A 63,105-nucleotide genomic window follows, 5' to 3' on the forward strand; every position below is an offset into this window, starting at 1 on the left:
GAGAGAGAGAGAGAGAAAGATTCATAGGAGAGTTATTTTCGGCAAAATAATAAAGAGAATGAGATTCATGAATGTAAAGAAAAGATGGAGAGAAAGATAGTACGAAAGGAGAATGAAAGTTATAGAGAGAGCGGGATAGTGAGAATAAAGCTATTAGTTTATTATTTTCTATATTTTTTTATGTAATTTTGCGGATATGCGATAATATATTATGACTTATTATTAATTATTATTATTATGAATATTTTAATATATAATATGATTTTCACATGACGTGTACTTATGTTTTCTTCCCTGTGTTCTGTGTCCGGTTGTTTAAAAGCTATGTTTGATTTATTTAATTACGACAAAGATAAGCGAGTAAGTAAATTGAAATAACATCGCATATTACAGAATGCGTGAAAACGAAGGAAGGAAACAAAAATCAAACATGCGCGACTATTGCAACCCGACGATCCTATTTTGATATAATCATGTTTGTGATTATTACTATTATGTTCATTATTGTCTATTATTATTATTATCATTATTATTATTATTATTATTATTATTATTATTATTATTATTATTATTATTATAATTATCACTATTTTATTTTTATGATTACGATTTTATAACATATGATTACATTTATTATAACCGATATACCGATAGTATATAAATGGCATAGTGCATACCGATTATCATTATTGTCATTTGCGAATGTCTAAAGATAATGATTTATTGTTTTCGATAAGAAGCAGAAATACATATACAAACACGCGTGCTAAACGCTACACTTGCACACACACTCTACCCAACAACTTATTAAAAAATCATATTTTATCCCGTAATATATTTTTGTCGAATTATTTTTTATATTAATATATATATACATATATATATATATATACATATATATTATATTACGCAGAGCACCGTTTTTTATATTTTATATGTCTCTCTCCAAGAGTTTGAGACGAGCGGCATGGCTTTTCACGAGAATCAATGAGAACGCCGCCGTCCACCATTGTCCTACTTCCGAAACATTTATTTTTGTACCGTACGACCCTTAAGTTTTTTTTTATAAATAACTAACGGCAAGATGCCACCCTCCTTTTGTATATCGAAATCCGACTGCGAATGGCCAATTCGCGTTTCTCAAAGCGGCAAAAAATAAAAGGATAAAGAGCAAAACAAAATAGTACAGACAGATTGTGGTCTAATGTTAAGAAATCCTACAAAAATAATGGTACCAAATATTTTATTAAAAAGTGACGGAACTTAAGAGTCAAAAAAACAACACGTACACAATACATGCATCTATTACTGGATAACAAGAAATTTAATAAAATGTTACGTGATTTTTATAAATTGATTCTTAGTTTTTCTTTCGATTATATCTGGCCGTTCCTAAAGGTACTCACATTTATTGCTTTCAGTTTCGTGCAATCCTCTTTCTCTCTCTCTCTCTCTTTCTCTCTCTCTCTCTCTCTCTCTCTCTCTCTCTCTCTCTCTTTCTCTCTCTTTTTCTTCCTTATACACGTCGACGCTGGTTATCTTTCATTCTTTCTCTTAGCACTCACACGCTCTCCTTCTCGCTCTGTAAATGTGTTCTCGCGGTATTCATTTTTTCCACGCTATTCATAGTTTGCGGAATCAAATCCGCAAGGATCATCGTTTCATCGCATCAACGCCGGCTCGCCTTCGCATGTATCATTTATCTTCCATGATTAAAATGGAAAGTCAAACTGCGATTGCCACACATTCACACCTTTCTTAAATATCATACGTCATTCGTACATCTACCAATCTCTTAGCGTCTAGCCATTGACTCAAAGCCAACTGCGATGATATTAATCTCGACGAGCACCGATAAAAATCAAGAATCGAGATTTTCCTCAGAATTCTTTTTTTTTCTGTTGTCTTCAATTCTATGAAAAGATTCTTCTCTCTCGAGAATATACAAAGTCCGGATTGCGTAGGAATCGGTTTCTTGTTTCTTCTTTTGCTCACGATTGATGACCGTCATAAACAGGTTAGATGAAATTTTGATCTTTAATATAGGATTATTCGGAAATTTGGAGTTCTTTATCAATTCAATATTTTCGATGGTGTATTTCAATAATTCCCTCGTGAACTTTATTTAATAGGCAGATAAATGTGAAGATAGAAAGGAGAAGAGAGAGAGAGAGAGAGAGAGAGGCAAGAATGAAAATTAACTTTGAGGGTGATAACATTAAATATGCAGGCATCCGCAACCGGAGTTGGTGTGACATTAGCGTTAGAGCGGAAAATGGAACAAGACTTTCAGATCGAAGGGTGTAATCACGCGCGTATAATTATTCGTTATGCAAGTAGGTGGTCTTTGTCTGGTCGTACTCGGAAGGAAGAGAAAAATTAAGGCTGAAATGCGAACGGTATTCTTCCTATGACAATATACACATACACATATATATATATATATATATATATATATATATATATATATATATATACATTATCGTATATACGAACATGTGCATGCGGTTAGAGAAAAAGCTTTTCGAACACATACATATATATAATTACTATCTGTGTAATATAAATTTAGCTCTTAGAGTATATTAAAAAATGTAAAGAAAAAAGAAAGAAGAAACGAAAAGGTTTCTTAAAATTATCCAAAGAATATACATATATATGCTTCTCCGCGCGATCCAGACAAAGGAAGAAGAGAAAAAGATGTAGTAGAAAAATGTAAAAATCGTCGAGACGGGCAATGAAAGTAACGTAGACGGCCCTGTTCGTCGCATGTCCGCGTCGACCAATGACCGAGCGCAGAGAGCAGGAGCGTGCCGCGAAAATTTGTCGGTGGCTCGCAGAACGATAGCGCCTTGGTCGAGGGTTGTTGCCCGTTGGGATGGCAACGTCGCATTGCAGCGTTAGGGCTGCGGTCGATGCCGCCGTCCTCACGATGATGGCGGCTTATCGGGCTGCGAGGTTGCCGTACTGTTCGAGTTCGTGCTCGACTCCACCCTTATTTTATTCGATTCTTGTGTTTTCGAATCTTTTTAACATCCCTCTCAAATATCTTATATGTTTCACGGATGATTTGCGATCGCGTGATCGCTACCGATCGTGCTCCCTCGAATTGCCTAGTTTCTTCTAATTATCATATTTTAATCAGAAACATTTGTTTCGTATAGATCGACCATTTCGAAATTTCTCGTGAGCAATAAGGTGATTTGAAAATATTTCCCAATAAATCCTTCCAAATTTTTATTTCGCTCAGTCAGAATAATGATTAATGACTATGGTAATAGCTTTTAATGGGAAAAAAAAAGAGAACATGTGACGATCGGTAATAGATGCAGGTAAGGGAGTTTGTTTGTAGCGTAACAACTCGAATGGCCACGGCAGAACACATTCTCCTCGTTGAATATGACCGACCATCGTGTCGTTCCCTTCTCTCTCTCTCTCTCCCTCCCTCCCTCTTGTTCTCTCCTTTTCCTCTTTCTCTCTTTGTCGCTTTCAACCCTCTCTTCTCTCCCCTCGACGTTGTACTCTCGGCAGCAGCCTCCATTGCTCCGCAGTAGATCGATAGCAGCAATGGTGCTCGCTCTCGCGCTACTCGGCCTGATGTATGTATAGGCCTGGCACGCGTCGCTGGAAAATTGCAGAGAACATTCTCCGCTGTGAGGGGTTGAAAGGAGGGGAGAGAGAGAGAGAGAGAGAGAGACGGTTAGCAGGCACCCCGAGGCCGATTCCAGGGCCGTAAACCTCCACTTTTTTTTGCGACACGCTATTCTTTCACCACACTTTTACGCTCTCAATACATAAATATATTTCTTTTAATATTTCTCATAAATCGACCAAAAATATCTAACAAAGATCTTTAAATTTGCGCCTTATAACGTTATATTGTTTGTTAATTCGATCGGCTACCCAAGAAAACTATTTCCCATTTCGAACTTTATGACTCGCGTTAGAGAATAATCTCGACTTGAAGGTCAGTGCGTCACTATTGTCCCCATGCTCGACGTGGATATATTTCTGTGATTGAGAACGAAGCCTTAGATGTGCTATGCTAGAACGGCAACGTGACTTTCGCGAAGACCACTCACGGACTAACTCGATACATCTATTATTTCATTTTATAGCAATAAATTATATTTTATTCTTACGGGAATAGATAATAAGATCTTTCTTCTATTAGAGAGAAGAGAATTATTGCATATTTAAACGACCTAAGATTGCATTACGTGGTACAACAAACGTAATATATTGAAATATACGGAGAATGCCAAGCGTTCGAGATTATATTTGCCGGAGAGCTCAGAGGACGATCGATTTAATTTCGTCCCTTTTCCAAACGTTTCGCGCGTTTTCTCATTTCTTTTTTTTTTCTTTTTTTTTTTTTTTAAGGGCTCAGAGGTATTCCCTCAAGAAAGAGGAACAATAAAGGATCTTTAGCAAAAGATAGCGAATACCTTCCTATTTCGCCTCCTATCTCCTTTCTCTCTCTCTCTCTCTCTCTCCCTCCCTCCCTCTCATGATCTCTTCCCCTGACTCTTCTCCCTTCTTCGTTCGCGGTCGATAGCTCGTAAGGGTCGCAGAGACGCGACGACCATATACGTGCTCTCTACATCGTTAATGAACTGAAAAACACCATGTTACTCATTTTCTATATCATTTACAAGCCGTAAAGCCTAAATAGTATAATTAAGACCAAAAATAAAATTTGAAAAAATGTATATTCAACGGTTGATCTTGTCAATAGGAAAATAACATCGTAGGTTGCCTCAAATTAATCTTCTTTTCAATAGATGCTAGGCCAATAGAAAAAAAAAAGTGGTAAAATAGAAAACTAACTTTAGATATATTCAACTCCATCGTGCACACATTAGACCTGTCAATTACAATAGAGAAACTTATATAGAAGAATACATATATCATTTATGGACATTAAATTTTCTCAATATACAATAACCGATTCGCAATTATCGACAACATATATTTTAGAAAACTAAAAGGTCTTTCGACACATTACACAATACGATCTTCTTCCACTCGTCGTTTTCATGCCAGTAAAATTCTTTTATTTAGAGATATCAGTTATACTTTTACTTTTTCACTCGTCACTTTCGTTCATCAGCGTAATCATTTTGATAATTTTGATTTGACCTTTTTTGTTCTTACGAGCGTGTGTAATATATAGAAAGAAATGTGTCTGAGAAATGTAAAGATCAAGAAAAGGGGCGATGATGCGGTAATGCTTTATAAACTTTTGTGTTCTGCTCGAGCGTCGATTTTAGTTACGCAGTCGAGTTGTTCGACGATAACAAACAAACAAGGAGTTACGTCGTAGCGAGTTAAGCTCGGTTATGAATTCTATTCGAAGCCCGACTCGCTCGTCGTGAACAAAAAGAAAAAAAGACAATATCTCGAACGGACTTAACGCTTTAAGTACTGTTTAAATAATTACAAATCAATGAAAATCCTAGGATTATATTCTATTGCAGTTAACACGTTATGCCGATAGTTTATCTTCGGGCTCGCATACAGTGAAATTTTTACATTCATTTTTTTGTTTCTCGCGATAAACTGAAAAGGAACGTGTCACGTACGATTCGCTCGACGTTCAAAATTCATGCCGGCGCGTGCGGTCTTTGTAAAAGCTAGCCGCAACATTATTTTCCGCACAGGTGCGATCGAACGTGTCGAATGAATGGGTGCAGCTAGTCCAGCATCGGCGTACAGAAGATTAATCGACTCTGTCTAATTTATCGCAATTAATCTTCGTACTACATCCTGTCCGATTTACGTGGTGCGATTAATTCGAAGCAAAGGGTCCGCTAGATAGAACGACTCCTTTTCTCTTGCACGGCTCATTGATCGCTCTCTAATCGACCGACGAACCGATAAAGCGACGACGAACGAGCGTCAGGAGCGTGGATCCTTTAAACGGTACGAAAAAGATGTTTCGTTTTATCTACGCGAAATTTGCAATCGAACACGATCGATCAGGGATCTCAATGGCGAGAGAACGCGACACGATTGTATTACAAATATTATCATGTACATTGTCTATGCGTCTTATGTATGTGTGTCGTAATGCGCGTAACATATAGATATTTATATGTTATTAATTATTATTATTATGATTATCATTATTATTATTATTATTATTATTATTACTATTATTATTATTATTAGTAATAGAGTATAGAATAGTAATCTCGTTTAAGAATGGGATTTTTTCTATTTTACTATGATAACTATAATCTAGGTAATAGAGCATTTTGTCGATACGACGCGTTACGAAAAAAAGAAAAAAAAAAAAAGAAAAAAAAAGTTAATCCCTAGCTTTTCGGCTAGCATATTACTATTGCTGTATCCATCGAGGTAATAAACGGACACGCAAACACACACTCAGCCGCATAGAGACACGTAAATGCGTAATATAACACCCATACATAAACCACGAAGAAACGCGCGTCGTGCGTGCGTTCGAGTGAATATTGTTTGCACGTGTGAACATACCAACACGATTATACATAAAATGTATCGATCCAAATATATTCATATAAGTATGTAGATGTTTAAGGGATGAGACCGCACGGCGAGGGGATAAATCCAACTCGTTGGCCGGTTAAGGGGGAAAGAAAAAAAAAAGAAGAAATAAGCGCGATGTTTCGCGATGACGACTTAAAATTACTATAAAAAAAAGAAAAAAACAAAAAAAAAAAAAAAGGAAAAAAACAAAAACAAAAAACAGAGGCGCGCAGTGTTATAAAAAAAAAAAAAAAAAAAAAAATTAATATTTAACAGAGAATAAAGCTCGGCGGGGAGGAGGCCATAAGAAAAATATGAATGAAAAAAGAAAAAAAAAAGAGGAAGAAGTAATCGAGCGAGTATGTATGATGTATGAAACACGCTGTGTAATATGATAAAGAATAATTAATTTTATACCTTTTCGTGGAGCGTTGAGATATGCTCGGCGAAGGATAAAAGTAGAAAAAAGAAAAAAAATCTTATTTATCGTAATCGATGAACTGGCGTATGAATTCGCGATATGCTAGAACATATATATTATATATGATTTGTGTTGGCCTCAACGTGGGGGATATATGATCGTCGGCGTTAAGTGTCTCGATGAACGAACGATGCGAACTATACGCGAACGAGTTCGTGATCGGAAAAGGTTAAAATTATAAGACGTCGTCGAAGCGAAATATTGTTGAACTAGTAGAACGATGCCACGTGCTCTAAGGGCATCGCTCATGGAAGCAATATATGAATATTTGAATAATTTCATTTCTTATTAGACGCAGGCGGCTTAGACGGCAGCACGTCGAAATATTTTATTAAGATATATAAGAGAGACTGGAAAACGGGAGATGTTAAGGTATTATTAGTTTTCTTGGGGTCAAAGATGAATTTTTATCGATTCAACAACGCACAATCGAACGAATCTTCGAACGACACGAAAGGAAAATTGACGCGTTAATGCGAGAATATGCAAAAGAAAACGTTCGTTGGTCAGATCTTACGCCGAAATTTAGAAACGAAGGAAAGAGCAATGAGCAAATCAGACGGAAATGCGAGATAACGAGGAGGGTAACAAGGAGATAGGCTGAGAACGAAAGAAGATGGAGAGAATAAAAAGATTATTGATACAAAATATTAATACCTAAATGCCCGGTTTATTTTTATATTTATTTTTCGATCTATGAAACGTTATAAAAGTTTAAAAGTAATATTTAAATCTAAATACATACATATATACATATATATATATATACATACATATATATATATATGATGATAAATATTATATACTTATGCTCTGTGTATGATATATAGATATCTATATATATATATATACATATATATACGTATATGTATGTGTACATATATATATATATATATATATATATATATATATATATATATATATATACATATTATTCTAGTAATATGAGAAACGAAGTATTATCGACGATTACACCGCATTCGTCGTGATACGATACAATTACAGATTGATATTATCCACGTAAATTATACTCCGAAACCTTGTAATAATTATCCTCAGAGATTTCAATCCAACGAGTTTTACTATTCTCGAAATTCTCGACCAGCCCGAGAATGCGAATTTAGAGAACATCGACCCGTTCGTGTAATACACATTCCCGACATAAGCTATAATAAATAGTCAAAATACTATTTGACGTAAACGTACATTAAATATATATATATATATATATATACATATATATATATACATATATATATATGTATATACGTATATATATAGCATATAATTATTATCAATGTAGTGTGTTAATACTTAAGAAAGAACTGTAAGATCAGACACCATAGATTTTTAATTAGCGAAATGACTACAGTGGACGTCTTTCCTTGTGGTCGAATGGTTATACCTTTCAGCAATAAACGGATCAATCGGTGGTACATTAAACGTAGGAAAAAAAAAAGAAAAAAACATTACACGATGTTTCCTGTGACAAAAATATCACAGAATTCAACGTCCCTTTGCATCTTCCTCGCGATTATTCCTCCTTTCGCGTATATCGCGAAAATAAAAATAAAAAATATGAGTTACTTGGTGCCCTTAATGAGCAGCTATTACGTTAATCTCACACTACGTATACGCCTACCTACCTAGCACGTGCCACCTTTACCCATCTCGTTTGTAAAACATTGCAGTTGGTACCATTTTTCTTCTCTGTTTTGTAGTTTTAACGAGGTGCCGCGCTTACCGTGAGACTTTTCATAGCTATGAATTAAAGCCATATAAGGACGGTAAGGCGAAGAGAGATAAGTAAGAAAAGTAAAAAAGGAAAAAGAGAAAGAGAAACGACACATACATATGCTACTATCTACGGCCGCGTCGAGCGACGCCGAAAAACGCGACGGCACCACTCTGATAATGATTAAAAGAACAAAAAGAAGAAAGGGGAAAGAGAAGGAGAAGGGAGGGGAATGACAAAAAAAAGAAAAAGAAGGAGAATGATAGAGGGGGAAAAAAGAAAAGAGGATCCATGTACTGCCCAACGCTCCTATAGCCTATATAGTTACTTATTTAAGACTGCGTGTGTGAGGAAATTATGACGATATAAGCCAAACGAGTCTCGTCGAGAATATACAATAGCATGAAGCATTAATGAGAGGAAAGAATAGGAAAGGAAAAAATATAGAAAAGAAAATTGTGAAAAAATGTATTATATTTATGCATCGACTTATGGACGAAGGGCAGGCGCCATGAGTTTCTCACCGGCAGTCGTGTTGTGTGTTATTGTCTATTATCGTAATTGTGCGTAAACGAGCAAGGGAGGAAGGATGATGGGAAAGGAAACAGTTGTAAACAAAAAAAGAAAAAGATAAAAAAAAACAAGAAAAAGAAAAATAAAGAAGCGACGAAACGAAAGCTCATTACAGTCATCCATTAGGTTTCTAGCCTCGTAGATGTATTTTGGTCGTTTCCAAATCGTTCGCTCGCTCGCTCGCTCGCTTGCTCACTCGTATCGCATTAATTACCTAAAAAAAGTAATGGCTAAATGCAATTGATTCGTGCAAATAAGTGATATATATATTATATATTACACATACATCCATACATACATACATACATACATACATACATACATACATACATACATACGTACGTACGTACGTACGTACATACATACATACATATATATATATATATTTAACGTTATCGTGTATATATATATATTTATTTACAAACGTATATGAATATTATATGCGCATAGCTTTTCGACTGATTATCGTAACGTGAGAAAAGAGAAAATAAAAGGAAATTTCACGGCGGAAGATCGAATGATAATTATACACAAAAAGACTACACGAGGCTATATTGCAGCTGAAGGAAGAAAAGAGGAGATAAAGAAGGAGAAGGAGGAGGAGGAGAAGAAACGAAGAATAGCGGAGAGAGTAAAGCGGATCTGTTCTGTCGCGAGGACTAACCAGCGTGTTGTGTCAGTCGAGAGTCCTCGCGTACTGTGCGGGCTGATAAAATGCAAGGCGAAATTCTTGGAGACTATAAGTCCTCGATTGTGCGAAAGTACGGACGCCAATCCACGATAAAAGAACATGGAAAGCGGCAAGTGAGGAACGCGATTAAACACGAAAGAAAAGATACATAACTATAAATCGGGAACGTACAAGTAAACTATAATAAAGAAAACAAAAAGAGAAAGAAAGAAAAAAAAAAGATATACTGTCTTGCGTACGATTAAGCTCTGTTCACACTAGCTGGACAATTCGTTGGCATCGTTCTCGAATCATTTGACGCGTCCGGACCAATGTCGAGAAGTATTATTTAACGATAGGTTTTCAATAGGCAACGTGCTGAAATATATATATAAATATATATATTTTTGTAAAGACACTATAGGATACACGGCATCCGACACGATGTAATAAATAATAATAATATTAAATAATAATAATTCAGTGTATAACGGTGGTTCGTTCATGCGATTCGTTATAGTTGGAGAGAGTAAAGAGAGAGAGAGAGAGAGAGAGAGAGAGAGAGAGAGAGAGAGAGAGAGAGAAGAATAAAGAAAGAAAAAGGAAGAACGGGAAAAAGTATTTTCGCACAGTCCTCACGAAAGAAAATAAATTGAAAAGAAAAGAAAGGGAAAAGCAATACAATTTATTGCTGTTTAAAATTTGTCGCACGTAGTCGCTTGGCCATCGCGTGGATTGGTTCTCATTCGAGCAGGTCCAAATAGTCTCGCCGTTTAATCACCATCGAGAGATCTTCGTTATTAATTACCGCTATATATATAAATACCCGGGCTCCTTGATCGAATGGATAAATATATACATATATAGAAAGAAAAAGAGGAGAAAGAGAAAAAGAAAGTGAGAAGGAAAGAGGCAAATATGTACGATCAGCAGAAAAAAGAGATTGATATATTTTACGAAGTTTTCGAAAGAGAGGGAGAGGGAGAGAGGGGAGAAGAGGTTAAAGAGGGACGAGATAGCGAAAGAATTCGACTTTGTCGCTCGCGATGAAATTCGCACCGTTGTACGTTCATTTGCGAGAAAACAATCAAACAGTCTTGTTGTCTCGACTCGTGACGCTACGAAGGAGGATAAGAGATAAAGGATAGAAGGAAAGAAAATAAATAAAGAAGGTAATCTTTGGATGATTTCTTCTCGCGAGGAAAGAGGAGGCACATGAAAGACGCGAGATATGCGCGTACATACTTTCCTCCTTTTTTACTCGGTTTAAAGGGCGTTCTTTTTAAGGATTCCGAATTTCTAAAGGAAGGACTATTTCAATGGAAAAAAAGCACATTCGAAAATCTTCTTCTTGCATGCTTTCAAAGTATGCGATTAGAGTGATTAAGGCCTAAGAAAAAAGAAAAAAAAAAAAGATACGATGCGTGCATCAGCACTCGCGTAAAAGAAAATTAAACACGAACACTCCGCGACAAGGGGAAGGATACACGCGCGCATACACACACAGCTACACGCACGTACACAAACTTAAATATTTATAAAAGCACGTACACGTATAAAGAAATATACATATATATATATATATATATATATATATATATATGTGTGTATATATATATATATATACATATACATATATATATATATATATATATAAACATTAACAGTATTTAATATACTAATAATCTATCATTTTTACGTGAATTACATGGTCATTGTCTAACTATATTGTCTAACGATGTGCCCCAGATAATTATCATGTTCCCGTTGAGAATACTCTTCGAGCCCTTTTTCCCTCTTTGACAGCACATCCTTCTCCCCCTTTTCTTCCTTCCATTTCATCTACTCCTCTCATACATCATCTCTATGATATTTTTCCTCGGCTATATGAGGTAGACCGACGCGTCTTCAATACGGAATTTCAAAGCAATAAATAAATGAAACTAATTAAGGTACGCTAGCCGTGTGAATGAGACGTCTTGACGAGAGGTAAAAATTCGCATTCGTCAAAAGTGCAAGGGTGAATGGATTTGCGTATGAACTTTTGTGTTTGGTCGTTACGATGATGACGAATAATACGGCGGCGCTCGACGAATCGCGAGACATAGTCACGTCGATCTTGTATCTTTATCTACGAGAAAGAGAAAGGAGAAGAAAAAGAAAAAAGATAATCTCTAGATTCTCTTTCTCATCTCATTCCCCCTTTCTTTTTCCGTCGACGAACGTATCACTTGATTTTCTCTCTTTCCGTCTATCCGATCATCCACTTTATCTATCCTCAAATGTATTCTCTCCTATCGATTTCTCTCGCTCCTCCCCCATCTCTCTCTCTCTCTCTCTCTCTCTCTCTCTCTCTCCTTGTGAATTTCGGTGAAGCAATGGACGCGCCTCGACGTCCCCATTGAATTTACAAAAAGACTGACAAGTAGTCGAAGGCCCGTGAACCATCGGGCAATCGCTTCTTCCTTCGATTTCCTTTCGTTTACTCATACTCGAACATTTTGTTTGGTCGATCGAGTCCGACGAGTAATAAATACATATAATCGATCGATGCGATCGAAGAACGACGGGCATTCGCACTACTCCCATGGCAATACCGTTTTATTTATTGATTCGAATGTCTACTGTGATAAACTTGAGGTTACGTAGATGAGAGAAAAATATGCTGAACGTAGAGAGGAGAGGCGAGGGAAAAATAAAAAAAGAGACGAAAGAAAAATACGAAAGGGGACGTCGGTGCGCTTTCGCGCTTTTAACACTCTCACTCCGAGCACAGCTATTATTGCTTTTAACGAGCCAGTAACATCGCGACGTGTCATAAAACGAAAAAAAGATCTTTATCGCGACCACCGCATCTTTCGGCTTTTCACGCTTAACCCATCGAATTCTCTTTCCCTGTTCGATGTTTACTCGGCGATAGAAAAGTCCGACGTTTCCCGTCGAATTTCGATCTAGTTGGAGCTTTTACGTATAAGACGTTTCAAAGAACGGTCGTTCTTGAGAGAAGTAGATTCGTTGCTCGCGTACGCTCGAGTTCGCCGAGACAAAAAGAAAATGAATAAAATAGAAACAAAAAAAGAGAAAAAGGAAAAGTACATACCGAGAAAAAAAAGATCGAGAGAGAGAAGTATAAATCGGCGTGGCTATTTCGTAGTATGTCGTCAACGAAAAAAAGAAAAAAAATTAAAAAATTAAAAAAAAAAAATTTTAAAAAGCACAAAAAAAAAAAAGAAGAAAAGAGGAAAGAAAATATAAGAAAAACTCCCCTCTTCGAGTCTCAATTGGTTTAAGCTTCCTGTTTTTGAATATCGCACGTAATTCAATGGGGCGATATAGACTGGAACAGATTATAGTACATCGTCATAATATTTTTATAATTTATCGGAGATTGTATATTAGACTTATATAATGACATATTACGATATATGATGTATATTTATGGAGTATGCCGTAGAGATCGAGCGTGGCATCGGATATTTTGTAAAATTCCTTAGTGATCGGTTTCTCTCTCGCGTCATAAAAGGGTTCGCGAGAGAGACTACTCGTCATAGGTATTTCGTAAAAATTGCAGAAAATCGCATATCCTGCCTGTAATAACGTATATGTGTTAATTTGAACGATTGTGTCGTAATATCGATAATATATTTATATATTGCTTTATGTATGTAGAATACATAAAATATTGAAAGAAAATATATATTATCTTCTAAAGCACAGTGTCCATTATTTTTCTTTCTTTCGTTTCCGCTATTCTCAATTTTTTCGCGCACTCGATCGGCGCGCTCGATCTATTTCTCTCACGCAGCGCATTCCTTAATCTCGAGCGAGGAAAGAGAAAAGATCTTCGAGCATCGTCCTATTTTCTTCGATAAGCGATCGCGAGGAACCGCGCACGTGGAGAGTCGCGAGACCGTATCCAAATTTTCTGTGATCCACGAAAGACTGATAGTCTCTTTTTTAACGTCAACGATCTAAAAGCGTGGAGAGCCGCGCAAGAAAGAGGAACGAAATTTTCGTTCGAATCCTCAACAATTTTCGTCTTTGTGCACCTATATACGTATCCCAATGAAAATAAAATAGAACGAATAAAGTCGCTTTTATGGTACGCGAATTTTTCACTTTCTCACATGTCACATAGAATCTCTTTTAAACAGAGACGATCGTAAGACAGATTAAAATTGTTTTCTGTCGTTTCAAAAATAGATTAAAGAAAAGTGATAAAAAAAAATCTTAAAAGAAAAGTCTTAATCTGGTACGACTCGCGCAATGGCACTCCATAACATGTAACGAGAAATACGAAGAAACGCGCTCTGCGCGGCGGAATAAAGAGAAAGAGACGGAAAGATGAAAAGGGCGAACGGATGTAATTCCTTTTTTAATAATTACTTTTCTCCTTCGCATAAAATGATTCAATGTATCTGCGTAAACGATTATCGAAAAAAGGACGATGAAAGAAATGAAAGGAATAATATATGACGATATAATCAGTTTATAAGGACAAAATATATATATATATATATATATATATATATATATATATGTATGAATTAAAAATATTAATATACATATGATGTATTTATATATGTATATAAATACCGAAGAGATGGTATATTACGAAACGAAAAGAAGCATATAATTTTCATTAGTTTATATTATGGTAATTTATATCACAAAGCATAATTGATAGCATAATATATTATATATATATATATATATATATATATATACACACAAGATATTTATGCATATTTCGTAGTTTCGTATTCGTACGTACGCTCTAGAATTTATCGCAATATCGAAAAAAATCGAATTGAGTCGAAAGGAAGGATCGAGCATCGAACGATCATATTTAACGCGAGTTCTCTCGAGCGCTTTTTTTTTATATCGCGAAACGATATGTTCGATGCTCGATCCATTGAACGCACGCGCGCTAAAAAAGTTTTCCTTTAATAGTGCAACGACCTATCCAAATTTTGATTCGACGATTTTATTCGAACGAACAGATATTCTCGCGTACCTTTTGCGCCATTCTCTTTATCCCGCTTTATTTTCATTTTCCTCTTGCTCCTACTCTCTCTCTCTCTCCCTCTCTCTCTCTTTCTCTCTCTCCAGCTCTTTCTCTTTTCATACGAAGTACCACGTATTGATCAGATACTGCCCTTTGCGAGAACCTCGAAAGGACGTCCATTTGGAGGGGTAGAACGAGCCTTGGCAAGTACCTACGTACATAAGCCTATAGTATTAATCTCGTGAAAACCGAAATATCTCGCGAGAACCAAAATATTAGCCTCTATGAGCAATTTTACAATCGTTCGTCTTCGACGAGACAGCGTGCAGTTATTAAACGTGCGAAGAGACAGAGAGAAAAGAAACGAGCGTGTGTGCGCGCGTGCGTGAGGAAATAAGAAAAGGGGAAAGAAAATCAAGAAACGAATCTTTCGCGAGGAAGGATACGGGGAGGATGCAAGAGTTATTACATATACGTATCTATATTTCTTTAAGAATTATAGTAAAAAAAAAAAAGAAAAAAAAAATAATAATAATAAAAGGAATAAATGTAAAAGAGAGAGAAAAATGAAACTGTTCAGATATAATTAAGATGAAAATGAGAAAAAAAGTAGACAAAACAGAGGACGTTTTAAGAAGTTATTAAATAAAAAAAAAAAAAAGAGATAAATCTAATTTTGGAAAATATTTCATGGCGGGCTCGCAAAAGTACTTGAACTCCGTAAGATATGAAAGAAAAAATAAACAGCCTCAATGGAGATACTTTCGTAACGCGTCAAAGAAGATCGAGAGATCGATGAACTCAAAGAAAATCTGTCGATCTTTTATTGGCCTCGTGCGTAGAAAAAAAAAATTCCAAGTCACGATCGTGGTTGAGAATCACTCGTTTCATGCGAGCCTGCGTTTCTCCGGCCCCACCTCATCTCTACCCCAATATGTTCACCCTCTAATCGTTACTTACTCCCAATATATATACTATATGTACATATACATATATATATATATATATATATATATATATATATATATATACACACACACATATATACGTACATACGTACATACATATATTTATATTTTCTCCAATCGTCGGTTCCTAAGACTGGAAAAAGAAAATCTAATTCTCGGAGTTACCATAATCTATCTTCTTATCTTCCAATTCTTCGATTCTACAATTTTTCATCCCAATTAATCATTAATTGTTCATTGTCATTAACAAAGAGATTGTCATCCTTAAGTGTATAATCGAGGCCCTGGTATCGGTTGGGATATTCCGCTAATCACGCGTGCACGGCACGCTTTTTCGTCTATGCGAGGGACGATAGAAATATTTTTATGATTTTAGAGATAGAATACGTGGAACAAATATTTTTTTGTTCTAGATGGATCTATTAGCGGCGATATTTCTGCTTCCACTTGAAAGAATCAATGAAAGAGAAACAGTTAAGAAACAGAAAGGAAGCAATTAACGATGTCTTCTCATTTCCGAGCTCTCGCGAGTTTCTAAAAGAGGATGAAGAGAAAGAAAAGGATTTCTATCGCGTGACGCTTTACTGAACTTTTTGTGTTTCCTAATTTTCTCGGTCAAATAAATTCCTATTTTTCTTCTTTAAATAATCGACGAAGACGTGGACGAAGAATGAAAAGAAGACATATAGAATATGAAAGGAACGAATACGTAACTCGTGGACTCACGTTTGATCAACATAGTATGACGTCGGTGCCAAAAAACCTCGTTAATTTTAATGAACGAACAACATGTATCCTAGAGCGCGGCGCGCGTAAAAATTTATATAATTCTGTAAAGTGTGAGCGTATGAATGGATAATAATAAAAAAGAAAAAAAACAAAAAAAAAAAAAAAAGAAAAAGAAAAAAGAAAAAAAGGAAGTGAAAAGAAAAAGAAGTTTGCGATGCTTCGAAATATTTGGCCTGATGGAGAACGAACGGAAACGTTGAAAATCGGAAAGAGAACTTTCGAACGTGCACTCATTTTTTGAACAAAGTTAGACAAGAAAATCGCCCGTAGCCTTTAATACGTACTTGATGTTAAGCGACCGTGATAACGTAATATCTTTTTATTTTTCGAAGCGTTTCGAGAAGAACTCAAAGACAACAACGTTACATCCAATTTCATTCATATCGAATTTTTAAAAGATCATTAGCTATTCGGACAAACATGTGAATTTTAATAAATTCAATAAAATGTAGAAATATTAATATGTACCTAGATTATTCTATGTTGGACGTTTCTGTAAAATTGATGATAAATTACTATTCGTTATATCGCAGCATTCATTTAACATACTATTCCTTTTTATTGCTCGAGCGTATGCGCGATTCGAGGGCGAGACGCCAGTTGAATGAACAAAGTTCGATCGAAGTAAGCGAAGGTTTATCTGATTCAAACTATCGTCGCTTTCGTCATAGTGCCGCATCACTGTGCTTTCTTCCGACGAATCCTTGACTCGAACTCCTTGAATCATAAACATTATCCTGAGCATTATCGTGAGTCTCGCTCTTGATCTCCCCTTTCACATATACAGCGTTAAATCGATAAGCGTTGCCAACCGAAAAACTTATTTATTAATTTTAATCAAAATCCCTTGAAATTTAATATTTAATATAAAGTTATTAATACGCGCGGCATTATCGGCTTTTCATAAGAAACAGTTTTTACTGTAGTCTAGTAAAGAAGTTATTTAAATTTTCGATAATCATTAACTCAGTCTGTAAACGTTGCTCGCGTGGCAATACGTCACGGCGACCTTCGAAGGTTATGCACCTGCGAAAAGAGAGGCAGGTCGGATCCCTAGCCTGTTCCTGCTTTTTCATCCTTTTTTTAGCCCAGTACCGAATTACCGTGCGTCTTCGCGTCGCGTGCTCGCGACGATAAACATAAATGGTACGTAGGTTCACGATGGTCCGGCAATTTTCAACGCTGTAAGCCGATCCATCCCTTTCGTTTTGCAAATCTTTATCAAATAGTGTTAATAGCGGGCGCGCACATAGACACGTACGCACAGACACGCACGCGCACCCGCGCGCCCAGAGAATAACTTACCGCGCTCGAGTACGACAACGATTAGATTCTCTTCGTTAAGCGTTCTTCGTCTTGGCGCAAATTTCGTTATCTAAATTACGAGCTTTATATTAGTTTAATTATAAAATCAAACACGAACAAATGAGCGGTACAATTATACTTTTCGTTAGACTTTGTGTCGATGTCTGAAATCTTCGATGTTAACAAATCAAATAAAAAAAGAAAACAAAAGAATTCAGATAAGAGACAAAAAATGGTAAAATGCTCCCGGATTATATGTCCGTTTTACGAAAGCAAAGTGAAATGCGTAAACGATAAAACGAATTTTAATTTGTTAACGGCAACGTCTAAAGAAAGCTCGATCCGTCTAAAGAAAGACGAACATTTTTTCCATTTTTATACAAATGCATGTTTATTGGGCTGATATACATACTTATCCGGTATTTCATATCTCTGTCCGTTTGTCTGTCCGCTTATCGGTGTGTATGTATGACTGTTCTCGTTCGTTCATGAAAAACACGCAAGATCGTTCACGTTTCTCCTTAAATGAGAAGAAAATTTTCAAGATCGACCTTTGCAAGAACGTGGACGCGCAAAAGTGCTCGTAAAGTAAAAGGCTCTAAACACCTCACATCGCGCGCGAATTTACGCACCACGAGAAAATCTATTTTTGCAATATTACTACCATTCAATAACGACATTCAAAAGGTGAGAAGTAATTTTTGGAAATACTCCGATTCGCCAAATATCAAAGGCAAGTTCGGAGAAAGGATAAGCGCGCGTCCATGATTCTCGAAAACGTCGAAGAACATTCAAACGTGAATGCGACTTTTGAAACGGGCTTGGATAATGGATAATTTTATTTTCGTTTAAAGAAAGGATATATCCGATCGTTCGAAAGCGACACAAGAGCTTCATCACCGAGTCGATTAACATCGAGGCTAGCGAATAAATTCTTTGGTACGTTTTTTCCTTTTTCTCTTCTTCTCTCTTTCTTTCTCTCCCTCCGCCCCCCCCCCTCTCTCTCTCTCTCTCTCTCTCTTTCTCTTACTTTTTCTTTCTCGTGTATTGGCACGACGTGTCGAGTGTTCGGGACGTATAAAAATGACGAAATCGCACGCGAGAGGCACGCGATGATAAACGACTTTTCGTGACGCGTCGTTTGTCTTGCTGCCGCGATATCGGATCGGCTGGCTGCAAAGAGAGAAATAGACCGAGAGTGCAAAAGATCGAAAAAGGAGAAGAAAAAGAAAAGGAAAGAGAGAGAGAGAGAGAGAGAGAGAGAGAGAAACCAAAGGTTGGGGAAAAAACGAAATAGAAGAGCAAAATCCAGGGTTCGAGCAAGAATCTTCTTAATCCAGGCCTGTCTGGGAGGATACTTGGGGTAAATCGTGTGCCGGTAGTTATGGAGGCAGGTCAGGACCATCGAGCGAGAACCCTTATCGATCTGCTTTTCGAGATGAGAATAAAAACCGTAATCGCTTTCGGCTCGTTCGTTCTTTCGATCGAATAGAAATCCCACAATTTTAATAAAAGTAATAGTACGATACTTGCGTAGTTTTCAGAGAATGACAAACACCGAACCGATGAGTTCGAAATTTGCGCTATATAGATATATATTGTACGTCATTTGTGGCGAAGAGAGCATTAATGAAAAATCTAACGAGAGCGAGCGAAAGAGCCAAGAGAGAGAGAGAGAGAGAGAGAGAGGGAAAGAAAGAACGAGAGGAAAAGAAAGAGCGAGCTGTAGAGAAAGACAAAACATAATGTAGCTAATCCCAATCTATCAGGGTTTCACGTATGTTTAACGGTACGAAGAAAAGATAATATAAAAGATATAAGTAAATGAATAAATAAATGAATGAATAGATATATAAATATAAGTATAAATATATATATATATATATATATATATATATGTATATGTATATATATATATATATATATATATACATACATACGCACTCACTTATATATGTATATATATATTACAAAATATATTATATTAATAAATAATATCATATCTAACTTCCTGTCTACGCTACGAATTATATTTCCAAGCATTTCCTACTTCCCTGTGATCTCCACAAAGGTTGGTAAGTAGAAATCGTCGAGTTTTATCGGGCATTAAAAAAATAAATTGATTAAAATTTATGCATCGAGCTTTACATTTTGAAAACATAACCGCAAAAGTTCTTCTTCAGAGTCAAATAAGTTTTTGACTAGAAGTCAAAGGAGAGCCGCTGGCACGGGTGCGACAAACTCGAGGACGAAAGGGTCGAAGTACTCGGTAGAGAGGGAACGTTCGCTCGGTGCAGATATATATATATATATATATATGTGTGTGTATCAGGGAGCTGTTGAGAGCCGCTGGTCCGGCGCGGATTCGGTGCAACAAACGGCAGCCAGACGGCGAGGGTTGCAGGATGGTCTAGAAGGGTGGCGTCGAAGCTAGAGGGGTGCTCTTTTCCAGGGGTTTGCTTCTCTCTCTCTCTCTCTCTCTCTCTCATTCTCTCTCAGAGTCTTCCAGCAATACCATTTTCGTCTCTCTCTTTCTTCTCATTCTCTCCTCTCACCCTCTCCGTGCTTCTCTTTCGCGCATTCGTGTGTTTGTTCCTGTCGCTGGCGCGAATCTCTGTCTAGTCTGGAAGCGGAGGTTTCGTCGTCATGACGACGAACCCAGGATACCCAGCCACTCTCGCACTCCTCGTTGCTCGCGTTTCGCTTCTCTGCAACTACGATCGTTCTTTCTTCCTCTTTCTCTCTCTCTCTCTTTCACTTTATCTGTACGTCTATCTTTCTCGCTCGTCATCTATATATATATATATATATATATATATATATATATACATCGTACATCTCTCTCTCTTCTTCTTATACATTTTGCGTTTATATTCGTATTGGTAGCGTGCGTGCTTCGTCCGCTCGTACATTCATCTCTCTCGCTCTCTCTCTCTCTTTCTCTGTGCGCGTCTATGTGCGCGAGCGACTCCGCAGACTGCCGCCCGGTTCATCCACCTCCTCCATCCTGTCCCAGGCTGTTGCACCCCCGCCCGGAAAGTCTGCGAAGGCTGGAGACGGCGGATGACCGGTACACCTACCCGTTGATTTTGAGATGCGCCCTGCGATCGAATCGGATCGAATCGAATCGAATCTAGAAAAATTCTTCCAAATATATGCCAATCTCGATTTAATCGAGTAGAGAACCCCTCGAAAATTAGATTCGAAAGAATTATGTTTGAAGAATACCGGACTGAAGAGAAGGAAGATGGCGGAGAGATGACGAGGACGATGGTCCGGAATATTTACCGAGGAATATTTACGGATGGGATTTTTCCCCCATCTCTCTCTTTCACGACGACAGTCTTTTGTTCATCCGAAAATCTCTCTTTTCGGAACTGATCCCGTCGACGACCTGTTTACACGTAGTCGCCAGTTCTCGCAGGGCAAAGAGGTAGGAGGAGAGGGAGGAGAGGCGGAATAGGCATTGTTCAACGAATACGTCTTTTTTTTTTATTTACGTCGTCGTTTCGCGGCGCTGCCCATTGAAATAATTGTGGAAAAGTTTCGTATTGTCCGACCGTAACTGTCCTAGGACATTGCGTCCCTTTACTCTTTCATCTACCGACTTCCATTCGTTCTTTCGATTCAACGCTCTCTCCTCTCCATCCTCCTCCTACTCATCCTACTCTCTCGCATCCTGCGCACCCATTCACCGAAGTCCGCGCTCGTGGTTCATCCACCTCCTCTTTCCACCACACCCTCCTCTTCTCTTATCTCTTTCGTACACCTCTACTCGACCTTTCTCGAAAAGAGAATAGCTCGTTCCATTTTGCGAATCCGCATGGAAAACCACAGTCTTTCGAAAACAGAAACGAAGACGGCGACTCATACTTTTATTTCTTTTTCTTTTACCTTTATCCTTCTCAGTTTCGTTAGAACGTTTTTTATTTGCCTTTCGAGAGAACGAATTCGTTCGGAATAAAGATTATCGCATTGCCGTGAAATATCTACGAATAAATGATAATATCTGTAAGTTGAAAAACGTAGAGGAAGTGATATAAATCGATAAAAATTTCTTATGAAACGCGCTTAGCAATATGCCTTGCCTACTCTTTCCCAAATTGTCATATTGCGTAAAGCGTGATATTACTTCCCACGAGTTAACCCCCGTCCCTTCAATCCCTTCGAAAGTAATTAACAATAAAATTGGACAATTTCTTAGATCGTCTATAATTGCGAGTTTTGCATGGTCTCATTCTTTTCTTTTCGCGAGAATCTAATGAAATTATCTCGATGGAATTAACGATATTAATAGTAATTCGACCTTTCTGAACGAAAGATCGCAAAAAATGACAACTTCCGATGTCTCCTGCAGGGATTGCATCCATTTTGAATTGTTCCATTAAAGATTTATCTCGAGAGGACAAAGTTCATCGCACTGTTGGAAATATAATACGATGTTACGAGGTAAGTATTGGAATAACAGAACAGCCGTCGTAAAAGTTCTCTTTTTCGATTCTTTTTTCTTTTTATTTTTTTTTTTTTTTTTGCGAGAAATAACCCTCTATTTCTTCGTTTTACGTTGGTCGTTGTATCGATTAAAGAATTAGTCGTAATTTCTATGCGAACGACCAAACGATTTGCTCGTAAATATCGTAGATTTAGCGAACGAGATTGGAAAAGGGAAAACCGAAGAGAAGTAGGTACGAAAGTACAAAGAGAAAGAGAGAGGGGATCTGGAAAGTCGAGGGTAGGTGCCACAAACCCTTTCTGACGAAGCTCCTGAATTATTTCATCCCTTCTCCATTGGCGTCATGGTTCAGATATATAGTCGAGATTAATTAGCCTGTGCACGCACACGAGCGAAATGTTAGTATCGGTAGTCGTTAAAGTGATTTCATGATGGTGACGCAATTCGTCCCGTTTTATAAAAGTATCGGAGTTCTTTGCCTTTGCTAATTAATTGGGTGCTCGTGCGGAGAACCAGTGGAATAAACAACTTCGGTTATCGATATGAAAGCGAGTTTACTTTTGACCAACACGAGATATAAGTACATATGAGTTGAGCGATATCTCTCAATTACAACAGTACTACTTTCCTTTTACTTTTTTGCAATTAATCGAACTTTCGAGCTCGATATTTTGTCGTTTAGTAAACGAACGCGGATGAGACATATTCAAATAAAACTCTATCGACGATAAGTCGGCCGATTATTCATCGTGACATCAACTTCTATCTTAGAATTACCTCCGAGCTACTACAGATGCGTCAATTTATTCGGTATCCTTCGATCATAATTACCAGGCTCGAGTTTATCAAATGCGCGAAACGATAATTTAATGAACCATTCGCGGCCACGTACGAGATCAATTCAAATTGCTCGCAGCTATGTCGATCGTTTATTACCCGTTCTTATTCGATCGCGTAATTAGCAATAGAGGTGCGTTATTGCGTACGAATCAAATCGCTTCCATTAATCGAGAGAGAGAGAGAGAGAGAGAGAGAGAGAGAGAGAGAGAGAGAGAGCAATGTGGATGTAAACGTTACAAGATTACTCTCAAAAATGCGTTCTTTTATCGATTGTCCACACAGAGAGAACAAATTTTTCTTCGATTGTCATTGTGCTCGCGATAACGAACAACATTTGATACTATTAGTTTCATTTATAATTTCGATTCGAAAACATGGATTCCGCGAATATCGAAGAGACGACGACGATAACGATGACAACAACGACGACGACGACGACAAGCTGTGGAAATACGCTTCGTCTGCGAATATCGCGCGATATGATTCGCAAATGCGAATACAAGTGGCTGTTCTCTCGCTCTCTTTCTCTCTTTTGTATAGCATAGCTAGTCGTCGATATTATGTGAAAAGCTGGAAGAAGGAAAGAGACGAAGAATCAGAGGGAGTGAGAGAGAAGAAGGTAAAGCAGGGATGAAAGAGGAGGGTTGCTCTGGGGCCCACCATCGTATCAGCATCCCGGCATTTGCTACCATCCCTCGTATCTCTTTCTGTCCTTCCCATTCTACTCCGCCTCCGCCATCAGCTCCCGCCGACACTCTACCTCCCACAACATAGCCAACTATCATCGGAGCGAGCGAGGAACCTTCTTTCCTCTCTCTCTCTCTCTCTCTCCCTGTCTCTCTCACTTCATCGCGTTGAGACGTCCCCGAGCTTAAGGCTGGCAGCTGCTTTCCCAAGCTGTTCATCGACTTGTTCCAGGTGCAATATCGATCTTATTATACCTTTTCTTCGATCGCAAATCGACATAAACTTCTTGCCTTCCATTTTGTTTGCGCGAACGAACGGCCAACATAGGAAAATATATGAGGAAAAAATTGAGATTACCGAACGATATCACACTTACTCGAGGCTTGTATTTCATTTTCTAATGGATAGGGAACAGATATTTCTTCTGACGAGTGTATTGCGTGGATCCAGGAAAGCGTGGTTGTCGTTGTAGCACAACGTAGTTAGAACGTCTTTGATGTCTGCTCCGTGCTTTAACGTAACGCATTCGACTATACGCCGCTCGAATTCGCTCGAAATCAAAGGAAAGCATCGATCCGGTGAATCCCTTTTCGTCAAATGTATTTCATACTAAATACAACGTTCGTCCTTATCCTCGTGTGCGTCAAAAGCTGTTCATAAAATTAGTTACATAAGTATCTACTATTCATTTTGCTTTGGAATTTCAGGATTGTCTGATTAAGCGCCCAACTGGATAAAATGAAATAATGATGGAGAGAGAGAGAGAGAGAGATCGTATTATGGTTTTTACCACGAAAAAAAAAGTAAGACGTAAGACGATATTTACTCTCGCAGTTGTATCCTATTCGTTGTCGTCGTCGTTGGTCTTCAAGGTCTTAGTTTCATCTATGGCGATACACGGATCGGCGCTAACCCCTCGACGTTTCCAACTTACTCTCCATTGGCCCACCCCTGCATCATTCCTCCCTCGCGTCTGCCGTTACAAGGCCAGACTGCTGAATATTTTAAGCGGCAATTCCAACCCTCCGGTTGTCCCTGCGCTTCTCGAACGACGAAGCGAGAGCGTAAGAATGAAAAGAGAGAAAAGAGTACGAGACAATGATATAAATACCACCCCCAACGAGTTCCTTTTTTTCTTTGGCCATAGAACGACTTTAATTTCTTGCCCAATACCTTTTTTTGTCGTAATCTATGCTGTCCATTCAGTTATTATATCGACGTTATCGATCTTTCAAATTTAAACGAAATCGCGGCCAGCTTCGTTATCGTACCCTTGGCCATTTCGATGATTATCGCTGCCATTATTTCCTATATCACGATTAGGATTTCATCGCAACCGGCTACGTTCGAGCGTATATGTATCGTACATACGAGTACATACGTACCAAAGTATATAGTACATCGAATGGAACGACTATTCTCGAACACGACGGAGTCTGCGCGCTGCAGGCGATAAATTCTCCTCTATTATACATATCCTATATGCGAATAGGAAATAGGAAAGCTAGATGGAATCCTAAGATAAAATGTACCATGCTCATTATCCAAATGAACGCGGATCTATTATTGATCATAGAAAATGCTACGGTCTTGTTTTTCAGTATTTTATTACCTACATAACGTCATATTATCTCGGTATATGTCAAAAACATATTAATAATGAATAAGGTAGAACCGAGGAAAGATCGAAAGTTGAAATATCCTCTAAGAAAAAGTGCGTATAAAAAAGGGGCAGAGAGAGAGAGAGAGAGAGAGAGAGAGAGAGAAAAGGGGGTGGAAGGGGGAAGAAGGAGAGGGAGGACGGATATCCATCCGTCTTGGATGTACTCAGAGTAGTAACGCGCTCGAATATAACGACTCGGCTTGGGCGGTCACGAGGGATGCAGTGATGCTGGAGGGGTGCTCCTTATTCGCAGAGTGGGGATAATAAGGAGCAGGTGGTGGCGCGTGCTCGTTTATATGGTCGCGGCGCCCGTGCCACGTGGGAGTCCTGGTGGGGGCTGAACAGGGCTGCCTACTGCTGGAAAGAGAGAGAGAGAGAGGGGGGGGGGGAAAGAGAGAAAGAGGATACGGCAAAAGAAGAGATGATGGGCAGACGAGATCGTGCCAGCGTATAATGTAGGCCCTTTTTTTTTTCTTTCCTGCTTCGTTCGCGTCCACCGAAGGGATATCGAATCGAAGAGCACAAATGCGATAGATCGAATCTCGAGTTTTCCCGTTCTTTCTTTTCTTTATCTGTCCTTTGTAGAAAAAGAAAAAAAAAGAATGCAAAGAAGGGGAATCTCTCGTCGATAAGTAGTAACTGGAACGCTTGGAGTGTCTTTTAATTGAAAATTCCCAAAGTTCTCTTCTTTAATCGAATAGCTCTTCTTCTCTTTTCGACCATTTTCGAATTTCGTTTCCGCATATATAAAGAAATATTTACTTTCCTCCTTCCTCCTCGTCCCTTTTATATCATTTTTCTTTTTCTTTTTTAATCATTGTAATCACGACGTTAACGGGATTACAATGATCATCGTAGTTTCACATCGTACGTTTAAAATTTCTTTTCTTTTCGAACTTTCGAACCACAAGGGAGAAGAGTCCACGTCGACGTTGAACAAGAAGGACATTTCATTACGAAGTGGAGCATTCCGGAAGAAGCGACGACCCCGATGTATTTTCTTTTCCTTATTTTTCTTTTTGTTTTTTTTTTTTTTTTTTTGTTTTTTTTTCTTTTTTTTTCATAGTGACACCGCGTGTCGGACGTGTTCGGACAATAGCGCAAAAGAGGACTGCACTAATAACGATAATGAAAGAGAGGGAGAGAGAAACGAGGTAAGAAAAAGGCAGCACCTGCTGACTGGCACCCGCACGCAGCTTCCTCCTGCTGCTGGTACCTTTCTTCCTCCCTTTCGCAAAAGAAGGTCCGTTTAAGTGCGAGCGAGAGGAACGAATGGGGGAAGAAAAAAAGATAGAAAAAGAAAGGATGATTCTCAAAACGAGTCTCGTCGAGAAAGAGGAGGAAGGAAGAGGCAGGTGTTAGTGGCTGGCAGCTGTCTCCCAGCTGGGACTCGCTGTTCCTTATTTCGTACGAAGAGCATCCTCGCATTTCTCGTTTCGACGCTGATGTCTCGGCTCGTGGCCCGACGCGTGACTGGACTCGTGCTTCTTACGTGTTCCTACGTACTTACGCACGCTTATACGTGGACCCTTTGCATTTGAGCACGACCGATGTACGCTTTGACGCCACCTGGCTGACGTCAACTGCCTCCGGACCGTCTTCAACCCTCTCGCACGCACGAATTTCGTCTTTATCGAAATACAAAGACGAGCTTGCCCGACCACCTTGCTTCTTTTCCTTCTTTTTTGCTTTTCCTTTTTTCTTTTTCTTCTTCTTCTTCTTCTTCTTTCCTCGCCACGTGTTTGATATTCGCTCTTGACACCTCCTTCGATGGCGAGCATAAAATTACGAGGCCGACAGGAAGGATATCGGTTTACCTTAAGATGAGATAATGTTTGTTAACCTTGTCATTTAAATATCGGGTCTTTCTCTAAAATTAAATGATAAACGAAGTTATTCGAATTACTCTTTGATCTTACTCGACTGTGCTCGATCGCAAAATGAAGACATTAAAGCATATCTAAATATATCTGAAAGGATAATTATATCCCTTTTTAGCGCATGATCGAAAGATAAGGACAGTGAACGTTAATACGAAAAGCGTACTAGTATATAAACCGTGATTCAATGCGCTCCGCTCTAAAGTAAAGCCAAATTACTTTCGTTTCGACGATTTCCAAAGAGATTATCAAATGTCAGCTGTACGAATAACTTTCCAATATACGACGAATAAAAAGAAACGTACAGACGAAAGTCTATCGAAATTGTATATATTTCGGGAACATTTTTCCCGCCTTTTCGAAGCACGATCGATGTTGGGATTATCGTTCGATGAATTTGCATATCGCGGTACATAAACCGCACGTCGTATCGCCATCGTAGTTGTTGCGACCTCATTTATTTCTCGATGAACGATGAAAATTTGCCACGATTGCCGATCCCCTTGGAGAATAGCGGTTTCCTATTTTATAGATTAAGCGAGCGTTGATCTCCCATTTTAACGCACTCCTTTTCCTTACACTCTCTCTCTCTCTCTCTCTCTCTCTCTCTCTCTCTCTCTCACTCTTTCTCGGATCATTTTTATGCACAGCCACGCACATTATCCGCATTAGAGAGATTCTCTTTTTCCCTCTCACTCTCTCTCTCTCTCTCTCTCGCTCTCCATCTCTATTTTCTCTACCTCTATTGGACGAAAATTGATTTTAAAAGTCACGAAAAATTTCATTTGAAAGAAAGACAATTGTCGTTTTTATCGTATCGAGAGGAACGAAAGCGGAGAATCTCTCTTTGAAAGATCAAATAAGAGGAAGCCAGTGGAAGGACGAGGACGAAGAAGTCGAGACATGGTACCTCTCGTATTTAATTTCTCCTTCCGTGGTGCAAAGACACTCTCGCGTCGCGCTCCCCTCCGCAGTCTACATGTAAATGCGAATAGGTAATGAATAATATTTAGTGGCGCTGCCAGAAAATAAATATTCATGCGACTCGGCTCGTATACGTGCGTGTTTATATATACCGACATATATCTAGCCAAAGATACACCGCGGATTCACCTTCCGTCATGTCCTCGGGTTCCCTTCCACGAATTCACGATGCCGCGTTCTCCCTCTCCTTCTTCTTCTTCTTCTCTTTCTTCTTCTTCCAGAGAGAGAGAGAGAGAGAGAGAGAGAGAGAGAGAGAGAGAGAGGGAGAGAGAGAGAGAAGATGACTAACGGCTAATGATAATATAATAATTATTACCACTCGTAGGTATGCGTATAGAAGGAGAAAGAAAGAGAGAGACGAGGTGCATCCTCGGACTTCCAGAAACTTTAGCCGCGAGAAAGCGTAAATCTTGAACGCGTGATCGAACGACACCGTGATAATTATTTCGACAAGCCGAGCCAAGTCGTTTACGAGAAAACATAAGGTGGCGCCATACTCGAATAGACGCGTCGCTTCCGTACGACCTTCTACACGCTCCTTGCAGAGGCTTTAAATCTATCCTTCGATTACTTTATTCGACGAAGCATTTCAAATAGTCTCCCGTTGCTTTGATCCTTTTCTCTTTTAATGAATTATATGCTTCATCGAACGCGGCTAGATTTCACAAGAATATGAAATTATGCGTGTCATCGATACGTTGCATATATGTAAATAAACTGAATGCGATAATGAAGGCATACTATTATCGAGATCGTATTATACATACGTATATCTATTTCTGTCTACGACGGAACGACGACGTCACGATATCTTTCGGTTTATGAGTATACTTAGGGAAGTTGAGCTCATTAAGATAAGGGGGAAAAAAGTTATTGCGTTACTCCGTTCCTTCGTAGCATCGTAGTTATCTTTTTTCGTTGCATATACGAAAGAATTCTTAGAGCGATTCGATTAACAAGAATCGCGATAGAAGCTTCGAAAGTCTCCGAGCGCAGCTCGAATCGATCTCGAGTCGAGCACGAACCGTTATCGCATGCACGCTCAGCTCCGAGAGGTTCTTATTTCTTTGTATCACCCTAAGCAGACGTCCTTGAAAAGTTCTCGTGCGGGCAGTGCGCGTGTACGCAATGTGAGCAGAGGCCCGTAACCTCTGTCTCTCATCCTTATCTCTCTCAACTTCTCTCTCCCTCTCCCGTCTTTGGCGTGCTCCCTGATGCAGTCGCACGAAATGAGCCGCGGCGATGATGCTGGGATACGAGAATGCGCGCGCGTCCGCGCGCAACGCACGTGCGATCGCGAAGCCGACTCCTCTCTGTCTCTCTCGATCTCTTTCTCTCCACCTTTCTCTCTCTCTCTCCCTCTCTCTCTCTCTCTCTCCCTCTCTTGACGCACCTGCAGCTCGCCTGTCGACGCGTATCGATGCGTACGAGAGCTGTGTCGACGAGGCTAGCCGAGCTGCTAGAGAGAGAGAGAGAGAGAGAGAGAGAGAGAGAGAGAGTGAGAAAAAGAGAACGAAAGGCGGGAGGAGAACGCATACACGACGGCTGCAGGAGGGAAGGGAGTGAAAGAGGAGGATAGAGAATGCCTGGAAGGTTGGATCGTTCGCTGCCGGTAGCAACGACCCTGGATGCATCGACTCCTGGGGTTGTTCGGTGGTAAGGGTAGTGGCTAGAGGGAGACAGTGATAGGGAGAAAGGTGCACCGAGTGACAGGAAAGGAGAGATGGAGAGGGAGAGGGAGAGTGATGGGGACGAGATGGGAGCAGGGGAATCACCCTTTGTCTACCATCTCTTTCTCCTTAACGAACTTCATATCCAGGATCCTAGTCCTTCTCTGTTTCACCCTTCGCCTCGTTCACCTCCCTTCCGCCAGACTCTCCCTATCGACTCTCCCACTTATCTACCCTCCCTCGCTTTCTCTCTCTCTTTCTCTCTCTCTCTCTCTCTCTCTCTCTCTCTCTGTCTCTCTCTTTCCCTCTACCCTCCCGCTCGCTGTTGCCTCTTCGGCTCTCCACGCTATCGATCCCGCAGCATCCACCGCGAAATAACGACGTACGCTCCTGCTTTTCTCTCTCCGCGTGTGTATATTTTCCTCTTTCTATCGTTTTTCTCTTCCATTCTCTCCCTCCCCCTCTCTCTATCCTCTCTTTCTGCTCGATTCCACCAGAAAGAAAGGAAGAAGAGGAGGGTCTAGCGTATTTGCAATAACTCTAACTACTCCTATCTCTTTCTTTTTCTATACGATCGAAGAAATTTCTTTGAAGCGAACCGATAACGTTAAGAAAAGATGTATAGTAGATAACTATAACCAAAGAGCGATCCGCATGGAACGATGTCGAATCGATCGTAGACTACGGCTACCGTTGAATGCTGCAGAAACGAGGAAGCTGCGAAATGTTTTGAGCGCGCCTCGTATTTTCCAAGAGAAGCTACCGGGTCGGTCCCACCGTCTCGACCAAACGAGACGTCTGCCGTTCCTTCCTTCCTTCCTTCCTTCCTTCCTTCCTTCCTTCCTTCCTAACATCCTGCCTACCACCCTTCGAGCCTTTCGCTCGTTTCTATCGTTCCTCGATTCTCCCGACGAAAATTACGGCGCCACACCGTGCCGGCTTTGTTTTATTTTCTTGGCCAAAACTTTACGCTTCGAAACGTCGTTTCTCGAGCCCTTTTAAAAATTACTCCTCTTACGAGATGCTCAATAAAATTTGTATCCAAATGCGGACATGATCGGATTGAAATTGAATTTTTCATTGGGAATATCGTTATGTATGATCTTTACGTGTCGTGCACGCGAAACGTACGGGATCCGAGAGTCATGCGAGCGTAAGAGATTTTCTGGCTTTTCCACAAAGTTATAACGGGTCGTCATCGATATTCCTCCATTGTTCGCGGTCCATATCCCTGTCGGGCTGTCACTACCGAAAGTACCGTTTTGTTTCTTGCCTTTCAATGCGACAAAGCGCTATATACCGCGTTACGTTCGAAGGCACTCATTGAAACTGAAAAAAAAAAAAATGAAAGAAATAGAGGAGGATAGGAAGAAAAAAGCTGCAATTTTACGGCGATAAAAGTGAAATACACGTTTGGGAAAATTTATATCTCAGATTTTCCCAACACGTCGGTAAACCTTCAGAGATCTTTCGATCGTAGATGAAATTTTTAGAAAGAACTTCTCTCTCCCTCTCTCTCCTCTCCTTGATTAATTTTTACTCCGGCTTCAAGCACGAACGGAGCGATATTTCTCCTTCATCTAGACGACTATGATAGTTCGTAATTTCTTCTCGTCTATTCTTTCGACAGGCGTAGTGCAGCGAAAACAGATGGAAAACCGTTCCCTCCTTCCACCGATTTCCTCCTCGAGGAGAGGAAAACGAATGCGAGAGGCGATGCAATCCTTCGTTGAACGCTGAAAGAAGAGAAATCATTCGGTGCAACGAACGTTCTTGGTTTCGTATAATCTCGTGGCCTTGATTCCAAAGAAACAGATACTTATGCGAAGATATAAAGAGCGAAAAAGAAACGCGTTAAGAGAATGGAAAAGGAGATGGATGAGGGAAATGAGTAGGGAGAAGAGGAAGAGAAAAAAGGTCGGCCAGAGTGAAATAATTTTTAAGCTCGAGTCGACTACCCTGGGGCCGACCGTTGACAAATTAGCATAACAGGGAATCGACCCAACCGCCAAGTCAACCCCCACTAAAACCCCCCTACCGGTTCGTCTCGAGTGCCAATTATATAGGCGTCCATGGAAGCCAACATCCGACGTTTAACGTTCGTAATCCTGCTAAAGGACTCTTTCCCTTCCTACCTTCGTATATATGTACATTCAATTTTCACGCTTACAGAATTTTTATACGTATGTATCCGCTTAATTCGACGAAACCTTCTTAAGCGAATCGTCTAATTATCACGATTACCGTCTAGTATATATTCTCGCCCTCGTGATTACGTGGCGGTAAAGTGAGACAAAAAATAAAATAAAAAGTAAAACAATTCGAAGAGAAAAAGGTCGGCTTCGGAGTCGAAAAGGGTCCTTCACTTTTTCTCAAGCATTTTGCAACGAGAAAAATACTGTTCCGATGACGCGACATACGACGAGACGTCTTCCATCTTCTAATATCTTCGAGCATCTCGCTCTCGTTCCGCGATTCGTTTTTCGCCTACGGCCAAAAACTACCCCTTTTTCGATGATCGAAGCAAACGAGGGGAATATCTTGGACGGGGATAGTGACCCGAAGGGTCGAACGGGCCTCGTAGAATCAACCACGGTATCACCGCGAGATTCCAATCTCTCAATTACGCGAATAAATCCGCCGGAAGTTTCGAGAATCAAAATGGTCCTGGAATGAAAATTGAATCGGAGAGACTCGCTCGAATTGAATCGAAAAGTTCCAATATGAAGTGAGAGCCTTTTCCTTGGTAACGATCATAGTGCGAACGCTACTATCACGCATATCTCTGGATATTTTTAATTAATTAATACTTTTATACGATCATAAAGAACATAAAAGAGAATAAATCATTTTCATTTTGGTCGAACTAACCACTCTCGTAATCACAATCAATGGATTACTCGGACGATAATACGTTCTTTTCAACTTCGCTTAAATTCCAATTCGTACGACGATCGACGACATAATTCTGTTTGTCGTCCTCCGTTAAAATTCCGTCGAAAAACGTACAGTCGTTGGATTAGAACATCTGTCAATCGCGAAAGTATCTAGTCTCGACTAGTTCACCTACGTTGATAAAAATAGATGGACATAGTAGAGTAGACGTCTGCATTATTAATTATCCTACATCGTTTTCCCTGTAACAATATCGAGGTGAAGCAAGAAGCACAAACGTTAACTGTGTCCCCGCAATTTTTACCCTCTATTCCATAAATCGATTCAACGACTATCATCGAGTCGTCGAACGTTTTTACGCGAGAAAAGAAGAAAACGTAAATCGTTATATCTCGAAATCGATGAGACTACCTTTATGTATATCATTTAAATATCTTTCTTGTTTGCGAATAAATAAAAGGAGACTTTGAAGAAAGATCAATCTCCAAGGAATTATCCTTATGTATGCATTTGCCATAATTCTATACTAATTATGTATATACATATACATATACATGTACATATATATATATATATATATATATGTGTGTGTGTGTGTGTGTGTGTATATAAATATTTGCATATCCCTTAGGCTCATTCACAAAATAAGCATTGAAATAGACCGGCTATCTATCTCTCTTTAGCTCGAGAGAGGTGGATAAAGCAGCCAGCCCATGAACGGAGGTCCAGGTGATTTGTGAGAGGTAGATGATGGTTACCCCGGGCCGTGCCACTGCTGCACCCTCGCTCGTAGTGCCGGTGCCGGTGCTGATGCCGTTGGTAGTAGTGTTACCTATAGAGAGGAACAAAAAGAGAGAGAGAGAAAGGGGTGGCGCGGAGTATCAGGGGTGTAGCTACCTCGGTGCACCGTGGGGTGGATTCTTGGCTCGGGTCAGTGCCCTCCCGTAACATTGAACCACCCTTGCGGTGCAGTCAGGGCCGTAGCTGGAACGCATGCGCGGCCCGAGCGGCCTCCCGGCACACGCCGTCGACAACACCACCACCGAAGCTACCATCGAAGCCACCACCGTCAACGCCACCCTGAAGCACCAGACCCTCTTCCTCTCTTACTCGTCTCGGTACTTTCCTTTCTTCCGTTCTGCCCCTTCTTCTCTCTTCCTCCCCCTCCCCACCCCCTTTTCTCTCTCTCTCTCTCTCTCTCTCTCTCGCCATTCTCCAACAAAACATTGCCCACGCCCTTTTCCCTTCCCGGCCACGATTTCCGACTCGATCGAAATTCTACTTTGTCTCCTCTCGTGATTAAACGTCGATGCTACGATATCTTCCTATCGGTTCGATTTTGCTCGAAAAAGCGATCGATAAATAATGACAACTTTAAACTACTTCTCGTAGTTATTAAAATTACTCTCGTAAATAGTGTCGTATAAAAATTTACTAAAGAAAATAAAAGGGAAGACATCGAAAGTGTTTCTTCTTTTTTTCTCTTTTTAAAGAGGGAGATTCGATCATAGAATATATCGATCTAAACTACGATCGAATCGGTATATCTTTATTATTGATCTAGCTGCATTTACCAAGAGCACCGATGTCTGGTACATAGGCGCATGCGAATTATAGGCGGGGCCGCGTCGAGTCGCTTGCAAGTTCCGTTTGCGAGTACCGTCGACTGTGAGATCGTCGGCTTCCAATTACTAGACGAATAAATAATTACGGAGATCGTTTACTTTAGCACGAACGCATATCTATTAGAAGGCGCATAATTTTGTCTCGCCTTGAAGATAGAACCGAAGAAAGGGGATTCAAATGAGGTAGTAGAAATGTGCGTCGCGAGTTGGGAAATGAAAAAGTTTACTTCCCCGTAACTTTTTCAATTCCATTAACTTTTATGATTACAACGTTATTTTATAGTTGAGAGCGTTGTCCCGTGTAAAATCAAAATAAACTAATTTTTATGGCATCTATTCTAATTTGTAAGAACGTCGGGCAATAGGATCTCTACATTTCCAAGTTCGTTTTATATGTGTATAAAAGAAAAGAAAAAAAAAAAAAAAAAAAAAGAAAAGAAAAGAAGAAAGAACAGAAATGTCAGTTTAAATTCTATCGTAGTTGTCACGTCGAAATTTTTTATTGTCCACTTTTCGTTGATCGTATAAATGAGAGAAAAGTTGAAAGTTTGTGATCGGGTAGTTCGTTCGAAGGGAATCGAGGAGAGCGCGACGCACGGCGAATGCGCAACCGTGAGCGAGGAGTTCTACGAACTCTCCGTTGGTGCACTGAACTATTCTACCGATTGTTCCGCAAAAGCGTTGACATATCTCCGAGCGGAAAAGAGTGGGGGTAGAGCTTGAGAGCGAGGGGGATGCATCGATGGGGGACGTACGAACGGACGGAGGAGGGTTGCTACGAAATGACCTCGTTTTCACAGTTGGAAGACAAGTATCGCTTCTTTGCCGTTGAGATACGGCGCGTTTTCTCGAAATAATTCCGCCGAGGTACGAGCTCCTTTACCGAGAAAGCATAGAAACTGAATTCACTTTGTATCAAAACTGTGACTCTCTTTTGGGGGAAACGGACACGAGAGGGAACGTACAATGCCTTGTATACATTTTCCACTTGCATTTGTACCTCTTCATAATATTGCAGTAATTTTAATAATATTGCAGTCAAACGTACGTACTATACTTTCCTTTAGAAATTTTATACGCCTACATATATCCTCATTGTCGCGAGCTAGGAATTTAGCATATTATCGTGTAAAAAAAGTTCAACAAAAAATTTACTCGCAACTCGAGAATAAAAATATCGAACGGGGTCCTTCACCTCTGGCCCCGTCGGCACGTCATCGTCGACGTTGTAGCGTGCTTCGATCGGAGATATCGAGAAGGGACGGAATCCGTCGAATATATTTTTGTTGCGCTTTGCCTCGTAATATTCTCGAGAGCGTTGAAGAGAACGATGTCTTACAGACGGTACTGTGTTAGGTATAATGTTCGAAGGGGGTACGTTAATGTGCTCCCTCTCTCGCTCACCCTCTCGCCTGGATACGTTGAACGTTCTCGAGAACGGGTCGTTAAAAAAGTCCGTTGGACTTTGCGTAACGCCCTCGAGATTGCGAGAAAGTGTAGGAGAAGAATGCGACTTGAGTCGTGTAGCGCTCGCTTATGCGCTCATGCACCCCTGCTCTCTCAGCTGACTTTCATCGAGCTTGGAAATCGTTAGTCGGACGACGAGATGAAAAACGAAGAGAGAGGGAGAGAGAGAGAGAGAGAGAAACCGAAGCTACTGCAAATTCGATAATCCTTCCATCCTTCGATTTCTAGAGCGGTTCTTTGAGTCTCGATAAAACCGCTTGACTTATCCCAGATGATTTATCGAAATGCTTTCTGTAACGTCAAAGCGTCTTGACTAACACGAAATTAAATCATTTTATTATGACGATATCCTATTTCATATATATATATACATATATATATATATATATATAGACATATAGATATATATATAGAGCTATGTATATCGTCCCGGATGATTTTTGTACGGAAACCGAGCATGTTCAAAGTCTCGTGTTTGTAATTTGGAAAAGTACAAAGTAGCCTAGAGCTAGCAGGATCTTTCAAGACTCGGTTGCTCTCGGCCTCGTTGACACTTTTTCTAAAATCACGAGCGACGTATCTGTTGAGGAAAATCCATGAGAGGAAGAGTTGAGATAGATGAGAGAAAGAGAGAGAGAGAGAGAGAGAGAGAGAGAGAGAGAGGGAGAGAGAAAGGTGGAAGAAAAAAAAAGTTGCCTCTTTCCGAGCAGGCAGTGCACGGTGGGTGGCCAAAGATGGGTGGAAGTGGGAGGGTGGACAGGAGGGTTTGCCAAGCGTGCAACGAATGGAGATCGATTCTGAGTCTGGGTCAGGCGAGGGCGTTCACCCCCTGGTGCAGCCCGGGAGACATGGAATCCAGGGTCGTAGCTATGGTATCACCGACAGGGTGCTGGCAGAGGGCGGCGGGGATGGACTGCACGGGACACTCCCTTCGCTTGGGTGCAACGTACGTTCTCTCTTTCCCTCTTTCTAGTACTCCGAGCTTACCTCTCGTTCGCAGCTTGCTTTCTCTCTCCCTCCGTCCGAAATCACAGTTCCGGACTGCGGATCCTGCAGACTGCGAGGCTCGATGCTACTACCACCCGGAGAAGCTACCTCTCTCTCTAGTTCTCTCTCGCTCTCTCTTTCTCTTTCTCTATATTTCTCTCTATTTTGCTCGCTCTCGCGCGTTGCAACGACCATCCGATGTCGCGTTGAATTTTCCGTACGATTTAACGTCTTCGGTATGCGAAAACATTCCGCGTGAAATCGCAGAGGGGAATGTGGACTCATCGGCTCTGCCAAGAGGGTTGCTTTTACTTGCTTTTCATCTCCTCCTTCTCTCTCTCTCTCTCTCTCTCTCTCTCTCTCTCTCTCTCAATTACGTTTCTAACGTAAAATTTTAATGCCCCTTCTGCCGACATGGATTGTCTATTCTCGTTTAGTCCTCAACTTTTATCGATTTACCTGCTAACGGATATACCTAATGTATACACAGATATCTAGACAGGCATTCTTGCTTCTCGACGTACTCCAAATAATTCTCGATGAAGTATTGTCCGTTGAACTATGAACGTTTGAGAGATTCGAGATAATGTAGCTGGAAAATGAAACGTAATATCAACGATACGATTATTACTCGTTAATGTATACTCTCGAAGAAATATAAAAAAAAAAGGATCCTAAAGAGGGAAGAAAGGATTCAACGCGTTATTCGTACCTTCCACTTTAACCTGCCGGTAGCGCGAGTCCCAGGACGAGGTGAACGATCGAGAGGGCGGTGGTACGTGACCTTTTGCACGAAGGATAATGGCGGGGGCGAGGGCGGGTAGAGTTTGCGCCACGGTAACGGAGGGTGAATGCACGTAGAGCGTACTCACCCTTTCTCCTCTCTCTTTCCATTCCACCCTTTCCGCTCCGTTCTCTCACCCGCTTACGCGCGCGCCAAACTATTAACGTACTCAAAGTGACTAATTGATAACCTATTCTATAAAGTTCTCTCGCATAAGAGATCCATGCGAATCTTCTCAAGAATGAAAACTTTTCGAAAAATCGATCGATCGTCCATCACGATCCTCGAGCAAATACATTTTTTTTAAAGAAATTTCACCGTCGATCGAGCATTCCCCGTTATAATTATCCGCTATAGCAACGATGTTTGAAACGTTTTGATTCTCGTTGAAACTGGTTCTGAGTTGTCAGTTCGAAGTCTATCGTTATCGTTTGTCAGTTTTATACCACGATGGCGCTTTACCGTCACTTTCTGGATAAATCTTCATTAACGATAATATATGAAAGATTAATAGTTTAATGTTTTAAATAGAATCGTTAGTTTTTTTTAACGATCAAACGATTACTCAAATCGTTAAATATTTTTCACTTGTTTAATTAACGACGACGTATTTTCTAATCGATGAGAAACATTTTTATCGACGCGGTAAACGAAGATAGAGCTTCCCTGTGTAGCGCCACTTGTCAGTATCCTCGAACGTAAATGAATAGAAAATATTCGAATGATAAAATTCTATGTATAACGGTACGAAACATGATTAAATATCTTTGATAGAGAATATTTCTAAAAATAAAGAACAAATGATTCGAATGCGATGATTTTTCAAACTTGTTAGTCGATCGATCTCGTTGCTCGGTCGGTAATGAAGGTTAGTTGAATATTTCTATATACGACCGTCAGGCGCGAGTATATTATTAGCTTTTTTAACATTATTAACGAGCATGGAAATAGCCAATGGCTGCGTTCAATGGAACAAGAAGCTTTGCAACTGTTGGAAGATTTTCTATTGGACGTCGTCATTCGTCCTATTCCTTTTCGACATATTTCCTCGCTGGTCGCCATTTTTTCTTTAGCATAATAAAAATACGCCTATTAGACTTAACGCATTTAAGATCTTATTTGAAAAATGAGCGGCAAAAGTCTAATCTAATAAGATGGATCAAATAGTGGAAAATAGAATTATATTGTATATGAGATAATGTCACTCGAGATAATTAATAATTTAAATAATTACTGTCATTAATGTTAATTCTAAAGGAAGGTTTCATTTCAATCGACATCAATTCAAGATTACGAAGTTTAGTTCAATAAGATGTGTGAAAAAAAATCTATAAAAGGTAATTCATACATGTATGTATTTTTAATTGTTTAAACAATTGCATTTACAATTGTAGAAAAAGCTTTTTATTTGTGCATAAACTATTCTCGAAAGATACCATTCTTTAATAGGATCTTCTTCAAAGATAATAAAGTTTTTTCAATTTCATTGAATGAAACCTTTGTCTTTGAAATGAGACTTTGTTCAAATCAAAATTGTTCATGAATTACGCATGTTCTCATTGATGGCACAAAAATCATTATAAAAGGGATAGTGAGAAACAGTTTGTTTGTTCTAAATAATTCAATAGGGTTAATACACTACCGAATGTTTTTGGAAAGGTTTTTATTATTTGCTCGACAGATCATTTTATATCTCTATTCAAAAAATATAGGTTATGCAAACTTTTTTTCTTGACGCAAAACACGGTCACAAAATATAGAGTTTAAGAAAGTGTATTCAATTGAAATCGTACGCTGCTTTCATCATAGCGAAGCTCGCTCTGCGATGACGCAGCCGGTGTATCGTTAGAAATGTAATGGCAATCAATCATTTAAAAATGACATTATCAATTTATCTTATAATAGCCGTTATTGTTTTGTTAATCATCGGCTTGATAATAAAATTAGTATTTTATCGTGGCCGTCTAAGAAGCGTGGAAAATAAACATGTCGTGGTGAGTTTTCTTTAAATATAACCTCACTCGTCTGTGTTATGAAAATGGTATTATATTATATCATAATTTTTCAGATAACTGGTGGTTCCAGTGGAATTGGAAAATCTGTAGCAATCGTCGCTGCTAAGCATGGAGCACACGTAACTATCATAGCCCGTAATGTAGAAAGATTAGAAAAGGCTAAATACGAGATAATGCAAGCTTGTAAGAATAAGGATACTCAGCGGGTGGAGTATTTATCACTTGATGTAACTGAAAGCTACGAGGAGTTACAAAAGGCATTTATGGAACTCGAGAAGACCATAGGTCCCATATATATGCTAGTAAATTGTGCTGGCTCTGCTGTCTGCGCCAAAATCGAAGATACATCCACTTCTGATATACGCAAAATGATTGACTTGAATTTTCTTGGTACTTATTATTGCATCAAAGCCATCGTGCAAAGTATGAAAACTGCTAGAGATGGGATCATCGTATTAACGTCATCTCAAGCTGGTTTTATAGGTAGTACTCTTAAATGCTCAGATATGCTACCAGGGGCAATAAATATGTTAGATCAGAGTTGTTACATATGTTATATTTTTCTAGGTATCTATGGTTATTCAGCTTATTGCGGCGTCAAATTTGCATTGCGTGGTTTGGCAGAGAGTTTGGCCATGGAACTTGGTTCGCACAATATTTCTGTGACTCTCTGCTTACCTCCTGACACCGATACACCTGGTTTTGCTGAGGAAGAACTGTCAAAGTTGCTGGAAACAAAATTGATTTCTCAATCGTCAGGTTTAGTCAAACCCAATGTAATTGCGGATCAATTATTTAAAGATGCCTTGGTAAGCTTAAATGAATACTCGTTACCTGTCAACGATGAAACGCTCATATCATTTGGTTTTTGCAGAATGGCAAATTTTTTTCAACCGTTGGTATGGAAGGATTCCTTTTGTGTACAGTTTCTTGTGGGATGTCTCCGTTCACTTCGATTTTGGAGCTATTAATGCAAATAACATTAATGGGTCTCAGCAGACTGATAAGCGCATTCTATCTCATTTCATTCCAAAGAATTATTTTGAAGTGTATGAAAACTCGTGATAAGAATAAAAAGTCCGAATGAACAGCGTACTTGTATCGGTGCTGCTGCTTTCGTGATAAGAAGGATACGTGGTCCGATTGCGTCAAGAAAAAATTCGATTTACTTCAGAAAACTGAATGTATTATCATTCCATGTAATATTTATAGTGACGTCGAAATGGGAGTAATAAATGCGCATTTGAATACGATACGGATTACGCGTACACGCTGAGTCGAAAACAAACTCCCCCCCCCCCCTCCAGAGCTATGTAAGTTCTAAATACTCTTGGGGAAACGTGAGAAAAAAACATAAATAAGTAAAAAGTCCCTCAACGGTTTGGCTTACTTTTATTTAGTATCCCGTAAGTTCATAGTATAATGTTCTTCATTAAGCTTTATGGTTCTTACACACATAGAACGGGGCAGTTCTTTCTTCTCCCTTTGCCACGATAGATCGAAAACGGAAAGGTTCAAATTTGTATGTATAGCGTACCTCGACGTGGAGCTTGCTCCAAGGGCACCGTTTCGAACTGTCCTTCCTTGATACCCAGATAATTTCATCGTTATACAGATCAAAGTAAAAAGAGAAATGAATTCGTCTGGGTTTCGAAGTACAAAATAAAACTGAAAGATGATTAAAGGATGCGATGCCCTAGGAGCGTATCGCCCACACCTGTACAAAACGAGATTCAGAACTTATATACGTGTGAAAATGGCGGATAACGAAGATCTGTTTTCTTTTTTTTTTCTTCTTTTTTTTTCTTTTTTTTTTTTCTTTTTTTTTCTTTTAAACTTGCGAATCGATAATGATCGGTTTTAACATTGATTTCTTTTTTTTTTTTTTTTCTTTTTTTTCCCTTTATTATTTTTCTTGCTCAGCCATTCCGCCAGGCACTCCCGACTTTCACGCCGCTCTCTCTCACGCTCATTCTTCTTTCGTCCTCTTTTTCGCAGTCCTCGGCATCATCTCGTAGATCCTTTAAAGTTTATTCTCGTTAAACCATAAAGCGCGTAAGGTGTACGAATTAGAATCCACGAGACGAGGCTTTCTTCGAGGAATAATTTTTTTTCTCAATGTTTTCCTCTTCGTACCTCTCTTGTTTCCCCCCCACTCTCTCCCTCTCTCTCTCTCTCTCTCTCTCTTTTTTTCTCTTTTTTCTTTATTTTTATTCGACGACTTCCGCTTATTCGCTCGCTCGACAAAGTGACCTTATCTCTTTTATATTCCCTCTTGATTTCTCCGCATCGTATATTTCGTCGAACGTTCGAATTGGCAGATATGACGTATTAACGATTAATTAGACCCTTCGCTACGTGTGTTTGCCGCGTATTGTTAACGTGACGATCGTTATATCGGAGGACTCTTGAGAAATAATCAATCGCTCGTTCGATAAACAATTTCAGATCGAAGTTCCTGACGGGGGGTATCGCACTTTCGAGTTTCTTTCTTTTCCATTCCTCGAGACCCAATTGTTTTCAGGAGCTTCGATCTTTTTTGATTCTTCTTGCGTTTCATCTCGAGGAAACGCAAGAAAAATCGTTTTGTCGTCCCGAGGGTTTCGATCGATAACGAAAGTCTACTACGAGTCTCATCTTCCGTCCGATCCTTGGCAGCCAAACGTACTTTCAGCGATCGGGTTACACGCGCAAAGGAAAGAGCACTATTACCGGCAAACGATCCCAAATTGGATCATAAAACGTATTCCCTACGGTCGAATCAACGTCGAAGTTTATACGGCGAAATATTTCTCACTCTCACGAAATATAAATCGTGTAGAGATCGAAGAGAAAAAAGTTGTCAAAATCGCTCGTGGACTTCGAATCTTCTGACGTGGACAAAAAGTTTGTCTCGCGCCAAAGCGGAGATTCGTTCCTATCCTATGTTCAACGCTAAAATCTTTTCTCGGCAACCCAATTTCGAAATTCTTTCTCCTCCGAGTGCCGCTTTCGCTATTCTCTCCTCCTTCCCTCTTCCTTCTTTTCTTTTTTTCTTTTTATTTTTTATTTTTTTTTTGATCGTTCCGGGCTACCGATCAATTTTCTTCTCATTCGTTCAACCATCACGATCGAATCTTACGCGCTGATTCGACTCGTTAACGCTATCACAAAAGTTTTAACACGACTATAGACGCGTAAGAGCACATAGACGAACTTTTAGGACGGTCAAGCGTCGCTCGAATTAAATTGCTCTCTTACTCCTAACTCTCTCTCTCTCTCTCTCTCTCTCTCTCTCTCTGTCTTTCTTTCTCTCGAAATTCGTACCGCGACTCTCGGGAATCGACGTGGATCTTGGTCGATTGGACCAAGGGGAGCGGATCGAGGGCTTTCAACGTTTTTCGATCGATCGATCCTTCTCGAAACAGGTCTATGGATCGTTCGAAAATAAATTGACTTTTGGAACGCCGATAAGAAGATGTTTATAAAAGTTAGTCGATTAATTTCGATCGACGAAAAAAGCGCATATTTTGCCTCTTTCGAGTCCGCTGCCCGCTTTGGCTTCATCGAGAAAACGAAAAAACCAACGAACGACGGTGGCTTCACCGTCGTCGTACGAGAACGTAAGAATTCGCGACACTTAAGAGCTACAATAGACGTTGGTACAAAAATTCAATGCTGCCTACGACGTTATAGTTTATGTACCCTAGACGACATGTGTTGTTTGTATGTATGTTTACGTGTATCTCTGTGTATCGTGTATGCGTACATGTGTGTTTATTTATTTCTCCTCTTCGCCGTTACCATCTCATTTCGCGTTATCTCATGTTTCTCTCTCTCTCGTTCGCTCGCTTGCTCTCTTACACACACATATACTGCTTTCATTTCTTCTTCGTCGTTAACAAAGGAGCGACGAGGACGAGCACGTCACGAGTTTCCTTCTTCCACCCGGCGAGGGGAGGCCGCGCGAAAAACGCGAAACGGAGCTGCGCGTGTTTTAATTGTGGCCTCGAGGTGCTGTTGCTGCTACCACCTCCTCCTCCTCTCTATTTCTTTTATCTCCAAAGTCTACGAAGAGTGGCCTCGCGAGGCGCGGGAAGAAGGAAAAGAAGATACAAGAAGTTGTCCCCAGTCGCCCCTTTTTATTCGAAAGTGCGTCATTCGACCAACGCCTTGTCGCGTCAGTCCAACGAACCTCTCGCTATCTCTCTCTCTCTCTCTCTCTCTCTCTCTCTCTCTCTCTCTCTCTCTTTCTCTCTATCTTTCTCTCCTTATCTATCTTTCAACCGCTCGTTTGCACATTCAACGAACGCACGCTTATTCGCGACACGTTTACCCATTTTTTTATTCCTCTTGTACGCAAGACATTCACCCATTCAAGCACGCAAGTACACGCACTCGCTCGCAGAGGCACTCGCGCACGCTCTCATCTTATTATATCAGACAATATATCTTCATTTATATCCGTTTAAGTCTTACGCTAGGCGTTAATTAGTGTTACATCTAGTCGCGTGTGGCCGGCCCGTGCTATCCTCGGACCCTTTTTATCCGATTGAGGATAAACGCGTCCTACCGTTCTCGTCCTTTCTTCACCCTCCCTTCTTCCCTCTCTCTCTCTCTCTCTGCCTCTCTGACGCAATCGCGCACACGAAGAAACATGCGCGCAAATGTGTGCCACCTTCACTATCTCTTTATCGCGAGAAATTCGTATCGTCGAGAGATCAACTGCACGGAACACGACTCGTGGAAGAAAACAAAATTCACAAGAATGGACTACCGCGCGTAATCAAAATTCTTATGATTTTTACTATTGTTACGCGATTTTATGAAAGATTGAAATTGCTATTGTTCCGACGGGAAATCTCTCTCTCTCTCTCTCTCTCTCTCTCTCTCTCTCTATTTCTTTCTTTACATCTCGTAATTTTATCGTTCCCTTTCTTTTACACGATTACATCAAACCGGTTAGCACAGGCGGCCAGACCCATTCCAATGCATTTACGATCCAAAAAATTACACAGTAACGTTATTTATCTTTTTTTTTGTTTCTTTAGTGTAACACGTACGGCATATCGTTAGTTAACGTTACGTTATTTATGTACTATGTATTTACAATCACATGAATCGTAGATATTCTATACGTATCGTTCGTTTCTCTCTCTCTCTCTCTCTCTTTCTCTTACTGAATATTTTTCTTCAATCGCCGTTTCCTTCGTTACACGCTACTAAATACATCAGCCGACATCCTACGATCTTCTCGTGACACTTTCGCGACGATGCCCTCTCTTCGTCGAAGGGATCGTAACTTTCCGTTGGATGTACGTCTCTCCTTTACTCGACGAGCTGAAACTTGTTCAATACTCAACACCATTGTGCAACGTATTTGCGCGCGTACACATATACATATACATATACATATATATATATATATATTTATCTGCTCCGTTTGTATATATATAGATACCTATATATATATAGATATATATATTCATTTATATATATATATATATAATATTATAAAAAACAGTACTCTTTCTAATACTCGCGAGAATTAAGGGAAACTCACGAAAGGGCTCAATCGACAGAAAAAGAGTCCTCTTCTCAAAAAGCTGTATATCCGTCCTTGTCATTGTAGTAGCCGTCCGTGCGGATCGCGAGATACAAGATGAAAACCGTTTCTTTCTTTTCTCATTCCATCAATGAATCGATTGTTAAATGATAATAGTCAAATGAGAAAAAAAGAAAAAAAAAAAGAGAAAAGAAAAGAAAAGAAAAAAGCAAGAGATTTGACAACCTTTATACTACTAAAATCGCACGCACGCACGCACGGTTACATGACACATTTCGATGTTTCGTGTTTATACTCAATGCGCTTTTTTACAGACCATCACATTCTCGTGGATCGATACGAGAGAATCATTTCATTTTCTATTTTTTTTTTCTCCATCTTCCTCCGTCCTGCACGCTAAGTCTTTACGATAAATCTTCGTCCGAGAACAGAGAAAGAAATTAAAACGCGTTTCTTTTCAAGGAATTTTTTTTCCAATGAAAAAGATTAATTATATGATGACTTTAATTAAACGCCACGAACTTTTCGATCTCGTCGACTTTGATTAGCTTCGAGCGAAGATCACGAAAACGATCTCGGAAAAAGATCTGATATGAAGGGTCGACATCGACATTTGATATGAACGTTTTTCTTTTTTGGTTAATTAGAGGTGCTCGTCGTTTTCGTATCGATAAATCGATTTCGCTCTCGGATAAAAAAGATCTTGCCGTAGGATGGTTCGACTCGTTCGACGTTTTTGGCGTTACGTCTAATCCATCATCGAAGACGGAGGGAGGATTTTCTCGGCCCGATTGCTAAAGAAAACAAAAAAGAAAAGCAAGTAAAAAGGTTTGTAGTCGCTACGTTCTCTCGCTACGATCCTGGAATGAAAACGGTATGGACGTCGAGTATAGACACGCTTTGCTAATCGATCGCTATGGAAATATAATTAATCACATTGTCTTTACAAGTTTCATCGAACAAGTTTCAATTCTTTCGAGTGCCGTGGACGAAGTTTCTTTTGTCTTACATCATTCTCTGTTTGTTTCTCTCTCTCTCTCTCTCTCTCTCTCTCTCTCTCTCTTGCACTCTTTCGCATTATTTCACGTTATCCTTCCATCGTTAACTACCGCCGACTCGTGACTTCATCTGGTCGGTAATTAACAGAAACTACGAAACCCTTCGATGACCTCGACAGGACCTCCACGATCGTTCTAGTGACGCGCGATCATCGATTATCGGTGTTGGGGGGAGGGGGGCATCTCGTTATCGAGATCTTTATACTGCTTCTTTTTTTCTTTTTTCTTTTTCTTTTTTTTTTTTATATTTCTTTGAACTTTCTCGACAAAGACAAGAGCACGAAAACGGGAAGATCGTGATAAATATAGCGTCTAAAGCAAAGGAAATAATAATGATCGTTGTGCCATCGGTACGCTTCGCGGATATATAATTTTTCGTTGCTGAATTTGGCTTCTTTCTTCGTTCATTTTCTTTTTAAAAATAGAACGTAGGCTTATAGTCCGTCCGTAGTTTATTGAAATAATGAAATTGGCCACGATCCTCGCGTAATACGTCCTCGTATACAAGGTAGCCGGCCCGTGAGAAGTCACGGCCTGCTCAAGAAACTCGTGCGAATCCAACGAAAAATCGTCACGAGTTATTTAATACCTAAGATACTAACGGCCGGATCATACTGTCTCGATAGACGAAATGCATCTCTAATAATTTTAGAATTTCATCCCGCGGAAAGAATTTTGGACCTTGATATTGCTGATAGATTGACAAGACTGTAACTTGAAAGGGTTACTCTATAAATATGCAATATCTTGGTACCAAGATTGTTTGCTCTTTTCTACCCCTTTCCTTTTTCTATGTTTTTCCCTGTTTCTTTTTTTTTTTTTAGACCATTATTCTCCGAATGAATCGCCACTCCAACGAACGATCAACAATTAATATCTCTCACTCTCCGATTATCATTTCGGCTCGCTTGCAAAAAAAAAAAAAAAAAAAAAGAAAAGAAAAAGTGAGCGGTCAGTCTTCAGCGACGAAACGATAGAAACGATGATCGTTCTTCTTCGAACTCGTCGATTCTCGTCTTCGTTTCTTTTCATCTTTCGCGTGTCCGTACAAAAGTTTTCGATTCTCTCGAGCCTGCTCTTCTCCTCGAATTCTCGTCAGATCCTAACTTTAACGCTTTTCAAGCTTCTTTTCGATATTGAACGATCGATGGAAATCTTTATTCCTATCTCTCTCTCTCTCTCTCTCTCTCTCTCTCTCTCTCTCTCTCTCTCTCTCTCTCTCTCTCTCTCTCTCTCTCTCTCTCTCTCTCTCTCCTTCCCGAGAAATCCCTTCGACGTGAGGTTAAGAGACAAAGCGTTTCATGGCCGAAGATAATCGATTCTCGCGCGCACGCTCGCTAGCTCGCTCGCTCGTTCGTGCTTGGTCCTTCCCGATGATCCTGATTATCGTTCCGGCATGAAGTAAGATGGATTTTTCGAGTAAAGGACCATGACGGCCAGGAGGACGAGGATGTAGTTTCGACTTCCGTGACTCGAGTAGAGCGTGACCACTCCTACGAACCACCAAAACGTATGACAACCGCAAGGAGCCGAGCTAATTCCCCTTTGGATCGCCGCCGGATGTTCTCCTGAAAATAAACGCTTTCATTTGGTAAATCTTTCTAAATAAGAGAAAGAAAAAGGAAGTAACGAATGCCGACTCACCGTTCAAAACATGAAGTTGCACGCTGGCACTGTCCAAATTACTCGGACTGCAGGTATAATTACCGGAATCCTCTCGCCTGGCGTTGCGAATCACGAGGCTGCTAACCGTATCGTGATCGATCCTTTTAGTCTGTATGTCGATCTTACCCTGCTGATAATTGAGAACGCGATCGCCCTCGTGATACCAGAAGACGTAGAACGGCCCCTCGAGAGATTGCTTTATCATGCAACGTATTGCGACCGTGCTTCCAGTTTTCACGTACATGTCCCGGTCTCCCAGGATCTCGATTTTTGGCACTAAAATATCAAAAAGGTACCGAACGTATTTCCATTATCCATCCTCTCCTGCCGTTAAATCATTTATTAAGCATTTCTTTCCTTTCTTCCTTTTTCATTTTCCTTTACGATCATTATCGTCGAGGTATCCCTTGAGCGTTAAAAAAGTTTAGCGTTCGTCTTAACGATCGAACGCGGCAAACTTTTTCATCGAACGGAAGTGAGGAAAAGCGAAAGTGTACCGTCGCGCTAAACGAACGCTTTACTTTCGTTCGCTTAATCGCTCGTAAGTCCGCTCGTAAAAAAAAAAAGAAAAAAAAGAAAGAAAGAAAGGAAAAAGAGAAGAAGAAAAAATTCGTTCGAAAGGAATAAAACACGAGAGAGGTAAAAGGCTCGAGAGTTCCACTTGGCAAGGCTCACCGACGATGTTGAGCTTGATAATGTGGCTCTTCTTCGGATCCGTCGAGATTTGGCACTCGTATTCGCCCTCGTCCCGTGCCTGGACGTATTTCACCTGCAACGTCCAAGTGTCGGACGCGTCCGCGAAGATCGCCTGGAACCTCTCGTCGGGGATGAACATGGTCCTATCCACGGATAGTATGTGCGAGTCTCTTCTCCTGATCCACGAGACCTTATCAATTTATTCGAATTAATTACTCGAAAGGTAATATTACTCCTTATTTTTATAAATACCTACCTATATACATGTAAGAAAAAAAAAAAGCAAATGAAGAAACGAAACAATCGATCTACGTTAAAAAGGAAGCGTGCATTTTAATGTCATGGATAAATTCCTGACTCGATTAAAAATAAGACAAGCTCGTATACACATCGTATCGTCATATTATATCACTCCCTTCGTTTTCTACTCTTGTCAGGAAATACTCTGTCCGAGTAGTAAAAAGAAAATTCGTCGAAACGAAGGAAATTTCCGCTTCGCCAGTCACGATCACAAATCATCCCGGTAACCTCCTGGCTCATATATTTATTCTGAAGAGGCAGTACGAAGAAAAAAGAAAAAAAGAAAAAAAAGAAAAAGGAACGAGGAAGAAGGTAGAATATAAATATAAGCTAGGGTAAGAAGGAAACCTCGTCGTTAGGTAGCCGCGATCGATCTTTCTCTCTCAACCCTCTCTCCGACCCTTTTCATATCTTAATGTATCGTCCATCGACCGGATATTTAAGCGAGTCTACGTGCCGCGATAACTCGGACCTGTCGTACATACATACATACTTAAATACGTATCTACGTGGAAGGCACAAAGGGAAGGAACATTTAATTTCTCGAACGATAAGCATCCGGTAGTATCACGGAGCAAGGTCCTTAAATTCCTTAAAGTAACGCGCGTTTTCCAAGACGATTATACGAGAGTCGCGTGTCGTCGTACGCTTTGTCGTCGTTGGCAGAACTCTCGTTCTTTCCTTTTCTCTTTCTAAATACACACCAAAGCTCGCGAGTCTAAAAGTTCTTTAACGAGAGATACGGGAGGGACGTTCCATTCTCGGCACGAGTAACTTTTATCGTCTCTCCTCTCGTTCTCGTTTCGTCTCGTTCGAACGACGAGATCTTCAAAAATAATCGTATCAACGTCTCGAATTCGGCCTCTTGAGCGAAGATACAGAATCAATTTCCTACGAAGACATTATACGTATTATCATTTCTTTATCCGATCGAAGATTTGTTCCGCGAGTCCTACTCTCGTTACTTCTTTATCTTTCCAAGTACTATACGAATTACGAACCATTTACTATACCTGACACATACTTTCCGAGATACGTTATATAATCGTTATATTCGTACAATATATAAACGTATTACTCGGTTACGCGCCACCTCTCTACCACTGTGAACTATTTGCGGCCTTTAAGTCGGCCAACGCGCGTGAACCGAAGAGAGTATTTTTATCCTGCGCATCGTGAAAAATCAAAGCAAGGTCGAAGCTTTTCGAGCCATCGTCTTGCGTGTCGTGCGTTCACGCGCGATAAGGATCGACGTCGATAAGAGAAAAATAATCGTGCCGCTTTGTGGCTATGCCACATTGCGGATCATACCTCGGAGGTATGATCCGCATCATACCTCGGAAAGGAAAGAAAGAAAAAGAAAGAGGAGAAAAAATGTTTGGAATTAAAACGTCTGTGTCGATCGGCGTTTAAAAAGAAGAAAAAGAAACGGAGAGATATGTCCTGAAAACGCGTGCACTTAAACAAGTGCAAATTTTTAGGGAGTTCCCGAGATATAATGAGCCTTGAGAAAAGCTTTTCCGTGTGCTCGACGCTCGAGTATAAGAAAAAAGATCGGTAATCGTCGGAACGTCGAAAATGGATCGATAACCGGTATATATGTTCTTTCGACGAGCACACGAAGCCATTTCGAGACGACGCAAATTAACGTCAGACTCAGAGGGAAGTTGTCAAGGTTAAAGAGAAGAAATGAAAACAAAAAAAAAGAAATGGAATACTCAACGTCGACCTACCGATTTGTTACCGAGCTGTCGTACTTTGCACGGTAGATACGCATGAGAGCCTAGCTGCGCCGTTATGTTCGTAGGTGAGTTCGAGTCGAAATACGGACCCGTGTAAATCCCGTCGAACCTCTTCACCAAGGAATGCGATCTGGTGCTCACACCTGAAACATCGGATATCGATTTTCTCGTTAGTAAACGTTCGACTCGATTTTAGAACCGAGACGTAGATACGTATGTGTATGTACATAGATATAGATAGGAAGACACGCCGAGAATCTCGTTTACGTCTTCCCCTCTAGGTAGAGACCCTTGTACGGATTCATTTGGAATCGACTTCTCCTTGACAAGAGACTGCGAGCTGTTAACGCAGCAGCCAGCCGAAAAAAAGCTCAAAGGAGATATGGAAACGTAACGTGACCACGGTATAATAACGCGAACGCAAAGGGCTCTTGATGATTCCGTCGTTGGAACAAAGCGCCCGAGCTTCGAGTATAATTACATGAGGCGCAACGAGGGTAGAGCAGGTAGACGGGGGTTATATTCCGCGGTTAAAATATACACGAAAGTGTCTGTGCTCCACGTCGGCACCACCATCACCATTGCCATTAACTGGAACGGCGCTACGATCTCTGCATTAGGAAGGGATTAAAAGGAACAAAGCTAGAATTACGCTTTCCTTTGTTATCCTTTCCGAGAGAGAAAAAGTATATAAAGGGTTTGTCCTCTGCCCGAGGGTACGTTTCTTCGGATAAAAAGTGCAGTACAACGCCTAAAACATTTTCCCCTAGCATTCCAATTACTTTCGTACGAGCGCATCGTCCTGGCACCTTTTACCGGGCACCTTTTACCTTTCTTTTGCGTTTCTCTGTGCTCTTGTACGCGTAAGCATAAGTGACGACAAAACGAAAGAGAACGAAAGAAAGGACTAGTCTCGCGTTTTCACTGGTCTAGCTCGTACAAAAATGCTTCGCGAAAGAAATCCTATCAGGACCCTGCCAAGTTACCTCAGGGAAATGGATACTAATCCGGGGGATCTTGATCCGAGAAATTCAAAGGCGTATCAGGAGCTTTCGCCTCGAGGGATCGCGCGGGCTTCGTTCCAACGACCTTGAATATATCGTTTCCTGCGTTACAGTCGCGGTAATACTAAAGCAAGTGCATTCTACTATAATTCTACATTCCTTCCTAGACGCGATCGATTTACGATTATTTCATCGACATCCTACCTACATCCTACGACATGTTTACAGATAGTCTCTCTTATGGAGATACTTTTCAACGCCATAGAGTACTACTATTGCGCCTGCTATAACGTTATATTCTTGGTCCAATTTTGCATTTTACGATAATAACGGAACGTGGTTAAAATTAAAATAAAAATATCGACGAATTCTACTTTCAGTTTCGCGTAGCGTTTAATATCCAATCGACCTATCGAAGTTTTCTGAATAAAAAGAGGACGGGAAGGGGGAAAAAATGGGAACGATAACGATCCAGTTTGCTGGGATACTCGGAACTGGGTCTCGTTAGCGTAGCGAGTAGTCGAAAGTTGGGTCTTTGTGTGCGCATCGGTGGCAACGCGAAGGAAAGTCTACCGATATGATTGGGCGTCATTATTCTTCCGGAGCGGACGAGGCTGCTTGCTCGGAAGAGCCGATCCTAGATGGTCCGTATGTGACGACGTGCATGCTTGACACAAATACGCGTAATTTCTCGTGGAAAGCTTCAAGAACGGATCGATGGGAAGGAGATAAGAGAAGGGAGATAAGAGATAAGAGTCTATGGTACGACGAAAAAAGTTAAGATGGCCGATGACTACCGTCGGTCCGTTCGACTATGTTCGACAATGGAAAAAATCTCTTTCAAGGTGAACGATTAAACGCATCGATTGCTACTGAAGGTCGCCGATCGATTATCAGATTTTTTTTTCCCTTCGACATTTAGACCGTGTTGAAGGGATGTGCATCAACCGATATAAGATATTTATTATAAGCTAACGCAGAGTGATCATTATGTTCAAACGCTCATTGTTAATCGTAATATCGAAACGCGGTAAATGCATTTCTTAATGCGTATCTGTCATCGAGCAGGAAGAGTTTCGAGCGTGTACGAGAGGGAACGAAGGATACCGCGTCAAAATATACCAGGGATATGCGCATCGAACGCGGAGAAGGCAGCCGTTTTGCAGAATACTCGATTCGGTACAAAGAATCCCAAGGGATGTAAAATCTACGCAGAGGCGCGCACGCGCCTGTTCGCGATTCTCTCTTTCTTTCTTTATTTTCCTCTTTCCTTTCTCTCTCTCTCTCTCTCTCTCTCTTTCACTGCCACCCCATCGAAATAATTTGCCTATCCGCAAGAAAAAGGGGCCACACACAAACAGCGGTTCTACATACACAACGTTGCTCTCTGAGACACATTTTTCATTTCAGCCCTCGGAGGCATGACTCTCTCTCTCTCTCTCTCTCTCTCCCTTTCTCTCCCTTTCTCTCGTCAAGACTGTCGTAAATGCTCCGAGCAAGGGACATGGAGGAAGACGTGTGCCACTCTAGCGAGGGTAAAGAAATCGCTTCTCGTCCTTTCCAGACGAAGGGAGACACTAGAAAATAAGAGAGAGAGAGAGAGAGAGAGAGAGAGAGAGAGAGAGAAAGAGAGGGACGGGGAAGAAAGGACGATCCGAAACTAATTTTCCAGCGGGAAGAAAACGGTAAGCCTTGGGTATAATCTCTTTTGATTTTCATCGAAGCGTTTCATTCGGGAAATCATAGCCATCCGTGATTTGTCATCGTTACGTTAATACGTCGAAGGAAGAGGAGGATGAAAAGTATCATAGAATTTGGAGGGTTCGTAAAAAAATGTATTATTCGATAAGTTCCAAGAGCGAGAAATCGAGCGCGAAAAAAGACTGGGAGATTATGTAAGAGAAAGAAAAGGAAGTAAATTTCTTGGAAATGAAAGGAAGATTCGTTGTAAGGTATATTTCCCTGGAGATGGTGAGTCGAGCCGACGTAAAAAGCGACGAGGGTCGCCGGGAGGTTGCGTCCTCCTTTTCACTTTATTAGAATGACACGTACGCACGTTGCTCGTGCAACTTTACGACGTCGTCACGTAGATCCAAACCGCTGCATGAATCTAGATTTAGGAGATAGTCTCCTTAAATCGCTGACTCTCGATTTTTATTATAGGTCCTTCGTGACGAGTCCTTCTTTTTCTCTACCTTGCAAATCATTGCCGCGTAAGCGAACAAAAATCTTCGCGGTCTTTGCGTGTAACAATCTTTTTTAATTCTTTTCTTATTTATTTATTTTTTTTTCCCCTTCATATCGAACAAAGGAATTTAAAGGAGAAAAATGTCTATACTTTTATTTGTCATTAACGTAATTCTTTCTCTTCCTCGTTGGCACATTCTCGAGTCGATAAAAAGTCGCGAAATAAGAGAAAACTCGATCGAGCGAACGATAGGGGGATGCACGACGAAGAGTTGGTGCTGATGTGCCTGGTCACGAAGTAATGCGTTGCGGTAAGTCACGGGTCATTTATCAATTTAACGCGATTATACTAGCTGTAGCTAATAAACGTTGATACGTTACCATCGTACTAAACTTTTCTACGTTAAGTCGAGCAATTGCAATGAAATGCGATGGGATCTGAGTTTGAAATGAAAAATGGAATTTTTCCATCGGACGAAAACGTAATAAAGGACGGTGGTGCGTTGCGCCGTTCCAACATATTCTCGAAAAGGATTTCGTATTCTTGGAATTAGCATTGGCGATAAGAAGCTAACGAACACGCGAGTTTGCTCGGTAGTCTCTGGTCGGCACGTTCTTCGAACTGATTTTCCATAGAGTCAGGCACACGTCGTTGCCACGACAGCATCGAAGGCCTAGCAGAAAGGAGAAAGGGACACGGATGGCAGAGGAGGAGAAAGAGGAAGTATGTGTGAGAGAGAGAGAGAGAGAGAGAGAGAGAGAGACGAGAGAGACGTACGCGCGCGCGCACCGAAGCTCGGAGGAAAAGCTCACTCGGCTAATCACCGTGAAGCATAATCGGCTGTTGCGGCGCATCGTGCCGCTGCTCGAACTCGTTTTATTCCATTAACTCGATGATAGAATAATCCTCTCAATGTGGATAGAATTGCTTTTGAATACGTAATTCGAATATATTAAGGATTCTATAAAATGATCTTTATCGAGAATCATTCGATCGGTCTAAATTCGGATTTCTTAACATCCAACATTATCATTCTCGCGAGGCAAATTCGTATGGCCAAACGCCGTTTCGTGTTCTTTACACAGATATTATGGACAAGGACTAGGATCAAAAACGATTACTTAATTTAAAGAATTCGTTCAAGATTTACAATGAACTCGTAAGATGGATCCGATAAACGTCTTACCAATTATTATCGATTTATCGACGAATAAACCAAATGGAAATTTGACGATATTTTATATACCAGAAGAAATTCTAAACTAGAGAAAAAATCTCGCTATTGAATATTTCCGAGTTAACTCGATGAATCGTTCTTTTATACTCGAATCGTTTTCTTTCTATGTAACAGAATGACAATCCTTCAAGCATTAGATCAGGATTGAGAAATAAGTTTCATTGACGCATACGTCCGCCGAGTATTCTGAATAATAGTTACGTTGAAAGATGTCGAAAGATCAACATAAAAAGTCGTTCGATACTTTACAATGGTGGAAGAGGAAAAAAAGACGAGAGCATTGTCATCTCATTGGTGCGAAAGCATTGTACGCGTTTGCCTCGTTAGAAAAATTCTCGATGTTGGGACGAGCGTGCATAAAATTGCAAGCAACTTTGCGTAACCTTTAGACGACAAGAATGTCATAGCGACGACGTACGGCAATATCGAAATACACGTAAGGGAATAAAGTTCCCCGAGTTCGACTGCATCGCGATCGATGCAACGAACGAAAGGATGAATAGGTATATAAATATTTTTGTTTTAAATTATTATTATCATTATTAGTAAACAAGCGATTAGCGGGGTCAAGGAAATTATTAAGGGAGTCGAACGAACGTCGAGAAAGTTCGCGCCACCGAGATAAAACGGGTCTTTTAAAAGAGACAACGGGCGAGATGAAAAATACATCCGAATCGATTTTGATGAAACTAGACAGGTCGTAGCGAGGTCGAAAAATAGCTTGAAAATCCAACTGCATCGGGGTTGATGCAGCGAAAACGTGGAATCGATATACGCGCTCGTGAACGACGTCACGAGATAGGAAAAGAAAGAGTCTCTCCGCCCCCGACGATGGAATCATCTCGTCGACACGGTAACCCCACGGGGGAGGAGAGAAAAAGAGAGAAATGCAGAAGAGATCGAAGATAAAAAGATATGGATAATAAGAAGGATGAGGAGAAAAAGAAAACCGGAGAACGAAGATAGATAGATAGGTAGAGAGAGAGAGAGAGAGAGAGAGAGAGAGAGAGAGAGAGAGAGAGAGAGAGATGGAGGGTGTAAGGGAGGGCGCAAAGAGGAGGAGGGCGACTTACAATGCCGCGGCGCGACAAACAAGGGTGGCGCTAGATACAATCCTGGACCGGGTCCGGAACCAACCTCCCTCGCGTTCTCTTGTCCCTACTTTTCTCTCCTAGTCTTTTCGATATTCTCGACTTCTTTTTTTCTTTCGATCCTAAAAGGATCATCGATCTCGAGTGTTCATGCGAATCTCGTTGTCTGAAGAAGTACTCGAAACGAAAGTGAGACGAACAAAAGAGACGGAGATAGATGGTGATGGTAGTGGTGATGAACGATAAAAGACGGACACGCGTGCGAAAACGCGCGAGAACGTATGCACGCGACGCGCACGGAGACAACAACACAGCTACACCCGAAAATCCGATCGATCCACCACCCGAGCACCAACTTCTCCCTCTCCCTCTCTCTCTCTCTCTCTCTCTTCCTCTTTTCTATCTTGGCCATACGAATCCAGAGATCTTCGAATTCTGTCCTCTTTGCGTTCACGAGATTTATAAGGGAAAGTCGTAATTTGACTCATCCCCACCCATTTTCATCGATCCTCCTCTCGATCCTTCATTTTTTTTTTTTCAATCTTACCGGTAATACCCAAAAGGATCCAACAGACGAGGCACAGGACGTAATAGTTGACGTAAGAGGATCTCCTCATGATGACGACGACAACGACGACGACGACGATGACGGCGACGACGACGACGACGACAACGTGGATGTCTTCGACTGATGGTCAACTGACATCTCACAGCGCGCACCACACCGTCCTGGTGCACCACGCCACTCTCTAGCCTGTTATTTCTCTCTCTCTCTCTCTCTCTCTCTCTCTGTATTGCTCGCGCGCGCGTTCAATGCTTTTCTCTCTCTCTTTCTCGCTCTCTTTCTCTCAGTTTCTCCTAATCCTTCGTCATCTCACCGCGTTCGTTCTCCGCAGTCGGTGTCGCTACCAGACGTCGTTCATGTCTTTCTTCTTCCTCTTTCTCTTTCCACAGCCTTTACAAATCTCCACCGACAGCGACACCTTCTCGTAATATTCTTTCCCTCTTTCGTTTCCTCAACTCTAATGAAAAAGTTTCTACCTTATCCAATTGGCACCTTTGCGACGACACTGTATCACATATTATGTTACGTCGCGTAAACGATACGTTGCCGTTGGTAATATTCGACACGAAAAAAAAAAACGAGCCAAGTCTCTGTTGTTTCTAAATTCTTATTCGTCGTGCGAAAGATCTCTCGAGCCCTTTATATTTCTTTTTCTTTCTTCCTCGTTTATACACTTACGGAGGGCAGCGTAGCCTCCGGATAACGCACGGCCGAGTTTTGCGTACAGGTCGTCTGCGGTTCGTCGTCCCGGGCGAAGCTCTGAAACCGCCGGGCCTCCGGTGGCACTGCCCGCGCCCGCCCGGGGATTCCGCGCAGGCGTCCTCTCTCTCTCTACTCCGCCGATCACTCAGCCTCCTCCTCCTTCTCTTCCTCCTTCTGCTGCTTCTCTTCTTGGTCGCCGCGCGTCTACCGCCTCACCAGCAATCCCCACCATCTTCTTCATCTACTTCTTCTTCTTCCTCCTCCTCCTCCTCCTCGTCCTCGTCCTCTTCTTCTTCTCCGACTCCTTCCACGATGTGGCCTATGTCCTTCTCCATGCCGTTCCTCGCACCTTCGCTTACTACCCTCGGCTCATCGAATCAATCCCTCTTTTCTCCGACTTGTTCTCTTTCTCCTCTACTCTCTTCGATGCTCCTGCACTCTTTAACGCTTACCCTTCTAGACTCCATCTATCTTCTATCTTTGTTTATTCAAAGGCAGACCTACCAATTTGATGTTATCGAGCTTATACTTCGATTATCTTTTTGCTTTTATTCGAAACACTTTATTCGAGTTTGGCCTTTCGCGTTAGCTACGAGGTTCCGAACGAGATAGCCGGCTGGTACAAACGACGTCGCTTCTTTAATACTTGGCCTCGTAACGAGCACGATTTTCGAGTGTTTCCAGATTGCTAAAAGCAGAAAAAGTATAATAGCCGGTCGCACTGACGTCAGAGACACCGGTCGTAATATTATGCCGTGTGCGGTTAATTACGAGGATACCTAGTCGCGATATATTTGCGTCTACCTGAGCCATTTTGGTTCGTAAATAATTTTAACGTGTCAACGCGTTTGAACTTTGCCCCGTGTTAATCACTCCTTCTCTTTCTTTATGAGATTACCTTTTAACAAGTCGTCGGTGCTCTTTCAAAACTTTTGGAATTTAATTTCAATCGATAAATATCTTTAGAATAATTGTTTGACGCATCGGCGACCGAGATGAATAACGGGAGGAAGCGAAAGGATGCATTATGCGATCACGCGCTTCGAGATAAAACAAAGTTGGTATAAGGTCGCTAGATAAAATGTATTTATAAGCGTTATTATATCGGGCGTCGGTGCATATTGCATTTGACGTACATACTTGTACATATACGAGAATAATATGCACGTTTCATCGCGAGCCCGGCATTTACTCGATCACTTTACAAAAGTAGATTTTCTTTTTTTATTCCTTTTTGCTTTTTTTTCGTTTTTTCTTTTCCCCATGGTGTCCGCGGGCATCGTGATCGCTGGCGGTAACGATTACTCTTTCCGAGAAAAAGCGCGAAAATAAAAATCCTCTGCTTCTGCTATTGTTCGGATAATTGTCACCAACGTGGATACGTCACTTCTTTGTATACTCGTCTCTTTATACGTTACATGTACTTCGTTCGAGAGTCCTTTTGCGACGAGCGTTTTACCGAAATTAAAAGTTTACTCGAGTCTCGTACGACGGAAAGTCGAATATTTTCCATGCGACGAATATAATACTTTCTTTCAAAGGGAAAATGACGATAAAGAGAACGGAGATGCTTCTTCCTCGATGCTTTTTCAAACTTTCATGTTCCTTACGATTCTCATTTCCTCGCGCATCCTCTTCTGCGGAGACGTATCTCTTGGGTCCAATTTGACGGGTTCTTATAGTGTTAACTTTATCTTGCTCGACGATTCCTCGTCACGGAGTACCCACTTTACGCTTTTCAGGCGAACTTATGAACGGACGAACGACTTTCTTTTCTCTCATTTTTCTCTCAAATTCCTTAGATATTTGCATCCTTTCCAACGTTTGTCGTCTTCGAAGAATCGACTTCGTTTGAGAAAAGTTCCGCCGAGATGCTAATTCTTATTCGAACGTTCTATATTTCTCGTCTCATTCGTATATATTTATGCTCGCACAGATTCCTTTTCAACGAATCCCTTCGTTCTCTTCGTTAAAATATAATAAAAATTCAATCGACTCGATCGCGATTGGGTTGCATCTTATCAAATGTTTCCGCCTAATTTTTTTTCTTTTCTCGACTCATCGATTATTCGATCGCTTCCTTGTTGACTTGATAAAAGGGTTAGTTCAATATAGGTATATCATCGAATAACTCAGCGAAGACTTAACCCCCGATAAAATCAGCCAACTTCTTTGCGCGAAGTCGAGCGCTTGGCTCTTCGTTGAAGATTGGAAAATTTCAGTTTCCGCTTCTACCAAAGTTCCGTTAAATCGCGATACAAAATTAATTAGCCGCGTCGAAGGGTAAAGGTAGGACGAGCGAGCTAGTATAGCGGTGTGACGTCTGAAAGATGCGATAAAATAGAAAGTTAAACTTTATATCGAGGAAATTGAATAATGAGAGGAGAAACACTTTCAATTTTCAAGAAAGATATCCACGTTCTCGTTTCCCAACGTATCCGGGATATTTTCGATCGCTGATTCGTCGAGATCAGGAATTTTCGAGCGAGAAGAAAATCTTCCAAAGATGCGAAGCTAGAGTGTGGAAGAAAGAGGTGGATTATTGAGTCCGTGCTAGAGGCAAAAAAGGAGGGACGATGGTCTCGTGCCAACGTTTGGTAAATTGCATAACTTTTCTCGTCGGTGATCAAACGGTTTGCTCCTTTATACAACTTACGCCATTTTCCTTCCACCGTCGGAGATTTATCGTGCAGCCCTTTGCCTTTCTCTCTCTTTCTCTCTTGAAACCTTTCTCGGAATTACGTACGTACAAGTTTCGTAAATTTTTTCCTCTTATTTCTCCCTCGCTCTAACGTTTTACCATTAAAGGAGAAAGGAGAAAGAGGAATACAGTCAAGAGATCGTTAAGCTATTAGTTCCAAAATTGATTCGCTCGATTCGTAGATAGTCGTTGATTTTTCTTAGATAGTTAACGCTTTGTAAAGAAGGAACGTGAGTATTTGACGATGCATTATCGGTATGGTACGCGGTATAAGAGGTGAAATTCTACGGGAGGTTTTCGCATCTACCGTTGGCCGACTTAATAGGGGGTCAAGGTTACCAAACTTCTCCAACTTATTTGTTTCGCGATTTTCCTCATTACACTTTACAAAGTACGCTCCTTCGATTCTGGACTTTCAGCTTGTCCCAGTGTTTTCATGCTCCGTATATCGATCCACGTAGGACGACGAGCGAAACTTCTCGTCGAGCTTGCTCGTTAATTGGCTTCCCTTCGCGAGAAGAGAATTCTCGTCTTGGTCTTGCAGGATAGCTCAAAAAGTTGAATGATATATATATATATATATGTAATATAAAATAAGACGTTACCGTTATGCAGAAAAATTTCAACCTTACCGAATTCTCTGTCTTTCTCTTGCAAATTTTTTCTAGGTGGGTATATATCCGATATATCCAAATCGGCAAACGTTCTTATTAAGTACGTGAAAAAAGAAAAAAGAGATGAAAAGCTTTCTTCGAGGTTACCGTACTGAAAGGGGAGAGAAAAAGAGTAAGAAGTTAGAGTCGGTCCCCTTGACGCGCGTATACGCACGCGACCTACTCGTCTCTATCTTTATAGCGAGAAAAGAAAGTATTCTCACGACGATGCGCTTTATCGTTTCCCCGGGGCTCCGCGTAAACGTTCCTTCAAACACGCTCGAAACGCGACATTTATTTCGAGAGTTTCTCGAGTGCGTGTACGTAGGCAAAGTTACAAGATGGAGAAAGAGAGAGAGAGAGAGAGAAAGAGAAAAAGGTAGAGGAAAAAAAAACGCTTTCCGGAATAGGAGCGTAAACGTCGCGCGCAGCTGCAAGAAGTGCATCAGACTGCTTCCTGTCTCGTCTCCGCCGTCGGAGTGGAATCTCTTGCAGTTGCTTCTCTTCTTTCCTCTCTCTCTCTCTCTCTCTCTCTCTCTTTTCCAACTCGTTGAAAATTCTTTCGCCCGTACGAGAAAAACGTCTCCTCTCGATTGGTAACATAGCTGTGAATGTCGGAAACGTTTTCCTATATTTTTACTGTTCCATATACGCTCGAACGAGCGGAATTTTGATGGTGGACAGAAAGAAGACTCGCCGTGTGAAGCATGCCGCTTGCGAACCCCTCGCTCAAACATTTATCTTCGAACGACAAATTCGTCTTGTAACGAGAAACGATGAAGGTGACCCGTTATTATTTTATATTATCGTTAAACGACTTGACCAATTTCTCGCTAGAATTACGAGCTACTGTACTTATCACGATGCGTTAGTTAAATCATTTTTCACGATGAATTTGCTCACGCTATACGCTCGTTATTCTCTGAAAGTAATGCTATCGTACACGCGCGAATTTTCTTGCCGTATTCCTCCTACATAGATGCTAAATTTTTCTCACATCGACGAATATATATATATATATATATACATATATATTCAGCGGAAGACGTCGCGTCGGCTTTTTTCCACGGGATGGTGACTGGGCACTCCTCTTCTGAGACGAATAATTAAGGACGTTACGAGTACTATCTGAATAACCGAGATAATTGGATAACGTGTGGGAAAGTGAAAGTTTTGATGCGCTTCCTGTGTCGTTCCTCTCTCCTTCTCTCTTTTCCTCTACGTCTCTCTTCATCCACCTAATTTCCTCTCACTCTTTCTTTCCCTCTCTCTCCTTTCCCTTTACTTTCGCTTATCCAGAAAGTGCAGTTGTAGGGATCTTTGGAAACACGTAAAATAAGTAAGTTTCTCCGCTTAACGCGCGACATTCGCGGGCACGCCATATCGATGTAGTTTGTCATACGCGAAAGCAGGAACAACGACGTTATCGCTTTTACGATTAATACCTTTGACAAATCGAGGCGTCAGAAAAGGGGAGAATTACTGGGACGAGCTTTGAAGACAAGGTGGCATAAACGTAGGGGTGGAGCAAAGAGGGTGAAAGAAAAGAAGCGTCTATTCTATACAGACGAAGAAACAATCGCTCGTTTTCGTTTCCAAATTGCTTGGAGGGTAGAAATTGTACGCTTTAAAATAACGTCTCGTGGCTCGTTTCGAGCCAACTATATCTATCGCGTAAGCTCGAGGACCGACGTTAGAAGCCTTTTCCATCGGTAAATTTATTGCTCGTTTCCGATAATCGGAATCGCTATGTACCGAACATTACGTTTTAATCGAATCTCTAATAATTAGAAACTGCAAATCGTGCTAATCGAACGATTCAAAGCGAAAAAAGCAGAAAAAGATGAAAGTACACGAATAAAGATAAAGAGCGAAAGAGAGAATATTTACGAGTGCGGTACTCGAGACTGCTATGAAATTCTCTTTGTGGTTGGAAAAAAAAAAGGAGAAGAAAAAACAAAAAAGA

General features: G+C 40.6%; 2 protein-coding genes across 2 annotated transcripts; one reads left to right on the forward strand and one right to left on the reverse strand.

Annotated features, from left to right (window-relative positions):
* Positions 1-39,437: 39,437 nt before the first annotated feature.
* Positions 39,438-41,245, forward strand: LOC124432866 (3-ketodihydrosphingosine reductase). Its single transcript, XM_046982138.1, has 4 exons — positions 39,438-39,971; positions 40,046-40,475; positions 40,560-40,801; positions 40,867-41,245. The coding sequence occupies exons 1-4, from the start codon at positions 39,834-39,836 to the stop codon at positions 41,077-41,079; spliced, it is 1,023 nt and encodes a 340-aa protein (XP_046838094.1). The 5' UTR covers positions 39,438-39,833; the 3' UTR covers positions 41,080-41,245.
* A 122-nt stretch (positions 41,246-41,367) lies between these two features.
* LOC124432867 (neurotrimin-like) lies at positions 41,368-58,018 on the reverse strand. Its single transcript, XM_046982139.1, has 5 exons — positions 57,066-58,018; positions 50,990-51,141; positions 48,936-49,146; positions 48,240-48,536; positions 41,368-48,163 (listed from the first exon to the last, which is right to left on the reverse strand). The coding sequence occupies exons 1-5, from the start codon at positions 57,133-57,135 to the stop codon at positions 47,979-47,981; spliced, it is 915 nt and encodes a 304-aa protein (XP_046838095.1). The 5' UTR covers positions 57,136-58,018; the 3' UTR covers positions 41,368-47,978.
* Positions 58,019-63,105: the final 5,087 nt, after the last annotated feature.

Source organism: Vespa crabro, chromosome 2 (genome assembly GCF_910589235.1).
Source record: "Vespa crabro chromosome 2, iyVesCrab1.2, whole genome shotgun sequence".
In the NCBI taxonomy this organism is placed as follows: domain Eukaryota; kingdom Metazoa; phylum Arthropoda; class Insecta; order Hymenoptera; family Vespidae; genus Vespa; species Vespa crabro.

Bases quoted from the DNA above. Each gene is read 5' to 3' on its own strand.
- LOC124432867 (XM_046982139.1), bottom strand. From the start codon at position 57,135: ATGAGGAGATCCTCTTACGTCAACTATTACGTCCTGTGCCTCGTCTGT. The intron at 49,147-50,989 runs GTAGGTCGACGT...TAAATTGATAAG, and splicing joins GACAGCTCGGTAACAAATCG to GTCTCGTGGATCAGGAGAAG. The intron at 48,537-48,935 runs GTGAGCCTTGCC...TTGATATTTTAG, and splicing joins TATCAAGCTCAACATCGTCG to TGCCAAAAATCGAGATCCTG.
- LOC124432866 (XM_046982138.1), top strand. From the start codon at position 39,834: ATGGCAATCAATCATTTAAAAATGACATTATCAATTTATCTTATAATA. The intron at 39,972-40,045 runs GTGAGTTTTCTT...ATAATTTTTCAG, and splicing joins TGGAAAATAAACATGTCGTG to ATAACTGGTGGTTCCAGTGG. The intron at 40,476-40,559 runs GTAGTACTCTTA...ATATTTTTCTAG, and splicing joins ATCTCAAGCTGGTTTTATAG to GTATCTATGGTTATTCAGCT.